The sequence below is a fragment of the Schistocerca nitens genome, chromosome 5 (genome assembly GCF_023898315.1).
Source record: "Schistocerca nitens isolate TAMUIC-IGC-003100 chromosome 5, iqSchNite1.1, whole genome shotgun sequence".
Classification (NCBI taxonomy): Eukaryota; Metazoa; Arthropoda; class Insecta; order Orthoptera; family Acrididae; genus Schistocerca; species Schistocerca nitens.
The window spans coordinates 213,710,874-213,782,962 of record NC_064618.1 but is presented as its reverse complement, the minus strand read 5'-3'; positions in this window follow the sequence as shown (position 1 = coordinate 213,782,962).

The window sequence follows — 72,089 nt, the reverse complement described above, 5'->3', positions numbered from 1 at the left end:
TATGTCATAATTCCTGTGACACTGATGTATATGTTATTTCTATTCTTTTGTAAAGCCCATATTACTACAAATGTTATCTGTATTATTATGTTTTTAATGATGTGTTTTGTACCTTTGTAATTGTATTCTCATGTTATAAAATTGTAATTGACACCAGTTTATCAAACTAAGTAACTTGTAAGCATTCATTTCACTGCACACATTTCTGTTGGTCATAGTATACGGACAATATGTGAGAAGTAGGGACTGTTAGTGTTTGCACATGTGTTAATAATTCAGCAAGGGACTGGGTAACAGCATTGCTGGTTCTAAGGACAATTCCAAAAACTTTGTGAGTGCACAAGTGGTGGTTATGGACTTGCTATATTAGCCGAAAGACTCTTCAATGGTGATTGTGCACCTGCACAGTCACAACAGATGGCTGCTGGCCATCTCTACAAGGACTACAGTGGGTCTACATCTTTGATGATCCATCAATACCATTATTTCTACAAGGACTGCAGTGGGTCTGCGCCTCTGGTGGCCCACCAATACCGTAATCTCTACCAGGACTGCAGTGGGTCTGCTCTGTGATGACCTACCTACCAATCTTCTTCAAAACGTCGAATGACTCTGCTGTGGGTTTGCTCTGTTGTGGCCCATTACCTGTCAGCATGTCAAGAGTCAGCACTGTCTTTCCGTTGGAAGGGCAACACTGCTTCTTCAAGACTGCATGGAAATCCACTACGTCTATGTGCATTGTCTTTTACTGCTCAGATTTTGTGAAAAACACAGCAATTTTACTGTGATCAACGATCAGGACTGTCTTTATGGACTGTGAGAAAATTTTAGCTTTTGACCAACATTGTATCAATAAGTGTGTGCATTTGATTTCTTTGTTATTGTAATTACGATTATGAAAAATTTTAACAAATATGTATTGCCCAGTGCCCAAAACAATTTGTAAAATTGTTTTTGGGGAGCATGGGGGCTATGTAAGTAGACTGTTTAGGTTTTTTTATTGGTAACGCCACCTCTGTATGAAAATCACTGGCTGTGCTGTGTGCAGTCTGTGGCTGCTTTGCATTGTTGTAATACTCGCCATTGTAGTGTTAGGCAGCTGGCTGTGAACAGCGCGTAGCGTTGCGCAGTTGGAGGTGAGCCGCCAGCAGTGGTGGATGTGGGGAGAGAGATGGCGGAGTTTTGAAATTTGTCATGAACTGCTGTATATCGTATGACTATTGAGGTAAATACATTGTTTGTTCTCTATCAAAATCTTTCATTTGCTAACTATGCCTATCAGTAGTTAGTGCCTTCAATACTTTGAATCTTTTATTTAGCTGGCAGTAGTGGCGCTCGCTGTATTGCAGTAGCTTGAGTAGCGAAGATTTTTGTGAGGTAAGTGATTTGTGAAAGGTATAGTTTAATGTTAGTCAGGGCCCATTCTTTTGTAGGGATTATTGAAAGTCAGATTGCGTTGCGCTAACAAAATATTGTGTGTCAGGATAAGCACAGTCTCGTATAATTGTTTAAAGGGGACGTTTCACACTGAATGGATTCCAATAACCCCATTGCCTCCCCTTTGATCACCAACCCTGCTACCACGTCTCTACAAACGCGTCCCACTGTCCGCACACACACACACACACACACACACACACACACACACACACACACGCACACATACTCCATACCCTGTTCCAACACAACTTTAGTCAAACGTCTCTCACAGATAATGCTATCCGCCCTGACACTTATCCCTGCTACCAGCTTTGACGCTTCCCCACCTGTCGCACTCCACATTAGGCCTCCTCCCTCCCTCTGCCTCCATCTCCATCCCTTTCGTCTTGTTACCACTACACTACCCACACCCACCCTCCACCTCAGCCTTTGTTCCTCTCACCCTCTGTCTTACCATTATCCACATTCGTTCATCTCCGTAGTTTTCTTACTTAACAGACCACTACCTCTTCTACCAAGACCTCCCGACCCTGTGAAAAATATTCCCCCCTCCCAGCGCAGATCCTTCAGATTTTAAGTGAAAGTACAGTGCTTCAGTGCGTTTCCTCAGTAGAATTTCACCTCTTAGCGATGTATTTTTAAAATGTATATATTTCGTTTTTTAGCAATCTGTTTTTTGTTTAAAAAAGAAAAACATTCCTAATGTCTAATTTTTCGCATCTGTGTTATGCTTTCAAAAATGTTCTTGGCTGAAGAGCGCAATATTGTACCGCTGACAGCCCACCCCTGCTCGTATGTGGCTAGGGGCATGAAATAACAACGAAGGAAAAAAATTGGCGGAATGCGACCTGATTCAATGCAATAACTCTTAATAAAAACGACAGGAAAGAAACGTGTTGCGGCGTGGCGGGTTAAAAGGCGTGTAACTGCTTACTGCGTAACTGACTTTCTGTGTACTGTCAATGACTTACAAATGGTCCACCTAACTCAGCACAGCGTCTGGTCACCAACCAGCTTCTCTGCAACGTAGATACTGTTCAGACGATGTTAAAACAACGTTGAAGAAAACTATCGTCCATACTTACGACCGTCCGCATGTCGTGGTCGTGCGGTAGCGTTCTCGCTTCCCACGCCCGGGTTCCCGGGTTCGATTCCCTGCGGGGTCAGGGATTTTCTCTGCCTCGTGATGACTGGGTGTCGTGTGCTGTCCTTAGGTTAGTTAGGTTTAAGTAGTTCTAAGTTCTAGGGGACTGATGACCATAGATGTTAAGTCTCATAGTGCTCAGAGCCATTTTATACTTACGAATGCATAGTCCGCGTAACTCAGGTAATTAAATAAACCTGTAAATCTCTAGTAATATCGGACAAAAGTGGATGTTTCCTTCCTTCATTAAAAATGTACGCTTGCCGATACTAATGTTTTTTATTGTCTTTTAGTTATGGTGTCAACAAGCCCACATTTACGTCTATAGCACATCTACTACTAGTTCAATCAGCTTATCTCACACGCAAGACAGCCAGAAATGAACTAGATTAATACAGTCAATACTCTGCTACGAAATGAGTTTCACACTAGGTCCTTATCAGTGGATTCTTCAAAGGAAGATGCTCGCCAGAAAATGTTGTGTAAATGCATACTGAACACACCACACAGAATTCTTCACAAATGGAGATAGTTTCACACGCTGTTTTCTCTACAACAAACACTCCAAAATCTCCCAAACTTCACAGAACTGTCAGTAAATGCATCTGCTTGCACGGCGATATAAATCGAACGCGCCGACCGAAGTGGCCAGGCGGTTCTAGGCGCTACAGTCTGGAGCCGCACGACGGCTACGGTCGCAGGTTCGAATCCTGCCTCGGGCATGGATGTGTGTGCTGTCCTTAGGTTAGTTAGGTTTAAGTAGTTCTAAGTTCTAGGGGCTGATGACCACAGCAGTTAAGTCCCATAGTGCTCAGAGCCATTTGAACCATTTGAAATCGAACGCGAAATAACAGTCACTTCTTCGTTTTACCAATGACTTTTTCGGACACGTCTAACAAGACCTTCTCGTCCATCAGCTAATCCATGACTCTCTCAGCCGGCCGGTGTGGCCGAGGGGTTCTAGGCGCTACAGTCTGGAACCGCGTGACCGCTACGGTCGCAGGTTCGAATCCTGCCTCGGGCATGGATGTGTGTTGTGTCTTTAGGTTAGTTAGGTTTAAGTAGTTCTAAGTTATAGGGGACTGATGACCTCAGATGTTATGTCCCATAGTGCTCAGAGCCATTTGAACCATCTGATGACTCTCTCAATGCCGTTGCTCACAGCGTATATACTACTTGATAGAGCGCGGGAAAGACTTCACTCTGATTGGTTGATCAAATTAACAGCCAATCAGATGAATCTTTCAAGATAATTTTCGCGCCTAAACTGCTTTACTCCAGTCAACATTCACAGATGCAATTTAAGTCATTTTATGCTAATATTAATAAAATGTTCCAACAAACCAAACAAAACGGAAACTAATCTTGAACTAACTTTAGGAAAACATTACTCTATAAATAACTATTCTGGCTGCCTTCTTACAAAAACAAGTACGCTTGTACATAAATCATCAGCAATGTAGGTACAAACATCTTTCCCACGCTATGATTGCGTAATGCATTACGTAAAATTGATCTTGAAATTTAAGGTATGTCCCACATACACACTCTCACTCACTCTCATTGTCTCCCACAACGATATAACACACAAAATATAAATATTAACTTTTAAACTTATTTTCGTTACGAAAGTAAAATTATCGAAAATTTAGAATTGAGTATCTTTATAAAATAAATCAGGACACTGAGAGTGCTGTTACTGTTTTCAGATAACAAAAGAAATATAAACTTATTTTCTCTATATGAAAATATCTTCTTAAGTGTCAGTTAAGTACTTTTTAATGTTTTTTTTGTATCTCCGAAACTATTATAGGTAGCGGTATCAAATTTTGACACAAAGTTCGTCTGAATAACAAAAAGTCATGTACCAAATTTGGAACAAAACAGAAAATATTTAACATAGTTATTTAGTTTTTTAGGTGAGGTGAATAAGTGATTTTAGCACACGCCACAGTGAGAATTCTCACGGTCCGGTTCAGCGACAGGTGTGGCTATGACGGTTACGGCAGGCCACAAGTCGGCCGTCGCCGAAAGCTACACTACTGGTCATTAAAATTGCTACACCAAAAACAAATGCAGATGATAAACGGGTATTCATTGGACAAATATATTATATTAGAACTGACATGTGATCACATTTTCACGCAATTTGGGTGCATAGATCCTGAGAAATCAATACCCAGAGCAACCATCTCTGGCCGCAGTAACGGCCTTGATACGCCTGGGCATTGAGTCAAACAGAGCTTGGATGGCGTGTACAGATACAGCTGCCCATGCAGCTTCAACACGATACCACAGTTCATCAACAGTAGTGACTGGCGTATTGTGACGAGCCAGTTGCTCGGCCACCATTGACCAGACGTTTTCAATTGGTGAGAGATCTGGAGAATGTGCTGGCCAGGGCAGCAGTCGAACATTTTCTGTATCCAGAAAGGCCCGTACAAGACCTTCAACATGCGGTCGTGCACTATCCTGCTGAAATATAGGGTTTCGCAGTGATCGAATGAAGGGTAGACCTGCGGGTCGTAACACATCTGAAATGTAACGTCCACTGTTCAAAGTACCGTCAATGCGAACAAGAGGTGACCGAGACTTGTGACCAATGGCACCCCATACCATCACGCCGGGTGATACGCCAGTATGGCGATGACGAATACACGCTTCCAATGTGCGTTCATCGCGATGTCGCCAAACACGGATGCGACCATCATCATGATTCTGTAAAGAGAACCCGGATTCATCCGAAAAATTGACGTTTTGCCATTTGTGCACCCAGGTTCGTCGTTGAGTACACCATCGCAGGCGCTCCTCTGTCTGATGCAGCGTCAAGGGTAACCGCAGCTATCGTCTCCGAGCTGATAGTCCATGCTGCTGCAAACGTCGTCGAACTGTTCGTGCAGATGGTTGTTTCCTTTCAAACGTCCCCATCTGTTGACTGAGGGATCGAGACGTGGCTGCACGATCCGTTACGGCCTTGCGGATAAGATGCCCGTCATCTCGACTGCTAGTGATACGAGGCCGTTGGGATCCAGCACGGCGTTCCGTATTACCCTCCTGAACCCACCGATTCCATATTCTGCTAACAGTCATTGGATCTCTACCAACGCGAGCAGCAATGTTACGATACAATAAACCGCAATCGCGATAGGCTACAATCCGACCTTTATCAAAGTCGGAAACGTGATGGTACGCATGTCTCCTCCTTACACGAAGCATGACAACAACGTTTCGCCAGGCAACGCCGGTCAACTGTTGTTTGTGTACGAGAAATCGGTTGGAAACTTTCCTCATGTCAGCACGTAGTAGGTGTCGCCACCGGCGCCAACCTTGTGTGAATGCTCTGAAAAGCTAATCATTTACATATCACAGCATCTTCTTCCTGTTGGTTAAATTTCGCTTCTGTTGCACGTCATCTTCTTGGTGTAGCAATGTTAATGGCCAGTAGTGTACTACACTGCAGGCTTCCAAAACAGCTTGCCATAACGTAAGAAAACTTTCTGCAAAAATCTGCAGTCGCGTAATAGCCGCGGCGCTACAGTGTCGTTTCTGAAGGAAATGTTTCAGTACATCCGAAGCCATATTCGCGTCTGAAGCTTCCTCTCAGTTAACAATGCCACGCTGCTCTTTGTTAGAAACTCTTCAGTCCAGTCAGGAAGCTGATCTGACACTCGGTACGCTCGTATTTCGTCCCTCGCGTTTGGGACAGCTGGCAACCCGGCAGAGGAAGCGGCGCTCCGCTCAGGCGTGCGTCGCCGCTGGAGCCGACGGCTGCGACGCGGCCGGCGCTGACGAACCCGGCGCCGCGGCGTCGTTCCGCTGCCCCGGCGCGCTAGCGGTTTCTGGTCACGCGCGGCCGCTAGATTGAAATTCCCGGCGCCCACGCCGCCGTAATCGCCGTGACAAACAGGTCGCGTCCCAGACAGCGGGCCGAGTGCCGCCTTCCCCGGGGCACAGAGCGGAGGACGGGCCGCTGGCAGGTCACGACGCACCTCGCCCCGCTGTATTACCAGCAGCCGGATACAGTCGGGAGCGGGGGGCACTCGCGGGAATCTGGCCCTGGTGCTCGCTATACACTCGGCAGGCATCCTGTCTCTCAACTGACGGCGAAGTTCAGGGGAGGGACAGCATAATCGAAAGTACAGGGTGGCGCACGTTATGTGTTACCAATTGTTTCTTTCACAATTTACGACGCACATTAGATATCCCGCTGGGATCTCTACAGCAGTACCAGCAGAGCTTGGAAAAACATTACTTTTGAATACATTACGGGCAAGGCAGTGATCAATGTCTTACAAATATTTACTATTAAAAACAGTCTTGATCACGATTTATTTATCAAGGTGACCGGTTTCGACCACTACTGTGATCATCTTCAGACCTACAAGTTGTATACAAAGTTTAATTAGAGGGTTACATACATTAAAGAAAATACATAAAGTTATTAAGCTATAAAACGCTGAATTACCATTCAGTAGGAACCTCTTTCTGTTGGAGAATCACTACTAGAGAAACCAGTGCACGTCTTACTATATATAATGGAGGCTCCACCCATTTCTGACTGCATGATGTCATTACTAACCAATGAGTTGTAAGTCGAATTACAATTTAAAATTTCTTAGTTAAAAGAACATTGTCGAGAATTAAAAATAAATACACACTAAACTTAGCTTATTAAACAGCTATTGTCAATTAAGAAGCGTTAAAAATATTTAAATATGTAGGAAACCACTGACTGCCATGGTGACGTTGGACGCCGTTGCAAAGATGAGGCAGCAGGCTTCTTTCCACTGAAGTTGTTGTAAAGTCGACAGTCGAACGAGTGGTTGCCATGGTGAGGACAAACGCCAGTGTAAAGATGTGGCAGCAGGCTTCTTTCCACGAAGTTGTTGCGGAAGTGGAATTGCGAAGACTGTCGCGTCAGACGATGTATTGTTGAGCAGCAACTTGTCTTTATTGAATCGATTTTCAATGAGTAAGCTGCAATAATCTGTAGCTGACATGTATACTACATGCTGCACAAATACGATACGAAGTAGTTGTCCGTATATATGAAATATTGTCTATGAAGTTGGTATGTAAATTACATGTGACAAATTTTAAAGGCATTGCTATTCCTCAAGTTATATGCCAGTCTTATAAGCAAATAAAAATAATGAAAAAGGAAGGAATTTAAAATTATAAAATGATGACCCATAGTGTCAAAAATAAAAATGGCAACCAGTGGTTCCAAATGGTTCACTAACAGGCCTTGAGAGGGCAACCCATGTACTGCCAAACCGAAGTTCATTTTTCCTACATATTTAAATATTTTTAACGCTTCTTAATTGACAATAGCTTTTTAATAAGCTAAGTTTAGTGTGTATTTTTAATGCTCGACAATGTTCTTTTAACTAAGAAATTTTAAATTGTAATTCTATTTATAACTCATTGGTTAGTAATGACATCATGCAGTCAGAAGTGGGTGGAGCCTCTATTATATGTAGTAAAATGTGGACTGGTTTCTCCAGTAGTGATTCTCCAACAGAAAGAGGTTCCTATTCAATGGTAATTCTTCGTTTTATAGCTTTATAACTTTATGTATTTTCTTTAATGTATGTAGCCCTCTAATTAAACTTTGTATACAACTTGTAGGTCTGAAGATGACCACAGTAGTGGTCGAAACCGGTCACCTTGATAAATAAATCGTGATCAAGACTGTTTTTAATAGTAAATACTTGGAAAAACAAATGAGATACGAAATGACGAGTAATTCACGATACTGCCGCTAGGAGACTAGTAAGCAGCAATGACTGACAATGGAAGACTGACGACACAGCAACGATCGGCAATTGTATTACTTTTTCATGAAACGAAAAGCCTTGTTGTGACTCAGAGGCGTTTTCGACAACAGTTTAACACACGATGGGTCCCTTGCAAGAAGACCATCCACAGGTTGTACGATAAATGTGTACAGGAAGGAACAGTATTGTAAACGAAGCGACCTCGGCGTAAGCCTGTTTGTTCGCCGGAGAATATTGAAGCGTTACGAGTTGCTGTACAGTCCCGGGAAATCGTGCAGAAAGGCAGTAGTGCAAATGGGAATATCCAGACGCTCCGTTCAACGCATTCTTAAAAGCGACCTCCATATGGACCCATACAAGATGACCTGTGCACAGAATCTCACTGAAGAACACAAGCAGCAGAGACTACTGTTTGCTCAGTGGGCGGAGGATAGGGAAGAAACTCTCAACAACGTTTGGTTTTCAGACGAGGCGCATTTTCATTTAGACGGTGTGGTTAACAAACAAAATGTACGCTTTTGGGCCACTGAAAACCCACAAGTGCTTCATGTACGACAACATTATGCTCCGAGGGTTACAGCGTGGGCAGCAATTTCCAGTCACGGACTTATTTGATCCTCTTTCTTTGAAGAAACTGTGAACAGCGTGCGTTATTTGAGCATGCTTCGCAATAGCTTCATTCCACAGCTTCTTGCTACTGCCTTGCCCTTCAACACGCAGTGGTTCATGCAAGATGGAGCAAGGGCACATACTGCAAACACTGTGTTGGAGTCTACTTGAGCATTTCGACATGCGAATCATTTCACTCAGGTTTCCAGGTCGCTTCAATGACGGACAAAATTGGCCCCTCAATAGTCCAGACCTCAACCCATGTGACTTTTTTTCTTTGCGGGTACCTAAAGGAAAAAATTTTCCCGAAACGTCCACGTGATTTAATGGAGCTCAGAAGACTTATTCTTCAAGCTTGCAGTGAAATTACGGACGACATGTGTCGTAGGGTAATCACTAACTTCAGTGTTCGTTTGAAGGAAGTTAGGAAACGAAATGGTGGACATATTGAGCATGTGCTGAGTAAGAACAAATCTCCATGGACGGCTCTTCATTGTACTATATGTTCCTTTCAGATTGTATTGACAATAAAGTTTATATTCAAAAACAAAATGGTAACACATTCCGTGCGCCACCCTGTACTTGCATATTTGTTTGTTTAACCTGGACTCCGAATCACTGAGAAATTTAGAAGTCACTGCAGGTGTACCCCAACGGATATGTTGCAACCCCTGCTCTTAATGATGTGTATTAGTGACTTTACAGACACTATTAATACGATGACATGGTGAAAAGTAGCTGATCGGGAATTGCCAGGATCAGGGTGAGATGCCTCACTTAACCCGCAGGACAGGACAGATAGAATAAATTGTGGAAAGGGGCCAGAATAAGGGGCTGTCAGTTACACTCGAACATACAACTTTATTATTTGGTCAAACATTACAAGAGACCCAAAAAATTTTTTTAAACACTCAGCTTCAATCTTTGGGACTTAATTACCGGCTGAACGCCACTTTAATTTAAAAACGGCTGAAGGCCAATAACTTAAAACGCAAGCACAATCAGAAATGTAAAAGGCAAGCCTTTTCTTAAAACAATTCTTTTGTTAGGCTGAAGTAAACAAGTTAAATTCAAATCGGCTGAAGGCTGAATACTAAAAATCCAAAACATCAATTTTTTTTTAAAATACCAAAGTCCTTACGTGAAACAGTTCTTTAATTTAGCCTGAAGGAATCAAGAACAAATAACTGAAACTCAAACCGGCTGCAGGCCGAAGACTTAGAAATTCAATAACTTGAAGTAAACAAGTTAAATTCAAATCGGCTGAAGGCCGAAGACTTAAAAATTAAAAAAAAAATTAAAATGCCAAAGGGCTTACGTGAAACAGTACTTTAAACTAGGCTGAAAGCCTTAAAGAGTAAAACAACTCTAATTTAAAACACAAAACTGGCTAGAAGCCATACAAGTACCAATAAGAACAAATTTAAAAAAAAAAGGCGATCCACAGAAGGGCGCCCAGATGTCCGAGGGTCGGCCTGCAATTCAAACACTAAAGCTCGCTTAGGTGAGACAGGCAGTCGAGCCAACCATTCACGATCCGACGACAGCCCAACCGACCGACAGTCAGCGGACCCACCGACAAGATAACTTCTACTTCACTCGACCACGGCACAACAGGGAGTTGAACGGAACAACGTAGAAGATATTGGCGCCCACAACCAACCATACACGCAGCTGTCAAACTACACACCGTGCTGGACAGCAACAACACGATGAGGAAACCACAGTGCCTGAAATTTACGTCAATGGCCAGGGCAGGTAACCCGAACGTTAACGGTCACAAGGCAGAAGATTCCGCTGGTGCACTTCAATTCAAATAACTAAATACAGTGAAACTGCACCATAGGGTGGCTAGAATTTTCCAACTTGAAAACCACGTTGTTGCTCGCGGGAATATTCCAACAGCCTACAAAGAACTCCAAACAACACAATGTGAACAGTCTTGACTTGCTGGTAAGTGAAAACCAAGCTCAACTTTCGTGTCCAGGGTCGGTGAGCCACGGACCTCGTAGCAATGGGAACAGCGCCACACACTCCGACACCGCGTAGAGACCGCCAGCGGGCCCCGGCCAAACTACGCCCCACCGAGAATTCCTCGCTGCTCCACGCCAACTGACCGACTGCTCAGAGCCAGTACGCCGACAACATTTAAAATAACCTGTCAACCAAAATCACACAAACTACACACAGTTTCACGAACACTTGCAGGAAGAACTAGACAATGCTAACGGCAGTGCCTGTACAATAACAGGGACGAATCACGAGTCGGCACACACACAGCCAACCCATAAGCGATGGACGGCCAAATACACTTCGGCCGACCGACGATCAACAGAAGTCGTCACCACTCCAATCTTGTGTGTCGGCAACCGTCGGGTGAGTCATGGCGGTCCGGACCTCACTGCTGCCGCGCCTCGACTGAACTTGTGCCGCATGCCAACTCAAACACTGCCAGGTCCGAACTAACTGCTGGCACGTTCCAAATGACTCACGAGACACGACGGCCGGGAAGTAATAGCAGTCCAGCAAAGATAATACGACAGGGCTTATATTGATAAGTGCTGCTGCTGCCGCTGACGGGCAGGCAAAGTAGCAACTCAGTGAAGCAAGTAATTGAAACTAACACAACGAGGTGGCAGTACGGCAAAAAGAGGATGTTAAATAAGAGAAGGCACGAACACGAGCCACGCACGGCTCACAGGGAAATGACATGGAAGGACTACCTCCCTTTAACTAACAGCCGGCCGAAGTGGCCGTGCGGTTAAAGGCGCTGCAGTCTGGAACCGCAAGACCGCTACGGTCGCAGGTTCGAATCCTGCCTCGGGCATGGATGTTTGTGATGTCCTTAGGTTAGTTAGGTTTAACTAGTTCTAAGTTCTAGGGGACTAATGACCTCAGCAGTTGAGTCCCATAGTGCTCAGAGCCATTTGAACCATTTTAACTAACATCATTTTTCCTTTGGACAACAAACATTTATTTTTCAAAGCAACAACATATCCCCTTTAAAAAACAGGTAGAAAATTCCAAGTTATGTTCTATGTTAAACTTAGACACTTGAAAAGCGTTCAAAATGGTGAATAACACAGTTACCCTTTTAACGGCCTTCAACAAGATGTAAGAAGATATTGGCCTTTAAAAATATTTAAATTTAAAAAAATTTAAGAAAATCAAAAAACAGTTAAAACTGAGCTCTCGATAAATTTCTGGAATCGACCTCAAAACCAAGACATTAGGCAGACCACGAAAAGATAAATATTTACTAGTTAACAAGACGTAACAGTTCGCCTTTATGGGTTACCCAAATAATTTAAAATAAAATTCAGAACTAGGTTACAATATGTATTAAACAGAACCATAACATTAAAGGGAAAACGCCCTGTGTGAAACCAATAAACCGGACAAACGGCTCTCAGCCGACAGCAAAATTCCATTTACAGTGCACGTCAGGTACAAGTACTCAGCTTGAGCACAGACAGTCATGACTACAAACAAACAGGAACCTGCAGTAGGAAATTCTCGAGAGCCCTCCACACGGCCACAGACAAGCCAGGCCCACACGGCGAGAACCCGTCGACACGGAAGGCTGTCCCGGTGATTTAGTTGGTGCTGTCAATAAACACCGAATATAAATATCTCATTGAATTACAATAAGGTGATACACCCTAGAGAATAAGCCTCGCTAAAAATGTAAGGTGTAAAGGAGAACTACTCAAAGGGAGGTGTAAATTCTTCCAGGAAGGAATACAAGTAACAACTCGCTAAGGTCTTACCATTAGCTAGAGGTCTTAACACACAGAACTTAAAGTACTGAATGATAATAATACCAGAGATCACACCAGCTTGTAAAATATAGTGAAAGCAAATGTTACAGTTTAGAAACAGTTTGTTCTCTCACATAAAACAATTTAAAAACAAACGAAAAATCATAAAGGAAAACTAGATAATTCATAGGTTTCTGATATAGCTGTGTGTGAGAGCTGGAATATTACATAGTAATACAAATGGCAAAACAACATTGGCCACAGCAAATTTTTAAGGATAAGCTTGGTCAGCAGATTAACACAAGTCACTCCAAAAAACACACAGAGCAGACAGAGCAACAAATTTGTCATAGACTCACACAGAGTCAAATGACAAAAGCGTGCACGACGATTAAGTGTGCATAAACATGAACATCTGCTCCACAGCTTGCGGAGCGGGAAATCAGTGCACACAGCTGAACAACGAGAAAACCTTTTGCTCTTCTACCCAGTCCTGGCGAAGAAGAATGAACGGAGACCCGGAAAAGAAGTTCCAATCCACGCTGTGTGTCCGTTGCTGCAAGCCACTGCCGCTGGCCACAGTTCCACACCGTGTGAAGACTACACGTAAACTGCCAGAACTGCACTGTTTGAAGGCCTCTCTCGACGCCGCTCTAGCAGCCACTTTTGAAGGCTAACGGTGCAGCGATAACCGCACAAGGGAGTAATACGTGGCGCATGGTGAGACACCAGCTGGAAGCTGTCGATACTGGGTAGGTGAAAGGAGCCGCCACGTGTCAGTAATGCCTCAGAATTTTTAATTGACAGCTCTTAAAGCCTTTTTAATACGTTATTAACATTCTACATCTTTATATGTGAATGCATGTTTTCGCGATAATATGTACTGATAAAATTCTCCCGAACTGCATCGTGAAGAAGGAGATATTGCGGTCGGATTATTCACGCGTGTTCCTATCAAATATTCTAAAAATCTTCTCTCCCATTCATCTGGCGACACTGTTGTGGATTTATTTAAGCACACTTTGACGTCAGGTACTTTATGTATGATGAAGAATATTTCAACCAGACGGACTGCATCGTCGTGGGGAGCCCATTAGCTCCAATTGTAGCTAACCTGTTTATGGAGTACTTTGAGAACGTCGCCCTGGACACGGCTCCTGCAAAGCTCAGTTGTTTTTATTGTTTCGAGGTAGCACTTTCACTGTCTGGTATCATGGTCATTATAAGCTGGACCACACATCAACGACATCCATGACAACATGAAGGTCACGCAGGAGGCAGAGGCAGATGGTGCCTTGTGGTTCCTTGACGTCCTCGTCAGCTGTAAAGAAAATGTCTTAGCCACAGTGTTTACGGGAACCCACATACATGGACCGATATCTGCACACTAACAACTATCACCATCCATCCCAGAAAAGTTCTACTCTGATGATCTTGGCCCATAGCGCAGAAGCCGTGTTAGACACTGACAGCCTGCCGAAGGAACTGAGCCACTTACGCAAAGACAACGGCTACAACAACCGCCAGATTTAGCAAGCCATGTTTCCGAAAACGTGTAAGCAGAAGGACCTCGAGGAGGACTCGAAGAACCTTGCATTTTTACCGTTTGGTGGCTCAGTAACGGGAAAGTTTGGCTGACTCCCAAAGAGTCATAAAATCAATTCGGTCATAGGGGGTCCAGCAAACATCTGACGTCTCTTGAGGCCTGTGAAAGACGACGTAAGCCTCAGAACACACGGCAGTGCATAAAATACCATGTTGGTGTGAACAACTGTGCGTATTGTTGAACAGTGCAGTATAGAGATGCTTTCACCTTGTGTACCGCTCTAGAAAACGGACACCGTATAGTATTATTACAAGTACTAGCATTTTCTGCGATTACGTAATAAAAGAAGCGACCGAGATAAAAATTTGTGACAACACCTTCATTAAAGACGGCGTCCTGTAGCTAAGCACGGCTTGTGACCCGGCCATCGGAAGGTTGAAGAGTGCGCGGTGGGGGCATAAAAAAAATCACCTTGTACAGCGCTGGAGCGAGCACGAATGACGTCGCAGAAGGCAGCGCGGCTAAATAAGGACGGTAGCAACACCACCTGACGACCGAGGATTACTCATCCGGCAGCTTGTGGATTTTAAACCATCTGAGGCGGCTGGAAGCTCGAGAGAATTTTGTCATTCTACAATTTTATTCTTCATGCCTGTATATTTATTTCTTAATAGTCACCCTAAAAACGAACATATTTCTCCCAACGAGGGACCAGTATGTTGATAGTGTCACTATAAAATGTTTGACTTTCTTCACAGAGCCACAACTTTACCTCTGCTTGCGCTGGTCATGCAGTTACCTATAACAAAGCACTTTCTCAATAAAGCTACACAAATGTTCAGTCAACTCGTGATAGATCTTGATAGAATTTGAAAGTTTTGCAGTTTTCAGAAAGGTAGACTAGTGCCCTACACAAAACGAAAAAATTTAGTACCCTATGACTCGAATATGCCAATGGTCTCGCTACGGTGGTAACACCGGTTCCCGTCAGATCACTGAAGTTAGGCGCTGTCGGGCTGGGCTAGCACTTGGGTGACCATCCGGTCTGCCGAGCGCTGCTGGCAAGCGGGGTGCACTCAGCCCTTGTGAGGCAAACTGAGGAGCTACTTGATTGAGAAGTAGCGGCTCCGGCATATGGCCCTCCATATGCTCATCTAGTGACGCCTGTCGGCTGAGGATGACACGGCTGCCGGTCGGTACCGTTGGGCGTTCCAAGGCCTGTTCGGACGGAGAGGAGTATGACTCCAATATCAGTCAGCTAGAATTGGTCGAGTCACAAAAACATCTCAGTGGAACAATATGCAGGGAAATCGAAAGGAACAATAACGTAGTCTCAGTCGTAGGTAAGGAAGGCTGCAGACTGCTGTTAATTGGTTCAATACTAGGGATATGCAATCGGTCTACAAAGTAAATTGCATACAAAACGCTTGTGGGACCTGTCCTAGAATATCGCACAAGTACGGGGTATCCTTACCAAATAGGGCTAACAGGGCATGTTGAACGAATACAAAGAATAGGCAGCACGGATGGTCCCAGGTGTATTCGACCCACCGGAGAGCGTCACGAAGATTCTGAAAGAACTGGCAGGCGTTTGAAGAGAGATACAAATCATCCGGTTAAAGGCTACTTAGTTTATAGAAGCAACCTTAAGTGACGTCTGTAGGAAACTCAAAAACTCCTTACGCATCGCTCCCTTAAGGATCACGAAGACAAGATCAGGCTAATTACAACACGCACAGAGGGATTTAAGCTCTTAGTCTTCCCGCACTCCAACTATGAGTGGAGCGGAGAAAAAGCCCTAATAACTGGTTCAAACTGACCTACCCTCTACCAGGCACTTCACAGTGGTTTGCAGAGTAAAGGTTTAGTTGTAGATGGTAGATGCCGAAAGGAAATAGACATTTCGTTTCTGCATCTAAGTAGATTCGCTGATGACTGCTTCTCTCCGTAAAAGTGAAGAGGAATTACAAGACATGTTGAATGGTATGAAGAGTCTAATAGGTACATCATGCGGATTGACAAGAGAAACCTGTCATGTCATGCTGCAATATTTTGCTCACTCATAATTAAGGCCACTTAAAATACAAAAGCAATTTATCAGCAGCCGATACTCACTGCAAGGTACCTGTAAAAAGTCGCGACAACCATTATTTCTCGGGTTAACGCCTGGAACTAAGAGACGGACACCCCATGACAACGGAGCACGATAGGGAAATTATGACCATCTTATAATTGGCAAAGTGTTCCTTGAAGAGCAATGTCACTTCAATGCTTTGTTAAGTGCGGAAGCTAATATTCGGGTTTTTGCAAAAATTTCTTTTAATTTCTGTTAAATGTGTAATCACATCACTCTAAGCATATTTTGAAGCAAAAAATTCTATTACACCAATCTCCCAGCACAGATGATGGGAATCATATGAAAATTTTATTATTTTATGGATATACACAAAAGTCGTGGGATACATCTTAACATCGCGTCGGACCACCTTTTCCTCGGCGTAGTGCACGAACTCGACGTGGCATGGACTTAAGTCGATGGAAATCCCCTGCAGAAATGCTGAACCATACTGGCTCCGTAGTGGTCCACAAATGCGAAAGTGTTGTGGGTGGAAGATGTTGTGCACAACCTGATCACTTGATTACGTCCCACAACTCTTCTATGAGATTTATGTCGGAGGATGTGGGTGGCCAAATTATTCGCTGGAATTGTCCAGAATGTTCTTCAAACCAATCGTGAACAATTGTATTCTGGTGACATGACACCGTTGTTTTGTAACATGATGTCCATGGATGGCTGAAAATGGTCTCAAAGTAGCCAAACATAACCATTTCCAGTCAAAGATCGGTGCAGTTGGAACAGTGAACCCAGTTCATTCCATGTTAACAGAGCCGACACCATTGTGGAGCCACTACCAGCTTGCACAGTGCCTTGTTCACAACTCGGGTAATGGCTTCGTCGCCTGCTGCCATTACCCATTGTAATGCCACTTCCTCGGACGAGAAATAAAAATCAAGAATTTGCTCCCGATACCCCAAAGATTTCCCCCAAGTCCCAAATTCCCAGAAAAGTGAATAAGCGACGTTCCATTTATAACTATTATTAGGACAATAACAAGTAATTAAATCAGGAATCTAGGACTTGACAATTTGGCAATCTACGAAAGAAAGATTAAATTTCAGTAAAATTAAAATCAAAATCATAATTAATCGCAAAATTAGCATAAATTAACATTCGCAAAGTAGAACCAACGATCCCAAAGAATACTCCGTGTGAGCACTCTTTGGGAATCTGACGTAATGACTAAGTATAATTCAATGCATTGTCACTACGTTACGAGAGTTAGCCGAAGCAGGTCATATATTTGAATGCTCGTACATGTAGGCGCGCTTAGATTGTTTTTGAGATTGAATAATTGCGATCTATTATGACGCGGTAATACGATCTTCTGACTTCAAATATCACGGCATTAGAATTCGAACGGAGGACTTTTACCTACTGGAGTAAAGTGAACTTTTAACTAGATAATTGAGCTAAACATTGCTTAGATAGTGATTTAGGCAACGAACACTGATTGACAATTTTCATTCATAATAGCCAGTGGTTTATGGAACTTCAGTGAAAGGTCCGAAGCATATAATTTAAATCCCCCCGACACCTGGGAAAGTGCAATAAAACACCCTCTTGTGCCAAGTCGTGCATTTGTGATGTAAAATTCTATAAAATTATTGACATGAAACTCCCGAGTAATAATTACGCGCAGCGATAATATTTGACTGTAGCGCTCGGTGCTTGTGTAGAATCTTTGACTCAAATAACAAGCCCACTGTTACGATTTCTTAGATACTTGAAATTACGACCAGCTTGTAGGGAATTTGTTGTGGATGTGACTGATTGGTTTTATCATTAATATTCATCATTAATCAGTTAAACATCGATTACGAACGATTAATTACGATTCTTAGTGAAGTAAATATCTCACGCACGTCGACATTTCGGTTCAGCACTGTTATTTTGTGTAACGTCGTCTTCGTAACTTGATAAGGATCTCAACACTCTACCGTCTGTCGCCGAGTTTTAGCCGAAGCCAAGTCCAAATCAAACCAAATCATCAAGAAGAAGAGGCGTTATACCATTAGCGACAAATTTCGCCGCTTTGTACAAACGGATACGTTCCTCGTACGTTCCTCATTGATTTCTGCAACTATTTCAGGCAGTGCTGCTTGACTGTTAGCACTGACAACTTTTAAGTAGACCCCGCTTCTCACTGCTCACTGCGTTGTCCGTGGTGAGTAGTAAAGCCTGAAATTTGGTGTTCTCGGCGCACCCTTGATACTGAGGATCTCGGTGTAACAATACGAGTCAAGATAGATGTAACGGAACTTGAATAGCGTATTTGCCTGTATTGGTTACAGTAGAAAGATCGATCTTTCGGTCCTGTCTGTATATTTATATATAATATTGCATGAATAAAGGCTGGGCGAGTGTAAGGCTATCGTTAAAAACGCACGCCGCACGATTTGTTACGATTTGGCCGGTCATAACAATAATAACATGCTTTTGAATACAATTAAAATATAACGGCGATACCTGTTTAGTGTTATTGCAAACAATATGTAGTAAATTAATGAGTAAGGTAGCCGATCCTATAAGAAGAGGCAGTATTGGGTATATTGAGGTGTATTGCTTTATATCGACGAAGCCGATGATACGGCGTCATTTTTTTCGTTTACTCTTAGAAATTAACAAGTAAAGAAGTGCTAATTGTGCGTAATGAAGAAACATAGGGGCGAGTTTTAAATAACTACGTTATACAATCAGAGTAACAAAAGAACATTTAGTTACACGAAATCGCGTATAGCGAAGTGTGGTCATTAAATTGAGTATACCTACAGGACGGTCAATTCCGGGATAAATCTATACGCATCTCACGAGGGACGCGGTATTGAGACAGTTTTTTTTTAATTATAACGCCGAGAGATGGCTCCAATTTATGAAAAGCAGAAAAACGTTAACTTTTACTCGAACTCTTAGTAATTACGGATCGGAGAGAAACGTGTGTAATTGTCTTACGCCTAACAAACATTTGTGGAGGCGGTGGCTAAATTAGAACTGTCAATTACAAAATAGTGTATCGTTATCCTTGACTGTTGGTGTCGAGCAACCAAAACTGTTCACCAGGTTCAGACACTCGCATATACTCCACATCAGAGTGTGAATGAGTGGTGAATGCAAAATAAAACTGTGAACAAAGTTACTTTAAATAAAACAGAAGAAACAAGACAGTTTGGTTGTATCTGTTATTATTCCATAAACTGTAACATTTCTTATGGTTGTACGAAGCCTTTATAGACGATTGTTATGACAATTTGCTTCAAACGGATCTCGTTATGAGTTAAGTTATGGGGAGTTGGTCAAGAGGGGGTAGTTCGAAGATCCTAACTACTGCAGCTATTCTGGAATCAGGTGCTACTGTGGCCGTTGTGTTTTGTCAATGACTTAAGGTTACCATATCTCATGCTCTAAGATCGACGCGCCTTTCCACTTGGTATAACGGTGCCTTGTAAGGTGTCAGACAAATCCAACACCTTCCATGAAAACACTGACCATAGCAAATCCGGCAGTATGGCACATAGCACCGAATAAATCCTGACATTAAATTAACCAAAGTAATACGATCAACGAGTGAGCAAATGGAATACCACAGACTAACACAAGAACGCCTAAATGCATGTCATACCTTGCCACTGTGAAACAGACGCAGTTCCGAGGGGAGAAACGAGAACAGAAGCCGAGAGCAGAGTCGTGTAAGCGAGAAGGCCCTACGATAAGGGACGGACACCCACGTCGCCAGCCGACCGCCAAGATCACCCCCAGCCCATGTTAAAAGATAGAGCCCTCCAGCCCATGTTAAAAGATAGAGCCCTCCAGAAGAACAGTATAGATCTTACGATAACACTAAAAGGGCCACACCAGCTGCAAGTTTTAGCGTGAGACTTTTTCACGTCTCTGTGACGTAGCAAAAATTAAAAACATTGCCGCACCACGAAAAGCATAACGTTTCTCATTGGATAGACAGAAGTTTTGTAGGCGGAGCTTAAGGTTAACATTGAGACCCTGATTGATCAGTTGAAAACACAGCCAGTTAGCTTGTTTTTAAACCAACTTCGGTAAATTGTAGTAAGGAGAAGTTAGGAGAGAGTTGCTTCCGAGACCGCAATCTGTGTGGAGTTGCGCCGCCCGCCGCTTCCTGACGCTGCCTAAACACTGTCAAGATAATGAACGCACGCGATGCCGCATAACAGCACATAACTCAGACCTGCAGAAGTCTCATCTGTTACATCCCCTTTTTACGTAACACTATTGTCGACCGTCAATTAAAGCTCATGGTATTCACATTAGCTACTTGAAGTTAAAATCTGAAACGGGATGATTTTTCTGTTGTATAATTATTGAGAAGCCACATCAGCCACTGTAAGTTACGACAAGTTAAATAAGTAATTAAAGATAATTGAGGGTCACTGTAGATAATTTGGATAGTTTTCTCTTTTACAAAACTCAACTTAAACCTAGATTATAGATGTGATACGGCATAGGTCATCCTTTGATCCAATGTAGAACTTGGAAACCCATTCAGGGAATATTCGTTCACATTTTTGTTGAACGCAGTTGGTTTTTATCATCCTGTATTAAAATATTTCCTTTTATCAATAGTGCAATTTATAAACAATGTTTTGTGAGTAGAATAAAATTTCCAATGGTAAACTTAACTGCTTTTTCGGCGTTATTTTAAACGGCTAACTAAAAATAGGAAAGCCTTGAACCCCTTCCACTAAATTTAGTTAGTATTAAGATTCTTTTACAGGGAGTGCAGTGGAGCTGACGCTGAAATCATTAAGTATTTGATTATATCATCGCTAGTCTCACTGAACTCTTCTGAACTCTACATGTCATGTGTGGTCTGGCGTCTCCTTACCAGCAACAGGTCCCAGGTTCAAACTAGTCAATTCCCTATGAAACACACTCAGAGCATCGTTGCGTGAAAGTGGTAGGAGACACAACATAGAACAAACAGACACTACGCAGAATGTTAGAGAATGGTGACCCTGCCAGGATGGTAAAATACCATGATTGAAGGTGGACCACATGCCTAACTAGGTTAGAAAAATATCCTGTTGAAAAATTTTCGTAACAAAAATTTTTTTTAAAGTTATACGTAGTCGAAAACAGTAGCTGCAGCGATAGATAGTAAGAAAGCATTCAATAGAAAGTCAGACATTCTATCAGAGACAATAGCATAATTAAGTTATTAATTTTAATATTGTTAGAATTAAGTTTTCTCTCCAATGCAAGCGCAAAGGTGGCGGATACATCGTTGACAAGTTGGTTCTGTCCTAACAAGTAAGTGAATGGATTGTCAGTCTTGGGTATAATAAGTGTCAAGTCGTGTGAACAAAATGTTTATGAAACGCGTGAGATCGTATGAGCGCATGTTGACGCGAAGTAGGGGGCGTGAATTGCTTTTAAAAGAGAAAATAGGGGATTCGGAAAGATTAGCAATGGCAGATCGAACATTGACCGAATTGAGGTAGAGACCCAGCATGAAGATGGACAGAGAATAGAGGACAGTACAACAGACGATGCAGTATCGCGAGAAATAGGACAGATAACGCACCATAACGAGGATAATGTACGCCAAGGCATAGAAAACGTAGGTCAGCATACGGCAGAGGAGCAGGAAGGTAGAGAGACAGTCGATGAGGATTCTAACTTGCGTCTTGAATACGTAGAACCCATAGTACAAGTAATCAGAGCTCCCTCACCACAGAGTACAAGGAATTCGAGCAGAAACATGTCACCGCACAGTTCAATTCAATCGGTTGCGAACCAACACCTGGGCGAAAACACAGAGCGTAGGACATCGGAAGAAAACGCAATAGGACCCACCAATCTGGCAGAATTATTACAACAAATTACGGAAACCATGACAAGGCAAAATAAATAAATAGCGAACCAAATTCAAATTTGGAATGCAGAAACCACGAGACAAATGCGTGAGATTAAAGAACAAAACAAAAAAATTCAGTTACACCTAAGTCATATTGAAGACGAGGCAAAAGCATCTAGAGAAGTGATAGGAAACTTAATAACAGGTCACAATCAATTGAGAACAGACATTGACAAGGTAAAAGTGGATGTACAAACATTGTGTAATGACACTCAGGACGAGATCAAAACATTACGTAACAACACCCAGGGAGAAGTCAAGAAACTAGAGAAACAGATAAATGTAATTACTAGACAAGCAACAGGAACAGCGCGTGAAATTGTTGAAAACAGTGTGTTACATAAACGTATCACAAAAACAGCGCTGTAAAGATATGATAACCGCATAGTCAAAATAGAAGCGCAAACGAAGCAACACTTTCAGAAATTGCGCGCAGAGTTGTTGCAAACCATTGAAGAGCGTAGTGAACAAGATCGAACAAGCACAGAGTCTGCAACCACATCCGTATCTGTAACAGCACCGGAAAAACAAGCAATTAACGAAGATATCATGCATTTTCGACTCCAATCACAGGCGGAAAGTAACATACGTGAAATCAGACAGCCTGCACCGCAACAAACACGTTTCGAAATTCTTGATGAACAAACGGCACCAAAAACACATGCAGAAACACAAATGTATGTTTCAAGACAGTCTGGATCGTGCAATGAAGCGGCAAGGTTAGCCAGACAAGATACCGAACCAATATGTGACAATGGAAAGCCAGGTCGCGAAGAGTACAGTGCAATGCATTCAGCTACACGTATACAACCGATGGAGGAAAATTATTGCGCACCACTGCAACGATACCACGCAAGGGTAGGCGAAAGTTACAGTGGACAATATCCAATGGATCTACCACAACTGGAAAGAACGACGGGAGAAATGATCAGAAACAAAAGTGGCGAACAATCGCGAATTTCTTATGGAACTATGACGAAGTACGACAACGATCATTTTCTCACAGTCAGAAAATTTCAACACTTTCGAGAAGGAAACTCATTACATCCACGAACTTTTATTGATCAATTCCGAGTAGGATTACCAGAACACTGGACGCTAGCACACAAATTAGACTTTATATGTGCACACATGTCAGGAACAGTCGCAGAAACCATGAAGAATGTTGCAGCGAAATGCCCATCGTACGAAGATTTCAGAGAGAAGTTTCTTTCACGATATTGGTCCAGCAAAGCACAGAACAGAGTGAAGTACAAATTATTACAGAACCCATATTTTGAAAATTCAGGAGAGAAGAGTCCCGTGAAATTTTTCGAAGTAATGGCAAAGAAAAATCAATGCATAGATGTACCATACAGTGACTGAGAGTTGATTAAACTATGCGCGATGAAGTCAGCATTGAAACACCAGCAATCATTAGTAGGTCGCGGAGGCAATGACGTCGAAGCATTTAAAGGAATTCTAAGGGAACTAGAGTTTATATTTTCGGAAGATGACGCAAGAAAAAGACGAAGCGCTCGTGAAAACTAAAGCAAAAAGCAGTGGAATCCACAAGACACAGTACGAAGAAACGACAACAGATTTCAAGAAAAAAAACCGGTTATGGATTTAGAAGTGAATATGGCAATAACTATAATTCACCCAGGAACGGCAACAACTATTACAGAGAGAACAATGGCAACCGGAACGGGTATTGGAGAACCAATAGACCGACAAATTATCAACAAAGAAACCAATATCAACAAGCGGAGCAAGAAAAGAGAATACAGATAGAAGAGGTGGAGGTAAGACCACCAAACCCCGAAAAACTTTCGAATTCACAGCTAAGCGCCCATGCCAAAGAGAATGACGCACCGACCCAGGATAATTGCAGCATCTTGAACAGAGAAGTAAATACCTTATCACGAGAAGAGAAGAAGGAAGAAACAAAACCGCAGGGACCAATGAAAACGAAAACAGGAAAATAACAATATCGTGTTGGGACAAAATTAATTTGGAGAATACTGATGAGGAAGATGAATTACCAGAGGCATGCACAACGAATGTAGGAGGAAAGGACGAAGTAATGAGTATTGCAGAGCTATTTGAGATGGAAACCAGGGAAAGCGAATTCAATGAGGATAATGCGCAGTCGACAGAAGTTGAAAATAAGTTACTAGTGGGCACACAACCCAACGTATATAATGAAGGAAGTTATGAAGCGACAATTAGATCATTTAAAGGCGATTATGTGGAAGTAGCGACGAAGAAGGAGAAGATAGACGAAGATGAGGAAAAAGTAGAGGATGTTGAAGAAAGTGTAAATGAAGGAAGAAATAGAGAAGAGGAAATAAAAGAGAGAGAAGTAGCAGTCGAAGCTTATCCTACAGAAAGTTCGAATCCACAGGGGAAAGTCCTGAAAAGACATGTATGATTCAGTGGGGGATTCGTTGATGCAAGAAGAAGAAGAAGAACAGAACCAACCCTTTCAAATTCAACCAACTGCGAAGGCCATGGTAAAGCATATCCCAGTCAATATCGTAATTGATAGCGGAAGTGAACTGACCGCGCTCTCAGAAAATTTATTCATGCAGTGTAATGCCAATGAGGAATTGCCAGTTCTGAAAACACGTCAGATTAGAGTAATGGGTCCTATTAGAAACAATGCTGCGGAAGTTATGAGACAAACAAGGTCTAAAGATCGAAGCCAACTTCCTGATTATACCTAAACTAACTGTAGATTTGATTATAGGTGCAGATTTTTTAAATGGGAGACAAGCAATAATAGATATGGGGAAAGGTAGCGTAACATCCGGGAATGTCACACTTCTCTTTGAGCAAAAGCAAAAATTAGAACAAATATCAGTTATAAACAAACAATTAAAAATAATGCAAGATAAAGAGGATGAAGAATGAGAATGGTATGCACAAAAGGGGGAATCGCCTCAACTCATGCTAGAAGTCCATAAAGAAATTGACGAAAAATTTCAAGAAGTTCAGGTAAATAATCAGCAAAATATTTCAAGTTTATGTTGCAGATAAGATTGTCAGGAGAAGGAAGAATGAAGAGAGAGGAAGGTGGGGAAAAGAAAGTAGTTTCAATAAAAACAAAAACAAAAATAACACCAATAGTAGCATAGATTGAGGTGAAGGGATAAAGCGTAGATAGTCTAACAGCATGAAATACTAAAAAGCTATACACCACGACACTACACAAAAATAAAAAACGAATATGAGGATTCTTGTAGAAGTTAAGATTCAAAATATCTTAGAATTGTAATACGGAAAGGGCTCCAAAATTTTTAAAGCTTTTTAAAAAGGCGTAAAACAATGTAGGTACTAGACATATGTTAGATCATTATAAGCAAAACTTTTTGTAAGAACCATTGTAAAAACGCCAGCAAGAAGCAAATGCAACGACCCACAAGTTGCAGCGAGAGAAGTATCAAGAAAGAAAAGGACGTAATTAGCAAGACACGATTCCTACAAGGCAGAAGCATCGGGAGAAGGGAAAGGACAGTGAGACCAACAAATGCCACTTGTACCCGAAGTCGGTAGTAAATCTACTGCTAAAAGGGACCCGTGCAGGGACAGACAAGCAAACACCTGACTTTCGCCGCTCGTAAACCCCGGGACGCCTCGACTCAGCGGAGCGAGCAAAAAACAGCCCGACGAGAAGACAGCTTGGGCAAGCCACCACTGGCAAAAAAATATGTGTAAAAGTCACACTACTGTTATTAAAGAGCACGCTGATGCATGATGCACGAAACTGAAGAAAACTTCCACAAAGTAGAACTGAACCGTCCAAACAATTTATCAAACTGGTTCTATTAGGAGAACTTGAAAGCGACTATTTATCAATAAATATTCCCATATCCTGCCCAGAGAAGAACCAAGAATCAAGTAAGAAGCAAAGAAAAAGCAGGAAGAACAGAATTTGAAGATTCGCAAGATTGAGACCAAGAAAGAAGATGGGTGAAGAACAGACGACATACCTTCCCAAATCCCTATCCTATTGTAAACTAGTTGTCTGCAAAGTATTACAACGAAAAACGACCTCTTTCAGCGACACATAACGATGACTTTCACGCATACAAAGCCAGTAAACCACGAAATTCTGCACTCACAGCTCCATTCCATTATGGGACCTCCACAACAGCAACACACAGTTGCAAAGCCGACAAGGAACGACGAACGAAGCTGTACATCAAATACTTGTCCACATCCATCTCGCTCAAGTACATCAACTTCGTGCAAAAACATTCGTCAACCTCATGCATAAACATTCATAGGATACTGAAAATGTGTGAAAGGATGTGATGTAGGAATTGTGCAAAAGACGTGTGTGAAAAAACTAAATAAGTAAAGCACACCAGACAGCTAATAAACTACAAAATAACAGTCATTGACTATGGACTTAAGTAAAAATAGACTATCGATAAAAATAAGTCATTAGTTCTGAAATGGACAGTATGTAAAGAACAAAAGTAAGGCATAATAAACACTAAAACTTTATGGCAGTTATTTCTCCTCATAAAAATAAAAGAATAACTATATTTTACTTATTTTCACCTTATAAAAACAAAGAATAAAAATTATCTTGTTTGATGTTTTCCTTTTTTTTTAACATCTGTACCATTTGTTAGGATAATATCTCAATATTTGTGTATGTTTATTTCTTTGTCAAAGCAACTCTTAGAAATAATTCTTATTTATTAGTGTAACAATGTTGAAATGAGTGTCTAGAAACAAAAACATTTTAATTGTACATGACATTTAGAAGATGTGTTAGAAATAGGCTTTACTTAATTACTACAGTTATATAAAAAAAATATCTCAGAAAATTGATGTGAAAGACTGCTCACTTTCGATAACAGACTTATTAAAAAACAAAATTCACACTTAAATAAAGAAAGAAAATAATTAAAAATTAATAATGATAATAAAATAAAAATATTCTTCTCTTGACAATATATCATATTTTTGAAAATAATGTGGAAGAATATAGAAATATAAATTAATAATACAAACTAGCATAGAACTAGAATAACGTGGCTGAACAGTAGCCAACAAAATTTAGATAAAGGAATAATTTTTGAGTGACTTAGACAACGATTCAATCATTGCCTAACTTCAGTGCAAAAATTAAGTTCGAAGGGTGGTGATATGTAAGGTGTCAGACAAATCCAACACCTTCCATGAAAACCCTGACATGATAGCAAATCCGGCAGTATGGCACATAGCACCGAATAAATCCTGACATTAAATTAACCAAAGTAATACGATCAACGAGTGAGCAAATGGAATACCACAGACTAACACAAGACCGCCTAAATGCATGTCATGCCTTGCCACTGTGAAACAGACGCAGTTCCGAGGGGAGAAACGAGAACAGAAGCCGAGAGCAGAGTCGTGTAAGCGAGAAGGCCCTACGATAAGGGATGGACACCCACGTCGCCAGCCGACCGCCAAGATCACCCCCAGCCCATGTTAAAAGATAGAGCCCTCCAGCCCATGTTAAAAGATAGAGCCCTCCAGAAGAACAGTATAGATCTTAAGATAACACTAAAAGGGCCACACCAGCTGCAAATTTTAGCGTGAGACTTTTCACGTCTCTGTGACGTAGCAAAAATTGAAAACATTGCCCCACCACGAAAAGCATAACGTTTCTCATTGGATAGACAGAAGTTTTGTAGGCGGAGCTTAAGGTTAATATTGAGACGCTGATTCGTCAGTTGAAAACACAGCCAGATAGTTTGTTTTTAAACCAACTTCGGTAAATTGTGGTAACGAGAAGTTAGGAGAGAGTTGCTTCGGAGACGGCGATCTGTGTGGAGCTGCGCTGCCCTCCGCTCCCTGACGCTGCCTAAACACTGTCAAGATAATGAACGCACGCGATGCCGCATAACAGCACATAACGCTTCACTCAGAACTGCATAAATCTCATCTGTTACATCCCCTTTTTACGTAATACTAGTGTCGATCGTCAATTAAAGCTCATGGTATTCACATTAGCTACTTGAAGTTAAAATCTGAAACGGGATGATTTTTCTGTTGTATAATTATTGAGAAGCCACATCAGCCACTGTAAGTTACGACAAGTTAAATAAGTAATTAAAGATAATTGAGGGTCACTGTAGATAATTTGGATAGTTTTCTCTTTTACAAAACTCAACTTAAACCTAGATTATAGATGTGATACGGCATAGGTCATCCTTTGATCCAATGTAGAACTTGGAAACCCATTCAGGGAATATTCGTTCACATTTTTGTTGAACGCAGTTGGTTTTTATCATCCTGTATTAAAATATTTCCTTTTATCAATAGTGCAATTTATAAACAATGTTTTGTGAGTAGTATAAAATTTCCAATGGTAAACTTAACTGCTTTTCCGACGTTATTTTACCAACTAACTAAAAATAGGAAAGCCTTGAACCCCTTCCACTAAATTTAGTTAGTATTAAGATTCTTTTACAGGGAGTGCAGTGGAGTTGACGCTGAAATCATTAAGTATTTGATTATATCATCGCTAGTCTCACTGACCTCTTCTGAATTCTACATGTCATGTGTGGTCTGGCGTCTCCTTACCAGCAACAGGTCCCAGGTTCAAACTAGTCAATTCCCTAAAAAACACGCTCAGAGCGTCGTTGCGCGAAAGTGGTAGGGAGACACGACTTAGAACAAACAGAAACCACGCAGAATGTTAGAGCCTCACGGCAACAACGACAACGTCGACGACGAAGGAAGATATGGTAGATCGGAATATTGAATTCCCTAACGATTTCCGAAATGGAATATCCTATGCGTCTAGCTCCAACTACCATTCCGCGTTCAAAGTGTGATAATTCCTGTCGTGCGCTAACTAATCGCGTGGAAACCTTTTCACTAAAAATCACCTAAGTAAAAATGGTAGCCCCACCAATGCACTGCCCTTTCAAACCTTGTGTACACGATGTTACCACCATCTGTATATATGTGTATCGCTATCCCATGACTTTAGTCAGCTCAGTGTGTAGTACAGACGCCAACTGATGCAGTCAGCGAAGGTTATATCATGTGCTAAGAGCTCGTTCAACTGTTAGACGAACACTTAAATAGCGCAGATATGGTTGGAAACGACTGGAGGAGACAGCGAATCCTATGGCCGCGGAAAAACTAGATACGAGGGTTGGAACTTAAATTGTGGCAACTCTGCTGTGGAGACGCTATGCAATGGAATCTACTATTGTCGCTGATAGCACCTGTTGTTGACATACCTACCTTACCTCCGAGCAAATGGACTCGTTCGTCCCACTGGCGTGCGCACAATCGAGGGAAATACAGTCACTTGTGTGCGAGCGGCCTAACGTAACGGAGTCACTATGTTTTCGAAACAGGAACAACGGAGTGAGATCAAGATTGAATGAGAAAGAAGACGCACAGCACGACAGTGCGATCAAGGTCTTCGAGAAGCGGCGACACTTTCTGTGCAACTCACCCATCATTTTGCATGACAATGCGCGGGGGCAAACAGCGCAAGCTGTGGCTGCTCTGTTCGGTCGATGGGACTGGGAAGTACTGTACCATACACCATACTCCCATTGTGACTTTGAAGGAACCACTTCGTGGCATTCGCTTCAGAACTGATCCAGAGATTCGACAGGCAGTAGACTGCTCCATTCGCACCATTAACAGAACAGGCTCTACACAACGCTGGTGACTACTTTGGACAGTAACAGGTGGAAACAGGTAACTCTTTTGTATCAGTTGTGAACAAATAGTTGCCACTATTTAAGTTCCAACTCTCGTATACGGTACTCTAGAAGAATATCTCAGTGATAGTGCCACATTTCATTAACAGTTATATACGAAATGATAATCACAAAAAGTGGCAAAGATAAAGTGGTGTTGCATAGGATGAACTTGGGTAGTTGTTACAGAAAGAAAGAATAAGAGCGCTCGTTTTAGTCAGTCTGTACGGTAGATCAGTCTAATTTTGAGAATGGATTATGACTGGGTGTGTGTGATGTCCTTAGGTTAGTTAGGTTTAAGTAGTTCTAAGTTCTAGGGGACTGATGACCATAGATGTTAAGCCCCATAGTGCTCAGAGCCATTTGAACCATTTTTTGAAAATGGATTGCAGAGTAAAATAACGTTTCCTCTAAAAGGTGAAAAACTTACAGAAGCGACTGCGTGGTCCATGTTTGCATCTAAAAGTTCACACACAAAGGCCGTGACCGGTCTGGATGGTTATCGTTTCAGTGTTATTTGTTTCTCCTCAACAATCGACAGGAAACTTTGCACTATGTGCATAAAGAGCAATATTTAGCACAGATAGTCTTCTTGAAGGCACATAGCACTCTGAAAAAACGCAAATGAGATCGTTACACTTTTCACAGCTCACTCTATTCTTCCGTCCCGTGGCAACAAATCCTTTCTCCTTCTGGATTCTAGGTCCGAATCATTGTCAGCCACATTCGAACTCATACTGAAAAAGATGTACAGATATTTTAGATTCCGTAAGGCGCAACAGATGTATAAGGTGCTACCAAAAAGATTCCGTTCGAAGGACGCTCTAGCCCTTTGCTTATATATCGGTGCTTATTCTTATACTATATAGCCGCTTCGTAGTAGCGCTGGGTTGCACATACGCTGCAGCAACACCGTCAAACGGAAACTTGTTGATCACGCCTCACACTTCAACCGTTACACCGAGAACTTTTCCTTTAGTGAAACGCATTTTACGGAACGTTGAGAGATAATTATTAAGGGCAGTCTGCTGTTATGACGAAATTCTTAATTTGCAGTCACTAGTTTACTCTTCTTCTGTCTTATTGTTCAAAATCTGAATAAATATGCAGAGCAGACTTCAGAATACACCGATAATAAGCGCAATTCAGTTCTAACTATGACCCAATTTTCTGTAAAAACAACAAAGTGTGTCAGCTACGCGTAGAGCTCTTGATGGTCCACAAGAAATGTATGTTTGCAACGTTATATCAACATTTCACATCCTTGTAACACTAAGACAACGATTTTTTCAAATTTGACTAGCAGTGGAAAAAGAATCAACGCAGATTTTGACCTGACAATCATAACCATTCATTTGTGGTCCTAAACCAAAGAAACACGAAAGCAATGAAGTGCAGAAGAAATGATATTAATGATAAACTTCACTTCAGAATTGAGGATTTGACAATATTGTCATTGTTGACAACAGTGGTTAAATATAGATTTTACATTATTTGACACCACAGGCTTTAAAATGCCATATTAGCTGCCAATGGGGAAGTGAACAGGAGAAAAATACGGAATAACGAACGAAAGGATAACATTCTATAAGTCGAAAAATGGGACAAAAGAAGTTTGAGCGTGGTAGGAAAAATTGAAAATATGAAAAGAAAAAAGAAAAGTCTCAATCTGTATATAGTAGGGATCACTGAAGTGAAATGGAAAAAAGATAGGTAAAGATTTCTGGTGAGGCAAATAAAAGATCACATCAACAGCAGCAGAGCATAGTGTAGAGGGTGTAGGATCTATTATGAATCGGAAAGTTGCACAGAGATGAATTACTGGGTTTACTGCTAGGGTAGTACTCATCAGAATTGATATCAAGCCAACGCAGATAGCAATAGTTCAGGTATTCATGCCGACGTCGCAAGCAGAAGATGAAGAGATAGAGAAAGTATATGCAGATATTGAGCGGGTAATACTGTCTGTAAAGAGATAAAAATCTAATGATAATGGGAAATTGGAATGCCGTTGTAGTGGAGGGAGCGGAAGAAGAAATTGCGGGAGAATATGGGCTTGGTAGTAGGAGTGAGGGAAGAGGAAGACTGCAATAAATGTCAGCTAGTAATATTGAATACTCTGTTAAAGAATCACAAGAGGAGCAAGTATACTTGGAAAAGGCCCAGAAATTCTATCTGGATTACGTCATGTTCAGACAAAAATTCTGAAATCAGAATTTGGATTGTAAGCCGTACCCAGGTGCAAATACAGACTCAGGTCACAGATTAGTAACGACGAGGAGTAGGTTGAAGTTTAAGATAATCGTCCGAAAGAATCAGTGTGGAAGACTGGGGGATAGTGAAGTACTAAGGAAAGACGAGACACATCTTAAGTTCGCCAGTACGTACATCCCAGAAGGGGCAGCTCTGCTGAAGAGGAGTGGATATTTCTAAAAAGGGCAGTCATGAATATTGGAGAGACAAACATAGATACAAGGAAGACAACCCCAAAGAAACTAAGTAACAGAAGAAATACCTCACTTGATTGAGAAAAGTAGCAAGCACAAAAATTTTCGGGGAAAGTCAGGAATACAGCAATACAAATTTCTCAAGAATGAAATAAACAGGAAGTACAGGGCAGCTAGAGTGGAAGGGCTGCAGAAAGATGTGAAGAAATCGAAAAAGAAATGATCGTTGGGAGGACAGGCTCAGTATATAAAATACTCGAAACAAACTTCGCTGAAACTAAAAGTAGGGGTGGTAACATTAAGAGTACAATGGGAATTCCATTCTTGACGGCAGATGAGAGAGCGGGGATAGGTGTTTCGTATAATGTAGGCCTCTGTAAGGGGGATGATGAAGAAGAAATTGGAGTCGATAGGGAAGAGCTTTGGACGACTTAAGATCAAATGGCTCAAATGGCTCTAAGCACTATGGGACTTAACATCTGAGGTCATCAGTCCCCTAGAACTTAGAACTACTTAAACCTAACTAACATAAGGACATCACACACATCCATGCTCGAGGCAGAATTCGAAATGCGACAACAGCAGCAGCACGGTTCCGGATTAAAGCGCCTAGAACTGTTCGGCCACAGCGGCCGGCGCTTAAGATCAAATAAGGCCGAAGGAAGAGATAACATTCCATCGGAATTTTGAAAGTCATTGGGGGAATTGGCAACCAAACGATTTTTCAAGTTGGTGTGTAGAATCTAGGAGACTGGAGACATGTCATCAGACTTTCAAAAAAATATCATCCACACGATTCCGAAGATAGCAAGAGCGCACCAGTGCAAAAACTGCGGCACAGTCAGCTTAACAGCTCAGGTATCCAGGCTGCTGACAACAATAGTATACAAAAGAACGGATAAGAAAATTTGTCTGTTAGATGACGAATTTTGACTTTAGGAAAGGTAAAGACTTGAGAGAGGGAGTTTTGACTTTGCGATTCATGGTGGAAGCAAGACTACAGAATTGTCGACGTGGGAAAAGCGTTCGATAATGTGGAATGATGCAACATATTCGAAGTTCTGAGAAAAATAGGGTTACGGTATAGGGAAAGACGAATAATCAATATATATTATACAGTAAAAGTAAGTGTACAATGTGCGTGCTGCTAAAAATCAGAAACGAGTCCCGGTACGATCAAGGGAGTTATATGGAGTGGGAGCCCTCTGTCGCCCATCTTTGAAGAAGGTTCTTGTTTTTACCTGAAGGGCGGGCTTTTGAAGACGTAAGGACTGAGAAGCTGCGCCTCCAGAAATTTCTTGAACATTCCACAACAATCGAGAGCATTTGAGAGTATTCCAGAATATTTTAGAGTATTAGACAGCATTCCACAATATTTCAGAATGTTCCGGAATGTTCCACAATGATCCGAGATGTTCTGGAATTTTTGGGAATAGTCTGGAAGAGCAAGTTCACGTAGTAGAAGTACCGCATGAGGCATGACGTGGTAATTCACGTGGTTCAACCACATTCGCGACTTATTTTCCAGACAGCACTGTATATAACTGCAAAATTATGTGATTATACGACGCGTGTTTCAGGAGATATGACGTCATAAACAATGACATGCGTGAAAAACTTACGCTTTTAAATTTATTACTTTTTTGCCGCTCACTCTATTCGCAATGAATTTTGGAGAGAGTATCCCCATATGCCGCTGACTGCACCTCCGAAATTATATCACTGTGCGACACATAGTTCAGGAGGTCTGACATCGTAAACATTAAGCACAATGCCAGATACTGTGCTATTGGAGTGCTTGCAGAGCAGTAAAGAAATACCTGGGGAACGCCAGGTTTCTCTGCTAGTGCATTATAAATACGAGAGCCAAAAGAGAACAGTTAGACTGGAAGACCAAGAACGAAGTACTCTGATTAAAAAGGATGTAAGGCACGCATGCAGTCTTTCGCCTCTACTGTTCAACCTACAGATCGAAGAAGCAATGACGGGAATAAAAGAAAGGTTCAAGAATGAGATTAAGATTCAAATGGTTCAAATGGCTCTGAGCACTATGGGACTTAACATCTGTGGTCATCAGTCCCCTAGAACTTAGAACTACTTAAACCTAACTAACCTAAGGACATCACACACATCCATGCCCGAGGCAGGATTCGAACCTGCGACCGTAGCAGTCCCTCGGTTCCGGACTGAGCGCCTAGAACCGCTAGACCACCGCGGCCGGCGATTAAGATTCAGAGTGAAAGTTTACCAATGATAAGATTCGCTGATGACATTGCTATCCTCAGTGAATGTGAAGAATTATTACAGGATGTTCTGAATGGAATGAACAGTGAAATGAGTACAGAATGTGGACTGAGAGTAAACCGAAGAGAGGCGGAAGTAATATGAAGTAGAAAAAATAAGAATAGCGAGAAGTTTGACATCAAAACTCGTGATCACTAATACATGAGACTAAGGAAATCTGCTACACTGGAAGCAAAATAACCCATGACGGACGAAGCATGTACATAAAAAGCAGAAGAGCACAACCAAAAGAAATCCACTAGTATCGGACAGAAGGCTTAATTTGAGGAAGAAATGTTTGGAGCATAGCATTGCATGGTAGCGAATCAAGGACTCTAAGAAAAACGGAAGAGAATCGGAGCGTTTGAGGTGTTGTGCTACAGAAGAATGTTGAAAATTAGGTGGACTGACAAAGAATTAGAAAGTTCTCGCAGAGATGGACATAATCAACGATTCCTTAATAGGGCCATATTTGCTTCTTTATCTCTTAATGACACAAATGTGCACCATCCGTTTGAGAGAAAGACTCCGTACATTGATGAAAGGTTTTCCGTAAATACGAGCTATCAGTATGATGTAGCGTACTTAGGACATCAAGCTGTCAACATCTGCGTCAGTAGTTTCCTGAAACCCGGATGGGTGTCCTGATTCGTGATTAGTTCTTTCTCTCTGATCTGGCCTTACTTGATTTCTGTTTGTATGAAGTGAAAACTCTTGTGCACAGGGCACACACTGACACTGCAGCAGGTCTTCTGACAGCATAATCTTATGAGAGCTATGACCAATTTTTTTGTAACGCTCTTTGCTCACCTGACCTCTCTTGTCTTGTTTCCGAATATAAGTGGTGGAAGATAAATCTCAAATTATCAAACCAGCACAGTATCTTCACATCATCTTGGTTTCCAAAGGCACAATATGAAAACTTCAAATGCTAAAAGATCTCAACGTTAATATGGTTCAAATGGCTCTGAGCACTATGAGACTTAACATCTGAGGTCATCAGTCCCCTAGAACTTAGAACTACTTAAACCTAACTAACCTAAGGACACCACACAGATCCATGCCCGAGGCAGGATTCGAACCTGCGACCGTAGCAGTCGCGCGGTTCCGGACTGAGCGCCTAGAACCGCGAGACCACCGCGACCGGCTCAACGTGAATATGTGCCTATATTTAGTAAGTGCAGTGCAGGTGCCCCCTCTAACCTTTGATCAGATGAAAAACATCCATTTATGATTCATGCTAAAAAAATGTTCTGGATTGTTGAGAGTCTGTAAGTATGGGCAACTCAGTACTGTATATTCTGAAAAATTAATCTGGTGAATATGCCTTTTATATAAATGGCGAGTTGTGTCTGTAACGTCAATAAATAATATCTTCCAGCGAGAAACAGGTTCTTCCAAGTTAAAATATGAATCTTTATGTACATGCTGTGGATGTTGCCAACACAGATAAACTTTTAATATAGATAACCTTATAGAAAATGGCAGCTGACCGTAATGGTGGAATGAGTTCTACCTCAAAGTCCTCACTCTTCTTCCTATCAAAAATCAACGTCCTCCTTACCTACGAAGTTGGAGGTCAAATGTCTGACCCCTCCCCCTGTCTTCTGGAACAGTTGTGTGACTTAAAAATGGTAATAAATTTAAAAAAATGTGGGAAATTAAAAAATATAGGTTCCTATTGGCCGAGATCTCAGTTTGGAGAATGTGTAATTTAAAAATCATGATGTGTCACATTTTAAATACCTGTAGTATTACTATTGTAACTTAGTGTTCAATTAGTGTAATTTACATAATGTAACATCCAATTACTCGTGTACTTAATTGCTTATCACTTTTATTTCCATTATTTTGTGTCCAATTATTGTTATTTGTTAATGAAGAACGGCGGGAAAGCAGCAGGTGTAACTGTTTTTGCTTTACTTCTGCCACTTATCCATACATGTTAACCATCAGATGGTGTTGTATCTCGCGTTTTGTACGCTGTAGTGAAACGATCATGAAACGCCGCCATTCCCCGACAGGGGGCGTTATTCTGCTAGTTGTTACCAAGTTATTCTGCTATAATTTATTGCCCAGTTTATTATTCAATTGGTGTGGTGACGTGTCAACTAATTACACTGGTGTCATGTTTATCAGTTACCGCAGGCACTCTACAGCGCATCGCTAAAACTACACTATTGAGGTGTATACACAAAAATAGCTGCCTTTAACCCAATCAGTCAAAAATAGGAGGTATGTCCAGAAAGTAAGTGTACTGTGGCCATAACGCGCTGTGGTTTTTTGGTTTTTGAGGGCTGACAACATTAAGAAGTAGAGGGAGATCTCCTGACCAGAGCAAGCACGGCAGGAAACTCACGATGTAGTGTCCAATTACGTGAAAGATGTCGGTAAGAAATCCCGCCAAGGGCGAATCATGTGCTGTGATTCGTTTCCTGCTCGTGGAAGGAATGTTGCCTATCGAAATTTTTTCGCGAATTAAAAGGATTTATGGCGAAGGTGTCGCGAACAGAAAGTGTGTTTATGTGGTTTAGGGAGTTTAATGGAGGCACAACATGACGAGTAGAGGAGTGGGAGGTCTTCCATTTTGACTGATGAATTGGTGAAAAAAACGTGAAAACCGCCGATTGACAGTGCATGAAATTCCTGCGATGTTTCCACAACTGTCCTGAACTGTCTTATATGAGACAATCACAGAAACACCAGGTTACTGGAAACTGTGTTCAAGATGGGTCTCAATATGTGACAGAGCAGCACAAGAAAAATCGGGTCAATAGCGCCCACAAGTTTCTTGAGCTCCTTGAATTGGAAGGTGAGGATTTTATGAGCTCTGTTGTGACTGGAGATAAGCTTGGGTGACTCATTACAAGCCTGAGACAAAGAGACAGTCGTCACAGTGGCGTCACACCTACATCCCACCTGCCAAAAAATTAAAATCAAAAATTTCTGGAAACAAATCATGGCCTCAGTGTTTTTGGATCAAGAATGCATCATTTTGGTCAAATGTCTGCCTCATGGAAAGACCATCAATGCACAACGATATTGTGAGACCCTAATGAATTCAAAAGGAGCATTCAAGGAGGAGAATATGGAGGAGTGTGTTTACTGCAAGACAATGCCCTTCCCCACACAGCCTTAGCCACCAAGGAGCTCTTGGAGTCATGTGTTAAACCACCACCCATATTCCCTTGATTTGGTACCTTCAGGTTATTTTTTCGCCTACAAGAAGGCACACATGAGAGGAATTAAATTCTGAACCGACGAGCAGGTGCAGAAAGAGGTTCTGATGTGGGGGGAAGGAGCTCACCACATTCACTGAACGGGATGGCGATCATTTGGAAAAGTAGTTAACAAGTGTATCGACGGTATCCTTTAGGTTTTTTCAAATACACTTTTTCTAAGAAAAGCATGGCTCAGTATTTCAGCAAGGTAGTTTCAACGACTTGATGAGTTCGTGCTACGTTGAGTTGATACACTACACCAGGAAAAAGAGGGTCCAACACGATATTAGGAAGTATACCATGTCTTGTCACGTCAGTGTATATTCTGTGCGTGCTATTTGATCAAAAGTGTCAGGACATGTACTAATAATGCTGTATTGAGCGATCGGAGATAGAAAATGTCCTGTGTAATAGTCGTAAGGTACGTTTTCTCAGACATTTTGGCATATATTTGCAATTTCGTTTTTGCATTTTATAGCTGCAGTCAGCAGAAGCAACTACTGCCCATTGTTACTTTAAGATGATGCCCAGAGGTGACGGAAACCGTTGGTTCGCTTCCTGTTATAAACAAAATGTTTTTATTGCGGAACTGTATACAGGACCGTACTTGGGATCCCTAGGCTGAACCTGAAGAATGATCATTGGTAAACTCCCACAGTAAATATAATTTCTCCGTATGGTCACTTTGCTAGATGTGTGTGGGGTGGCACATCCGTCGGAAAGGTGCCTTGTTACCTTATAAGCCATTTCTTTTGTGGATGACAAATTGCATTTCTTTAAGATTCTTCGAAAGAACCTCAGCAGGCATCTGATTCCCCAACAAGTTTTATTATGTAACCATTCTACATTAGCTTGGTTGAGGTATTACACATAGGTATTATATCCTTGTTATTGATTGGAATGGCTTCCTATCAACGGCTTAATCCGACAGTACAGGACCTCTTTGCCTCTTTATAAGCAATGTGTTACATGATGTGGACACTTTGTAGGTCAGCCACAATCAATGATATATTTTCCGTAAACTAATTATTTCCTGCATGAATCACATGTCCTTAAGATTTCTCTCAACCAGGTGTCTGCTGTTCCTTTATATACCCATTTCACTTCAGGTGCTCCAGATCATTACTGTAGGCTGTTTTAAGATAGTTACCGTGTCTAATAATAGTGTAATATAACAGTACTGTATTTCATAACAAGATGTGCAATGTCCTGTCCACCATCTACATCTACATTTACATCTACATTTATACTGCGCAAGCCACCCAATGGTGTGTGGCGGAGGGCACTTTACGTGCCACTGTCATTTCCTCCCTTTCCTGTTCCAGTCGCGTATGGTTCGCGGGAAGAACGACTGCCGGAAAGCCTCCGTGCGCGCTCAATTCTCTCTAATTTTACATTCGTAATCTCCTTGGGAGGTATAAGTAGGGGGAAGCAATATATTCGATACCTCATCCAGAAACGCACCATCTCTAAATCTGGACAGCAAGCTACACCGCGATGCAGAGCGCCTCTCTTGCAGAGTCTGCCACTTGAGTTTGCTAGACATCTCCGTAACGCTATCACGCTTACCAAATAACCCTGTGACGAAACGCGCCACTCTCCTTGGGTCTTCTCTATCCCCTCTGTCAACCCGACCTGGTACGGATCCCACAATGATGAGCAACCCTCAAGTATAGATCGAACGAGTGTTTCGTAAGCCACCTCCCTTGCTGATGGACTACATTTTCTAAGGACACTCTCAATGAATCTCAACCTGTCACCCGCCTTACAAACAATTAATTTTATATGATCATTCCACTTCCAATCGTTCCGTACGCATACTCCCAGATATTTTACAGAAGTAACTGCTACCAGTGTTTGTTCCGCTATCATATAATCGTACAATAAAGGATCCTTGTTTCTATGTATTCGCAATACATTACATTTGTCTATGTTAAGGGTCAGTTGCGACTCCCTGCACCAAGTGCCTATCCGCTGCAGATCTTCCTGCATTTCGCTGCAATTTTCTAATGCTGCAACTTGTCTGTATACTACAGCATCATCCGCGAAAAGCCGCATGGAACTTCCGACACTATCTACTAGGTCATTTATATATATAGTGAAAAGCAATGGTCCCATAACACTCCTCTGTGGCACGCCAGAGGTTACTTTAATGTCTGTAGAAGTCTCTCCATTGAGAACAACATGCTGAGTTCTGTTTGTTAAAAACTCTTCAATCCAGCCACACAGCTGGTCTGATGTTCCGTAGGCTCTCACTTTATCAGGCGACAGTGCGGAACTGTATCGAACGCCTTCCGGAAGTCAAGGAAAATGGCATCTACCTGGGAACCTGTATCAAATATTTTCTGGGTCTCATGGACAAATAACGCGAGTTGGGTCTCACACGATCGCTGTTTCCGAAATCCATATCGATTCCAGACAGAGTAAATTCTGGGATTCCAGAAATGACATGATATACGAGCAAAAAACATGTTGTAAAATTCTACAACAGACCGATGTCAGAGATATAGGCCTATAGTTTTGCGCATCTGCTCGACGACCCTTCTTGAAAACTGGAACTACCTGTGCTCTTTTCCAATCATTTGGAACTTGCGTTTCTCTAGAGACTTGCGGTACAGGGCTGTTAGAAGGGGGGCAAGTTCTTTCGCGTACTCTGTGTAGAATCGAATTGGTATCCCGTCAGGTCCAATGGACTTTCTTCTGTTGAGTGATTTCAGTTGCTTTTCTATTCCTTGGACACTTATTTCGATGTCAGCCATTTTTTCGTTCGTGCGAGAATTTAGAGAAGGAACTGCAGTGCGGTCTTCCTCTGTGAAAGAGCTTTGGAAAAAGGTGTTTAGTATTTCAGCTTTACGCTTATTTCTGTTTCAATGCCATTATCACCCCAGAGTGTCGGGATATGCTGTTTCGATCCACTTATTGATTTAACGTAAGACCAGAACTTCCTAGGATTTTCTGTCAAGTCGGTACATAGAATTTTACTTTCGAATTAATTCACTGAACGCTTCACACATAGCCCTCCTTACGCTAACTTTGACATCGTTTAGCTACTGTTTGTCTGAGAGGTTTTTGCTGCGTTTAAATTTGCAGTGATGCGCTCTTTGCTTTCACAGTAGTTTTCTAACTTTGTTGTTGAACCATGGTGGGTTTTTCCCGTCCCTCACAGTTTTACTCGGCACGTACCTGTCTAAAACGCATTTTACGATTGCCTTGAACTTTTTCCATAAAAAATCAACATTGTCAGTGTCGGAACAGTAATTTTCGTTTCGATCTGTTAGGTGTGTCTGAAATCTGCCTGCTGTTACTCTTGCTAGACAGATAAACCTTCCTCCATTTTTTTATATTCCTATTTACTTCCATATTCGGGGATGCTGTAACGGCCTTATGATCACTGATTCCCTGTTCTGCGTCTACAGAGTCGACAAGTTTGGGTCTGTTTGTTCTCAGTAGGTCCAAGAGTCGGTTAACTGATTAATTGCTCAAGGTAATTTTCGGATAGTGCACTCAGTATAATGTCACTCGATGCTTTGTCCCTACCACCCGTCCTAAACATCTGAGTGTCTCAGTCTACATCCGGTAAATTGAAATCTCCACCTAAGACTATAAGATGCTGAGGAAATTTATGTGAAATGTATTCCAGATTTTCTCTCAGTTGTTCTGCCACTAATGCTGCTGAGTCGGGAGGTCGGTAAAATGAGCCAATTATTAACCTACTTCGGTTGTTGAGTGTAACCTCCACCCCTAATAATTCACAGGAACTATTCACTTCTATTTCACTACAGGATAAATTACTACTAACAGCGACAAACACGCCACCGCCGGTTGCATGCAATCTATCCTTTCTAAACACCGTGTGTGCCTTTGTAAAAATTTCGGCAGCATTTATCTCTGGCTTCAGCCAGCTTTCCGTACCTATAACGATTTCAGCTTCGGTGCTTTCTATCAGCGCTTGAAGTTCCGGTACCAACGCAGCTTCGACAGTTGGTCCCCGCATGTCCTGACTTTGCCCCTACCCTCTGAGGCTGTTGCCCTTTCTGTACTTGCCCAAGGACATCTAACCTAAAAAACCGTCCAGTGCACGCCACAACCCCTGCTACCCGTGTAGCCGCCTGCTGTGTATAGTGGACTCCTGACCTATCCAGCGGAACCCGAAACCCCACCACCCTATGGCGCAAGTCGAGGAATCTGCAGCCCACACGGTCGCAGAACCGTCTCAGCCTCTGATTCAGACCCTCCACTCGGCTCTGTACCAAAGGTCCGCAGTCAGTCCTGTCGACGATGCTGCAGATGGTGAGCTCTACTTTCACCGACACGAGTAAACGGTAATTGCCCTCCCAGTACTGTTATTTAACGAAAGGGTGTGATAAACTAAATTCTCGAAGTAGTTTTAGCAGAAAATTTGTTAATGGAAATAATATTGGGAAAGACAGATCAATATTTCTGCAGAACAGTGATCAAATAGGCCTTTCTGCTGAACCTGTAATTATGCATTGCCTGATATAAATTTCCAGTATAATTGGTATTCGTTTCTTAAAATGTTTGTTTCTGCCGTTTAATGGGTATACTTTTAAATGTGCTCAAGAAAACCACGTGGGTGGCACCAAGGGTCTTGTTCACTTGGGGGTGGGGGGGGGGGGAGGGGTCCAAGAGAGACCCTTTGTCGTTTTATTCACACTTATGTCATTGAAGCACGCCTTCATGATTACGTCACAGGGGGGCGCGAAACAGGAGGGCTGAACAATCATAAACAACTTTTGCTGGTTTGGATCACGTTAAAATCCATCTAATGGACTGGAACAGTTCCTAGTAGATCTAGCCTGCGTATCGGAACAAAAATTGCTGATGCACTACACTCCAAAGGGATCAGATTTTGTCTAATGGCGTTGACACAGCACGATGTCATTAGTGTAGGGTTGAATTGTCCAGGGGCTGTTAGCCAAGTCTAACGTTGTCACGAACGTCGCCCTGTTACTCACTGCACTGCGAACTGTTGTTCTTGACCGTGAAGGGTGTGGGAATCACCCCAAGGGAAGGACTGTTTTCATCGGGCTTTTCTGAGCCGTGGTGTGTCTGAAATGTTTTGCTCTGACACCCATAAGTAAACTGCGTTATTTCAACAGTAGTGTCGCTGTTCTGGTCTCCATTGCAGAGACGTTAGACGAAGGGCTGATATGTAGGTAGGAGGACGTGTGACGACCTTCCCATTGCGTGACACATCCACGGTGGCACTGAGCGGAATTTTAGTGAAAATTGGTGGCAATGTGACATCATTAACACACCTTACAACTGATATGGGTTTCTGAGCTTTGGCCTTTTTTTTTCACTTGTACCGACGTCTTGCTGTTGGAAGCGTCGCCGAGGGCGAGGGTGATGTCGCAGCGTGTGACGCTTTTCCATCATGACGGGGAGAAGGTTGTACGATCTTTGTACTAAATTTCAAACTTATGAGCTGCAGTGGGAGAAATTATGGAATTTCGAATAACTGATTCTCTTTTTCTTTTGTGCGGTGTGTCTTCATTACTGTGCTTTTTCCCTGGTTTATGCACCACTTCATCAATATCTCTCAACTTTATCGAGCGTCATGTCAATCTGCTGGACAGAGTTTTTGAACCCAGAAACGATTTTAATGCTGTGCACTGTATTGTCGGTTTAAAGTTCCTCCAGTACAAATACCAACGAAAACAGGTCACTTATAAATGACAGCCAGCATCTTGTTTTCTGTGGGAGAATAACACTGCTCTTTGTTGCTCAGTTGTCGTCATGCACATGCAGTGGCATGTTCCTCACCATCCAAATGTTGGCTGAGAATGCATCAAATCGTCAGATTTGATAAAATAGACTCATTATTAAAAACAGGAAATGCCAATACAGTGCTAGATTTAATACCTGTTTCAGGTTCTGAAATGCAGTTTTATAGTCAGTTGACTACTGAAATGTTACCCCTTTCAATGGTTCAGCAACAGTACACTACTGTATAGTATACTAACAGACAAAAGCCTCCTATACTGTAGCAGTAAGTACGAAACTAAAATTTTGCATCCATATCGACAGATAAGAAACACTCATGGCGATACATTAAAGCATGTTCCACCCTATGGTCTCAGAGTCAGCACGCAGCGTTATTCTACAGATAGATACGTAAGTTCCGGAAAACCATCTGAAGAGGAACCTCAAAAGATTCGAAAATCGGTTCATGGAATAATAAATAACTATTCAAAAAAGTCACTGGTTGCAGTTTTATATATTTACATTCAATAAACAGTCACATATTCTTAAACATCCATAATGGATAAGCGTAATTTCTTGAAACATCCTTCCAGATGCTGGCAATGTTCTTCCATACCCTTTGAAAATAGAATGATGTCTTCAGTAGTGCTTCAGTTTTAATCCTCTGACCACTCCATCTAGCAACCTCCGGAAGGCAGTTGGCACGTTTTTAAAAGCCAATGGCATTTGATGAAACTGATAGAGGCTCCATGGAACAGTAAAAGCGGTTTTATGGTGCTCGTCCAGAAGTATATCCAATTGTTAATAGCCACGTTTTAAATACATTGTTGATAAATATTTACATTGACCCAAGTTTTCCAGAGTCTCCATTATATTTGGTGTAGAGCAGGAATACGTAATACTACTTGCATTTAAATATCGGTAAGCACAGAAAAACCTATATTTCCACTTGGAGTCTGGAGATGATCTCGGGATAACGACGACGCTGCCAGCCTATGCACTGTCACTATGCTAAATAATACCATTTGCCAACTGCTTCTAAATAAATTCTTCCATTATCGGTTGTAAATATTTTCGGATCCCATATGGCTTCCTGTACACTAGGGCATTATCACATGTTGGTATTCGATGCTACGTCACTGGCGTTACAGGCAACTGTCCCTCAGGATGAACAGATCGTTAAATTTCATCAACAGAGATTCCATAACAACTTGTCTTCCCCACCAAGTGTTTCACTTTCTTTCACAGTACAGATTTACCAACGGCTTTTTTGTGGCACAGAGTCTTCACTCGACCTGTCAACGTCATCCTCATTCAGGATATTCCAATTGGCATTCAGTGACTCCTTTGGCAGACTCACATCTTCAATGTCAATGTTATCTACACTGATAATCCAAAACATTGTGATAACCTACTTTAAAAAAATGGTTCAAATGGCTCTGAGCACTATGGGAATCAACTGCTGTGGTTATCAGTCCCCTAGAACTTAGAACTACTTAAACCTAACTAACCTAAGGACATCACACACATCCATGCCCGAGGCAGGATTCGAACCTGCGACCGTAGCAGTCCCACGGTTCCGGACTGCGCGCCTAGAACCGCGAGACCACCGCGGCCGGCATAACCTACTTAAAACTGTGATGGTCCAACACTGCCACATATTTCAGCAATGATTCTACATGCCATGGATTTGACAAGCACTTGATTGGTTTTCAGAGGTTATTCACGTAAGCCGAATTTGATAGCCAAGGCATCAACGTGAGTTCTCTATCATGCTCCTCAAACCATTGCAACATTATCCTGGCCTTGTGACATGCACAGTTACCCTACTGAAAGATGCCATCGCTGTTGAGGAAGACATGATGGATAAGGGGTTAAAGGTTGTTGTGGATTGGCAGGAGACCAACCCACTAAATTTAGAGGAAGCCGAAAGGCACGCGTTTAAGCTCACGCAGGCTGGCGTGAGGTCTGGAACAGGACAAGGAAATTAGAACTTAGAAAAAAAAGAAAAGGATGTAGCTAGTGGAATACTTAACTTTAATCCATTAATGTTGAATGTAGCTCTTGTCTGTACATTATTTACAATATCAATAGTAACTGAACATGGCGCCTTGCTAGGTCGTAGCGAATGACGTAGCTGAAGGCTATGCTAATTATCGTCTCGGCAAATGAGAGCGTATTTTGTCAGTGAACCCTCGCTAGCAAAGTCGGTTGTACAACTGGGGCGAGTGCTAGGAAGTCTCTCTAGACCTGCCGTGTGGCGGCGCTCGGTCTGCAATCACTGATAGTGGCGACACGCGGGTCCGACGTATACTAATGGACCGCGGCCGATTTACAGGCTACCACCTAGCAAGTGTGGTGTCTGGCGGTGACACCACAAAGGTGGTCCATAATAATGTTCATGTACCCTCGATTACTACTGCATGTCCCAGGGAAGCGCAGGCCAATCTCCCCCATAACATAATATTGCTCCCCCTGGTCTGCATCCATGGCACGCTGTATGTTTCGAGTAGCCGTTCATCTGAATGACGGCATATCCGGACACGACCATCAGCCTGCTTTAGCAATAAATGGAATTCATTCAGCCAGGGGACATGGTTCTATTGATGTGCGGTCCATACTCTATGATCCCACGCCCACTGTAATCACAACCGACGATATTGAGTCAACATGGGAACACAAAGAGGTCCACTGCCGCAGAAGCAGTGTTCAACACTGTACCCTGAGCGTTGTGCTCCAAAACACTTGTACCTGCGCCAGCTGCCACAGATCCTCGCCTATTCTGCTTTAGAGAGCGGGCAAGCCTCCGATCCTTACGTTCTGCGATGATGTATGGACTCCAACGTCTTGTCATCTGCTCATGGTTCAAGCAGTCTTCAACCACTTTCCATAGATGCTCACATCGGTAGCATGCGAACAGTCGAGCAGCTTCGCCGTTTCCGAGATGCTCGCTCGCAGACGCTGGGCCACCACAACTATCTGGCTTTAGTCAAAATCGCTTAAGTCGGCGGATTTCCACATATGCGCCACTTATTATCACTAGAATGATTCCCCATTCGGCATTGCTCTACTCATATACGAGGGCGGTTCAGAAAGTAACCTCCGATTGGTCACAGTGCGGGTTGTGGGGGGAGTAGCGACGCCATCTGTGCGTTCACGCACTCAACAGGTCAGTCGGCATCAAGCCGTGGTCGAGTGAACGTCGTACCTGCGCTAGTTTAGTTTTTGTGGCAGTTTGAAATGTGTGCTGCAATAGAAAACCCCGCCAAATGTGAAGTGCGTGCTGTCATAAGGTTTTTTACAGCCAAAGGATATTCTGCAGCAGCTATTCATCGTGAGCTTTGTGCCGTGTACGGACCAAGAGTTATGAGTGAAGGAGTTGTCCGTGAATGGGTACGTTTATTTAAAAGTGGACGAGAAAACGTTCATGATGAAGAGAGGAGTGGTAGACCATCATTGGTGACTGACGAACTCGTTCAGACAGTTGATGCAAAAGTTCGTGAAAATCGACGTTTCTCAATGTCGGAGTTGTCTACTGGTTTTCCACAGATTTCTAAGACTCTCTTGTACGAGATAGTGACAGCAAGATTGGGTTACCGTAAGTTCTGTGCACGATGGGTGCCCAAAATTCTTACCGACCACCACAAAACTCAAAGAATGGCCTCTGCATTAGACTTTCTGTCACGTTATGAGGACGAAGGAGAACCATTGTTAAACAGAATCGTGACCGGTGACGAAACCTGGATTAAGTACGTGAACCCTGAGACAAAAGAACAATCAAAGATGTGGGCACATTCAAATTCGCCTACCAAACCAAGAAAAGCCTCGCAAGATTTTTCTGCCAGAAAACTGATGGCAACGGTGTTTTGGGATGCCAAAGGGGTGTTGTTGGTTGAATTCATGGAACGTGGTACGACCATTAATCAAGACGTGTACTGTGAAACAATAAAAAAGTTACGACGGGCTATACAGAACAAACGCCGTGGTATGCTGACTTCCGGTATCGTTTTTTTGCACGATAACGCCCGTCCTCACTCTGCTCGCAGAACAACGGCCCTTCTTGAGTCCTTCAAGTGGGACGTTATCAACCATCCACCTTACAGCCCAGACCTGGCGCCAAGTGATTATCACCTCTTCATGCATTTGAAGAAATGGCTCGGGTCACAGCGGTTTGATGACGACGAAGAGCTCAAAGATGCGTTCACAGGCTGGCTCCAGGCACAAGCGGGTGATTTTTATGCAGAAGGAATTTCAAAGCTTGTGAAGAGATACGATAAGTGCCTCAATCGCTATGGAGACTATGTAGAAAAATAGTGCAAAGATGTAGTTGTAAGATGTATATATTAAAATATTTTTATTTAACTTGGTGTATTTTTTTAAATCAACCGGAGGTTACTTTCTGAACGGCCCTCGTACTTCTCTTACCACGTCACGTGTCCACAGCGCCACAAGGCAGCATACAACTTCGCGGTGGACAGTGGTCATAATGCTTTGGCTCATCATCATCATGTTATCTCCCTCTACCTCCATCACGTTTATTATACTTCTGCACAAAGCAAGACGTCACATACAACTCATCATTGCACTCTAATGGCTACACAGCACATTTCACTCGGATAGCCAACACTTACGCTAACGCACAGTAGCTTGTCTGTTTCTCTTGCCACTTTGTCATTCCAAATTCATCTTAGTGTGCAAGTCTGCAGTTAATTGGCACCACCCTCATGATAGGTGAACCTTGCAACGATGTGAATCTTTTAGTGATCATTCCCAGCAGCCGGCCGGACTGGCCGAGCGGTTCTAGGTGCTACAGTCTGGAGCCGAGCGACCGCTACGGTCGCAGGTTCGAATCCTGCCTCGGGCATGGATGTCCTTAGGTTAGGTTTAAGTAGTTCTAAGTTCTAGGAGACTGATGAGCTCAGCAGTTAAGTCCCATAGTGCTCAGAGCAATTTGAACCATTTGAGCCATTCCCAGCACAAACAACGTCCTGCTGATGTCTATAATACACTGTTCTTGTGTGACGTTTATATAGAAAGTCAAGTCCCAGGAGCGTGCAGCATTCCTCCTCGACATGTGGCACTAATTCCATTTGTTCATGAAAGTTCCCGCTCCAGTACTGAAATTCAGCAATGCCGATCCCAGTATCATCGTCTCCTACTCCAAGAAACTCTTAATCGTGGAGCCCTCAGTGTCATCGTATCTAGAAATTCCAGACTTGCTACCGACATATGAGCTGCTGCGTCCAGTGAACACCTATGCCCCATTCCGTTAGCTATGCCCACCAAGCAGCATTCTGTCTCTGAAATGGCTTGTGCAGTATTCCGTTTTACTCGGGTGGTTCGAGATATTCCTACTGGTGTTTAATAAATGCTTACTTTGAGGACTTCACTATGTTTCTCGTCGCGACAGCCGTGTGCCCGATGGCTTAATAAGCCACGTTCACAATGGCTGTTGACATTGCTTCTTATTGTCACCTGTGAGACCGGGTATGTAACATTAAACCTCTCAAGAAAAAAATATCACGTTTATTCTGTCCCCAAGTCACAGTGTCGGCTTCATGCAGCTTTCTGACCACCCTGATAGCAGAAGCTAGGTCTTTCAGATATCCGTCCTCAGCATTCTCGGCGTACCCACTGGCAGTCCCCTCAAAAATACGAGGGGCGTTCAATAAGTAATACAATAAACTTTTTTCCTGAAAGCGGGTTGATTTTGTGCAGGATTCCAATACACCGTATTGTTCTCCACTCTTTTGGATTCAAAACTCTGTTTTTCCACATAATCTCCGTTCAATGAGACGGCCTGATGCCACTTTACTAGCCCGACGTTATCACTCTGTTGGCTGACGTCGGTGCTAACGTCTTGGTGCAACAATAACCATCATCCACGTACTGTTTCCAGTGGAGCGTACCCTTCATTGGGCCAAACAAATGGAAGTCAGAAGCTGCGAGATCGGGACTGAAGGGGGATGAGGAAGAACATTCCTATGAAGTTTTGTGAGCTTCTCTGAGGTGTGTAGACCTTTGTGATGCCTTGCGTTGTCATGGAGAAGGAGAAGTTCGTTTGGATCTTTGTGGTGACGAACACACTGAAGTCGTTTCATCAATTTTCTGAGGGTAGCACAATGCAATTCGGAGTGGATAGTAGCACCATGAGGGACGACATCAACGAGAATAACCCTTTCAGAGAAGACTGTCGCCATTACTTTATTAGCGGAGGCTGCAGCTTTGGACATTTTCCTCGGAGGAGAGATGCCGTGACACCACTCCGTGGATTGCCGTTTTTTTTTCGGATCAGAGTGATGAACCGATGTTTCATCACCTACGATGATGTCCCACCATGAGGGACGACATCAACGAGAATAACCCTTTCAGAGAAGACTGTCGCCATTACTTTATTAGCGGAGGCTGCAGCTTTGGACATTTTCCTCGGAGGAGAGATGCCGTGACACCACTCCGTGGATTGCCGTTTTTTTTTCGGATCAGAGTGATGAACCGATGTTTCATCACCTACGATGATGTCCCACCATGAGGGACGACATATAAAATAAATAAAATAAAATAAAATAAATAAAATATTTCAATTATTCACTATTTGTGATGTATATGATTGTGATTGGTTGTAATTGATATTTCCTTATCTGGAACGTGGACGTTTAATTATTGGGAATCAGACGCTTGACAATGGCTATTTGGTAAAGGCAATGTTACTCGTAGTTGACCGTGAAATAAAACTGAAATAATCGGACTTCGTAATTAAATCGTTTCCAAAGACTGCTGCGGTAGGTACGGACTCATAATCTAATCTCAATATTACAATGATTTGCCAGCCATGCCAATACATCGTACAGAGGTGATTGTCTACTGAACATAAAAAAGTTACATAGTTAGTTAAATCAGATATATTCAATGAAATTACCTACAGTTCATAATCCTACTTACTTTTACAAATACAAATTCTTTTCAGAATCGAGTGCCTAGTGTGGTTGCAACTCGCAGTATTCTTCTATAACATGAAAATATGGCGGTGTGCCAGACAATAAAATAAAATACGTGCTTCTCGCACCACTTCTACCAGAGCTCTCTCTTCTTAATCAAATATAAGAGTAACGTAATTATGCTTTTGTTTTATCAGCGACACAGCGCTGCAGTTGTGTGCCATAGGCTTTATTTATTTGTCACTGATTATTTATTTAATTAATATTTCGCGTTTCCGCGGAAACTCACGCTCGGCATGCAAATGTGCCTTTATATTGCCCCCTGAATTGCGAGGCCAAAGGACACACCTGCAGGCGAGCAATTCACCTAAAGGCACAAGAAAATCTAAGTTATCTACAACTATTTACATGACTTACATTACACACATTATACACATTACGTAGAAAATTTGAATGACGCGGGTGCGCCGTAAAAGTTCTTATGTTGGCAGATAGAGTGCGCGCATGCGCAGAAGCGTCTGTGTGACTCCGGCACTGCCGTTATATTCTACAGTTAGATCACGTGGCACAGTATTGCAGTTCATATTGTTCGTGTGCGCGCGTTTCTAAATCGTTGCACAAAGAAAATATTCAAGCAAGATTTCATATGAAGACTACATTCTATGACAGGTAACTTAGTTTTAAATTTACAATATTTGTTATAACACAATACAACTTAGATTGTTGAATGTTTCTTAGTTACATAGTATTGTTTTGAAATACTTCAAAGAAAAATGTCCGTATGTTTCAGGTGCGTTGACCTATACACATCGTGACGTTATTTCAGTTCATATTCACCTGCTGCACAATAATTTTTTACAGGTTAGTGTCGTCGTGGTAAAGTTTTTTGATCACAGTAACATCGTTGTATAACAACGTGATTAATACATAAGCGTGTCCATTTCCCATTTCCATTATAGTCGTTGTGCTACAGTTCGTTGTGACAAAAAGCATTGTTTATTACAGATCTGACGTGACCCATCGAGTAATTGGTCCACGTGCAGTTCGTTTTTTACATTCTGTGGAAGCTTGGTTGCAGAACCTCGGACGGCACATAGCTGGCGTCGATTCTTGGACAGTCCAGGTAAGAGTGTCCGTCACATTTCGAGAACATTTCATTCCCTGAAGTTCCAACCAAAATTCTTCCACCCGTCGTGTTGTTTTCTGGACAGGCACTTTGTGTCCATTTAATCCAGTTAACATCTTGAAGTTAGGTACTGTAGTAATGTCACTAGACGATGCACGAATTATGCACTTCACATTTTCAGTTTTTTTTTTTTTGAATATAGCTCACCTAAATGTTCGTAGTTATTAATCAAAGAAATGGTTCATCGCGTTTACATAGGTACGATGCATAATGAATGGCATTAACCGTTTCTTTCACATAGGTTTCTGCGTGGTTGCAGAGTTAGTAATGTTCGTTAATGTCCGTGAACAGTGGTTCACTATGCAATGTCTTTTTGGCACTCGTTTTGTTCCAATTTTTTTTACATAGTAACAGTTACATTATACATCATTGAAAGAAAAATAAACATGAGTAATCGTACATATACACGTCACATATTTTCTTAGCATAAACATAATTCAGTTGCACATAAACATGTTTACATCATCATTACATAGCTATGGGTTATTACATTGTGTCACATTTGATTACATGAATTGCAGATATTGACGTCCTCTTTATCGGTTTTGCTGGAATTTTATCGATGTTTATTTTATGATGTCATCTGAAATTAAGATTGGTTAGACACAACATTCATTACATCAGTAGGCAAGACCAGGCATTTTCACTACTCAATAAATATTCAAAATAATAAGAGACGGAAAACTGTTCGATTCCTCGCGTTTTGTGCGTGTGTGTATAGTGTCTGTGTGGCCTTGACTACTGATAGATGCTTTTCGTGTTGAGAGATGTGCGTCTAATCTATTTTTCGAAGTAAAAGATCGCTTCACAGATGACGTCTGTCGGTTCGTCAGGTGTCATACCAAGTCAGTGGTACCTACAGTAACAAATGTTTCGTGAAAAATTAATATATCATTCACTGCTACGTAAACATAAATTTTATTTTAATATTCCGTCTTCCAGGTGGTGGCGCGCGCTGAAAGAAGAGTTCTTCTGCCTTCAACTGCGTCACTGGAACCGCTGAAATGAAAATTTCTATACTACTTATTATCTGTGTTGTAGCAACAGAGTTTTTCGAGTTGCTTAGCAATGTTTTGATGGGTATGACTTTGACATTATTCCGCATGAAATGCTCTAAGATCTCGGTGTGCGTATAGCCCAATAATTTTGTTAGTTCTACGATGTTGTAACAGATACGCACCAGGATGCGGTATGTTAATAATTATATAAGGTCCTTCATATAGCAGACGCCACTTAGCGTTGCGTCGTTTTAGTGCTACAGATTTATGATGAGTACGAAGTAGTACAAGCATTCCTACCTCGAATTTTTGTTTTCTTTTTATTGTGTTTCTGTGATGTTTGTTTCGTATCTGTGCGTGATGTGTCAGCGTAGTCAAAACTTCTTTTATTTTCTGTTCTGGTGTGATTTCCTTGTCTGACAACTTAGGTAATGGTTCTATCCACTGATCGTTCTGTTTGCAATTGAACATGATCTCGTTAGGTGTGTAATTTGTATCGTAAATATTTAAGTTATTGTGTACGTCTTCGATAAGACTTAGGTAGGACACCCAATTAGTATGTTTTGATGAAATATAGGTCCTCATGAATCGGTTTAATTCTCGGAAAAGTCTCTCAGTCGCGTTAGATTGTGGACTAAACCTCGAAATAAATATACTTTTAATGTTATTGTCCTTCAAGAAATTTCTCCATTTGTACCCAGAGTAGTATGCTGCATTATCTGACAGAATTGCTTTAGGTTTTCCCACGTGCGTCAGGTAATCACTTGAGAATCTTCGTATTATAGCACTTGCAGTGGCGGATTTTAAAGCATAAAGTTTTACATGTTTAGAAAATATATCGTAAAAAGCTAAGATATATTTGACGCCTCCAGAGCTTGCTGGATGCGGTCCACTGATGTCAGTACACAGAATTTCCAGGGGTTTACTGGGTAAAATAGAATGTAAATCTGTTTTTGTGGATAAATTCTGAGGTTTTGATTTTTGACATATGACACATGTTTTCAGTTCCTTGTAAATTTTTCTTCTCATATTGCTAAAATAACAGTATGTGCTGATCTTTGCTAAACACTTTTTCGTCCCATAATGACCCCAAACTGTGTGTGCCAAATCAGATTACGTTCAGACTCTTTGGGAATGCATACACACCAGTTAGTAGCATTTGGATGTCGGCGATAAAATAACACATCATTGTGTAACTTGTAATACTTAGTCAAAGGATGATTGTGTTTTTCTACCAGTAATGTTATTATCTTATACCAGTGAGGATCAGATTTTTGTAATTCAGCCATGTTTCTGCACATATCAATATAATATTGGTGATACTGCTTATCTTGCATTAAGAGAATCCTGTAGTCATTTACATTTTCCAAGTCACTGTTGGTATCATTCATACCTTGTGGAAGTCTAGACAAAGCGTCTGCAATGGTGTTGTCCTTACCTCTTATGTATTTAATTTCAAAAGAGTAGTTCTGAAGTGTAACTGCCCGTCGTGATAGTCTAGGATGTACAAGTTTACAAGTTAACAAAAATGTCAGGGCCTGGTGGTCAGTGTAAATTACTGTATGTTTTCCAAATAAATAATAATTGAATTTCTTGAATGCCCATACTATGGAAAGTGTTTCTAACTCAGTAGTGGAGTATGTACGCTCACATTCAGATAAAGTACGACTCGCAAACCCAATAATTCTTATCTGTTCCTTTTCTTTATTCTTTACAACTTGAAATAAGCAACATCCCAAGCCAGTACGTGAAGCGTCACAAGTCATAGAAAAATCTAAATTGAAATCTGGATGGCTCAATAAGTTTGCATTCACTAAGGCATGTTTAATTGTATTAAAGTCATTCTGGCACTGTTCTGACCAGATCCAAACTTGATTCTTTCTGAGTAGATTTAGCAGATGTTTACTGTTCAAAAGTGGTTGTGGCAAAAAACGTCTGAAAAATGAACATAGCCCAAGGAATGATTTTAACTGCTTTTTAGTTCGAGGGCTAGGAAAGTTTCTGATAGCATCTAATTTACTGGGATCAGGACGTATGCCCTGTGAATTAATGATATGTCCTAAATATTTTATCTCACTGCAACCAAACTTTGATTTTCTAAGATTGGCTGTGACTCCAGCTTGAGCAAATTTTTCTAAAATTCTTTGAAGTGTGTCAACGTGTTCATTCCAAGACTGTGTAGCTATCAGTATATCATCTACATAGTGTGTGACTGTCTCAACTAAATCGTCGCCAAGCACGGTATCCAGGGCTGTAATGAATACCCCAGAACTGACATTCAGTCCGAAAGGTAGAACACAAAACTGATAGGTTCGCCCCCCGAACATAAATGCAGTATATTTCCGAGAATCAGGAGTGATACCCACCTGCCGAAATGAATTAGCGAGATCTATTGTGGAAAAATATTTTGCATCTAGAAATTTCTGTAATTGCTTTTCTAAATTTTCGGGTTTTGTGTGAACTGGTAAAATTATTTCATTAATTGCTCGTGCGTCTGACACTAACCTAATGCTTCCATTTGATTTTTTGACAACAAGTAGAGGACTACAGTAAGGTGAGGTGGATGGTTCAATGACCTTCCAGTCTAACATTTGTTTTAATTCTTGCCACACAGCAGGTCGTTGAGATAACGGTACGTTATATGTCTTGTGGTAGAAGATCTTGTGAGGCTTAACTTCAATCTTGTACACATACGTGTTGATAACACCTATTCGTTTGGTAAAAACTTGTAAATATTTGGATAACACTTCCTGTAGTTTTATACGTTCATGTGCACTGAGAGCTGTAGCTTCATTTATCTTATGATCAAGCAATGTTTTCAAGTCCATTAGCTCTGTGTCAGATGTGTGTGTGTGCGTGTCTTGAATGTCATTGTCAAGTACTAACTGAACCTTGTACCCTGTACAGTGTTTGTCATGCTTTAGAGTTCTCCTGTCCAAATCAATAATAATTACACTGCCTTTATCCTTTAAAATACATTTACCTTCGGAGAAGTCTATAATGCAGTCCTTCTCGCTCATAATATCTATTCCTAATATGCAATTTGTCACAAGGTTTTGTACAACCAGGAATGGCCATTGTACGGTTCCATTACCTATTTTAATGTTTACAAAAACTTGCTTCGTAACCCTACATGACTTATTACCTAGTGCAGTAGTTAGTTTACAGTTTTGGGCAGGAAACTCAGGCACGGGTTCCAATTCACACATCTTTTTATAGAAATTAAAAGACAAAACGCTCACAGCTGCACCTGTATCTAGGATAATAGTAGTTGGAATCCCACCTACTACACCAGTAGTAGATGCTAAAACAATTTCATTTGTGTTTGAACGACATTGTGTACTGTCTTGCAAAAGTTCATCTGATATATTGTTATTGTGGTTGTATCTTATAAATAAAACAGGTAATTTTTGTTTAGAGTTATTCGGCATATCATTATTCTGTTGTTCAAGTGTGGTGTCAAATAACTGATTAACATTGAAGTCGCCCCCCAAGAATTCTTCAGCCACGACCTGGGGCATAGGAGTGACTGTTTCTAGTTTGTCGGATTAGCATTTGTACTAGGTACTGACACAGATTGAGGTTGTGTATCAGGTGTCATTTCTATTATATTCACATTCGGATATTGCCTATTGTGATCTCCAAACTTTTGCGGTTGTTGTTGCTGTTGCGCATTATAACTTACCTGTCGGTCGTAAGGTATGCTCCAATTTTGTCCTGGTGGCTGCTGTGGTAAAGCAGTGTTTGAATGAAAGTACTGATCGTTACGAGTCCAGCCTTGACGCTGTCTTGGCTCGTAGTTATTATTATTTCTATTTCTGTTTGTGCTTTTGTCGTTCCCTTTGTATCCGTTGTTACCGTTGTAGTTATTACCGCGGTGCCTTTTGTATGGATTGCCGGATGAAGTGTTATTACTGTTGTAACTATTGTTTGTATTGGAATACGCGTGTTGATTTTGATTTCCGTATTGAGACGGCATGTGAGTTTGGTGTTTTTGCTGTACCGCGTATCCAACTGTGGGCACGCCAGAATTGAGTTGGCAAGCCTGCATATTTTGCATTCCACTAGTGTAAACATTGTGGCTGCTGTTTTGCCGCGCGAAGCGCTGATCTTCAAGTAACATGTCAACCGAATCTAAAGCTGTTAAGAAATAATCTGAATCGTCATCCGGGATATGTAGGAGTTTTTCTTTAATGTTGAAAGGCAATTTGGCCTTCAACGCACGGAGTATATCGCGTGTTGCGACTGGTTCGTCTAAAAAGTGTCCCATGTTCAAGTATTTTTCAAAATATCTGCGTAAGTTGCCATTTTTACTGTTAAAAGTTTCAGGTTCTAAAATTTGTCTTCTGAGTCGCTCCTGGACGGATTGCGACCAGAATTTGTTCAGAAAAGCACGCTCAAACTCACTGTACGTGGTACATACGTCAGCTTGACTGTATGCCCAGACAGCTGCATCGCCTTGGATGTAACCGACAATATATGAAATCTTTTTCCGGTCACTCCAAGTGCGTGGAAATGCGTTACTAAAAGATTTAAGAAAAATCACCGGATGAATGGTTCGTTTTTCTGGGATAAAAATCTGAAATTGCCTGTGTTTCATTAAGCTTTCTTCTTCCTTCGCATTGTGATATGGATTTATTCCACTGTAATTACTGCTATGTTCAGCTGGCGAGTAATTACGATAATGTTGCTGTGGTTTACCATGATAATAGCTTGTGTTTGTGTTTGCACATCGTGGTATGTATTGTAGTCGTGGTGTGTTTTGTTCTTGTGTGTTTGTCGTGTGCGGTATGTGTGTTCCTGAACTGTGCATTTTGACTGATATTTTCGTTACATTCAGTCTGTGGTCGATCGGTGAATTCTCTCATGGGTGCAGTGACGGATTGTACTGCATCACTGATCAGCTGTTTGTTATTAGTCATGTATTCCGCTACGGAGTCGTGCACAATTGTTGGTAAATTTTCACGTAAGCATCTATCAAAATGTTTGTCTTTGTTCACTACCCAATCATGAAATTATTTATTAATGTTTTGAAAATGAGCTGTGGCATCAGATTGTAAGATGTCAGTCAGGTGTTGTTCAACATTGTCAATTTTATTCTGCACGTCAGTAATTCGTCTTTCAAGGTTGTCGTGCACTAAAGGATATGTTTGAATTTGTTCAGTAAGAACTTCACACGTGACATTAAGGTTTTTTACTTGTGTCTGTAAAAGTGCTACGTCAGTTGTAGTCTTTTCTTGTCTCGTATTAAGCTGGGAAAATTTAGTACTGAGTTCATTCATCTGTTTGGTCAGTGTGGCGTCTATAAGTTCCACACGTTTACATAAAGTGTCATTACCTGTCTTGAGTGCTATGAGGTCAGATTTAATTTCGTCATTTTGTGTCTTTAAGGTTGCCATGTTCTCCGCGTTCTGTTTCATTAACATTTGTAACATGTCGGCAATGTTTACCGTTTGCAAGGTCTGTGCCCCCGCCGCGTCATTAGACGTGACGTCATGCATTAACATGGGCTATGACTGAGACTTTGAAATTTTTGTGGTGGACGGGCTATTGTCAAAATTTCCGTCAACACTTACGTCAATGTTTGATAAATCGTCACTACCGGTTGCTGTCGTAATGTCATTTTCTAACATTTGTCTCTCGTCCGAGTTGGATTGTGTCTGAATAGTACGTCTTTGCTGTTCCATGTTTGCGTATTGATTTCTAGTTATTACCATGCCACACGTGATATATGTTTCAAGAAAATATTTGACACTGATTTTAAAATAAGATGCAGTTGAGCATGAATCGCTCGTAGCAACAATGGCTGTCCGTTAATTTAAAAATATAAACTGAATTTGAGATTATTGGTAATGGCTGCTGGCCATGTTACATCATATCGTACAGAAGTCGGCCATATTGTACACTCGTGTATTGGTATTGTTGCATACGTTATTGTTTAGGGAAAAGTACTGAGAATGGAATTTATTACTGAAAACTGTTATGCGCGAAAGAAACACTACAGAATTTACTGAAAAGCTAATACACTGAATTTATATGTCTGGTCAAGCCTGCTAATGCAAAGATGCTGCGTCTTACCTTATTTTGCTGGAAGTTTCATTGCGTCTTCCGGCAAAACTTTAGAATTGGAAAATATCTTCAGCTTTTTGTTATTTCTCATACATTCACGTCCCGGTCCAGAAAGTTGATTTTTGACATGAAACAAAAAGAACAATGTAACAAATGACAAAATAACAAGTCCGACACGCAGTCGCCAATATAAAATAAATAAAATAAAATATATAATGAATAAAATATTTCAATTATTCACTATTTGTGATGTATATGATTGTGATTGGTTGTAATTGATATTTCCTTATCTGGAACGTGGACGTTTAATTATTGGGAATCAGACGCTTGACAATGGCTATTTGGTAAAGGCAATGTTACTCGTAGTTGACCGTGAAATAAAACTGAAATAATCGGACTTCGTAATTAAATCGTTTCCAAAGACTGCTGCGGTAGGTACGGACTCATAATCTAATCTCAATATTACAATGATTTGCCAGCCATGCCAATACGTCGTACAGAGGTGATTGTCTACTGAACATAAAAAAGTTACATAGTTAGTTAAATCAGATATATTCAATGAAATTGCCTACAGTTCATAATCCTACTTACTTTTACAAATACAAATTCTTTTCAGAATCGAGTGCCTAGTGTGGTTGCAACTCGCAGTATTCTTCTATAACATGAAAATATGGCGGTGTGCCAGACAATAAAATAAAATACGTGCTTCTCGCACCACTTCTACCAGAGCTCTCTCTTCTTAATCAAACATAAGAGTAACGTAATTATGCTTTTGTTTTATCAGCGACACAGCGCTGCAGTTGTGTGCCATAGGCTTTATTTATTTGTCACTGATTATTTATTTAATTAATATTTCGCGTTTCCGCGGAAACTCACGCTCGGCATGCAAATGTGCCTTTATAGACATCAACAAGAATAACCCTTTCAGAGAAGACTGTCGCCATTACTTTATTAGCGGAGGCTGCAGCTTTGGACATTTTCCTCGGAGGAGAGATGCCGTGACACCACTCCGTGGATTGCCGTTTTTTTTTCGGATCAGAGTGATGAACCGATGTTTCATCACCTACGATGATGTTCCACTAAAATTGTCATGTTCAGCCTTGTAACGAGCAAGTAATTCGACACAGATGGTCGTTTGTTGCTCTTTATGATCTTCTGTTAGGCAGTGGAGAACCCACAACTAGTGGACGAGAGTGTCAGCACTACCAACAGATACGTCCAGTTGAGCAGCGAGGTGTTTGATCTTGATCCTCTGGCTCAAATGGCTCTGAGCACTATGGGACTTAACATCTGAGGTCATCAGTCCCATAGAACTTAGAACTACTTAAACCTAACTAACCTAAGGACATCACAAACATCCATGCCCGAGGCAGGATTCGAACCTGCGACCGTAGCAGTCTCGCGGTTCCGGACTGAAGCGCCTAGAACCGCACGGTCACCGCGGCCGGCTCTAGATCCATTGATCATCTCGAATGGGAGTACTCACACGTTGCAACATTGTAGGAGTCACAACTATGTGTGGCCGGCCGGCACGCGGGAGATTGGACAAGTTGCGTGACCTTCTTGTCATGATTACAGACGTCTCGCTCAACGAATCCCTATGCTTTCGTTTACTGCCAGGTCTCCGTAGACCAATGAATATCTGGGGTGATCTAGTTCGCCGCCAAAAGAAACCATGGCAGTACCTGCAGACACCATTTTGAAGGCTACGTATAAAGCCCCCACCTGTCGCAATTTCATGAAACTACATGGTTTGAAGCGGGAATATTCCACGATGTCCCACAATAAGTTCCGCATTTCTTCAACCGAAATTGGCTGAGGAAGAAAAGTCTTGCATTATTTATTGAACGCACCTCGTACTCCAATGCCCTGTTCTCAGCATTTAGCAAGATCACTTTACATACCTCAGCAATTTTGTACCAGTTCATAATGATTTGGATTGATTTTCCGAATTCGGTCCGGAAATGCTTCCACTGATCATATTTTTGCCAAAAACCCTTCAGTTTCTCCCTAATAAACCTTATGCTTATGCTAACATTGATCAAATCTTTCAACAAAGTGTTCAAACGCCTGTGCTGTAATTAATCTTTAAGGTACATGACATATGACTTGGCTTCGCTAATCAATCATAGCTTGACTATATTTAAAAGGTTTTCATCTGGTTAATTCCCTAAGTTTATGGCAGCTTTCAGATTGCTCAGGAACACTAACACATCCTCCGTCGATTTACCAGCAAACAGAGTCACCAAATCTATAGCAGGAAAGGGCACAGGAAGCACAGTTTCAGTTCTACTGGCTGAGATGCCTGTGGCCATCGGCGGTTTGCTGATTTACTACCATATTTGCAGCACGTCACTAGTTACTTGCTTCTGCAGGGCTTTAGTAGTCTCCTGCGTAATCATAATTCGTGCTTTCGGCATTTCTGTAACCTCAGTCCAAAAATAAAATAACAAAAAATTACACACCAAAACACACAACCGTGGTACAAGATCTACTGATGCCTGCACCTTGTTCAAACATAGATGTGCCTCATGGCCAACCTTTCTTCAAGTGCTATAAATAGGTGACTTAAGTTTCGTAAATGCCAACCTGTGCCCAGCTAAATTACAACAGTGACACAGTACTGGAACAAGTAAATTTGTCTACAATTACCTCTAAATTGCGAAAGATCTGCAGGCTCCTGTGGCTTACGAAATGATGATTCCAAGTTCCTGTGACAGTCAGGACACGCTACCGTGACTGTAAACAAAAAGGCTAGAACAAAAACAAAGGAGCCACTCACCACCTAGTAATGGACCACTGCTGGCTCCAGCTGCTGCACACTGTACCAGTCGGTGCTCTAGGTGACGATGTCAGGATCTGGCAAGACCATCATCGCTTGGGCGTGACGAGCAGTTGCTTAGTGGAACATAGCGTGTTCGACGCGAGAAGGCGCTAATAAAACATCATTAATTAGACAAATATTTATTTTTCCAGACTATATGGTTGCATTTACTCACAGCTGCTAGCAGCTTCGTCGAGCAGAAGTGGCACTTTCCACACTGGAATGCGCTGATGTTCGCTTATGCAACTTCCTCTTAGTTGTCGCAGAGGTGCAAGTATGAACTCAGCTCCCAGCGACATCACGGGTCACTGGCTGCAGCTTGGCTGGAGTCGTCTACACTGCCTCAGGCGCTAACAGCTGAGGGGAGTGGGTAGGCTAAATTGGGTATTATTTACCAAAATATTTAAAGATTTCTGTTATAATAGCGCGAAATACACATTGTTCACCTGTTGGTACTATAGGTCTACCTTACAGATTGAGCTGTATTGTCAACGAGCAAAGTTCAACCACGGTTTTATAACAGTAAAAAAGGCACTACTACTGCTGATGTAATATATAGGTTTAGCTGTACTTGGCAACTAACGAATTTCGATCATTGTACCATACTTTTAAAAAACCAGAAAGTTGAGTGTGTTACTTATCAAAATACTTAATCCTCATGTTACCCAGCGTTGTATTGTGACTACTCCAGGTTGATTTTTCCCCTCTAATAATTTTATCTTAAGAGCTACATGCTGCTTGTTTCATGATTTTCTCCTTAAATGATTGAAACTGTGTTCACACTTGCGACTGTTGCAATCTTTTTTTTATAATTGTTATTGACAGGATATATAGGTGTGGGTGTGAGACAACTTCACTTCGCATGACATGTCTTATTTTCTTATTTGTTAACAATAAAGGCTTTAGGAAATATATCTCTCATTTGTCCCTTTTGGTGAGTTTTACTATACATCCATTGTTTACCTAAAATAACATTAATTTTTCTATTATTTTAAGTTAATATTGTTGAGATGAATCACATGTCCACAGATGAATAGAAGTCCGGATGTCATCTGCAAGTAAGGGTGGCCAAAGGACTTTCTAAAGAGGAGATCTTGAAAATTTTAGAGAACTCCAATGTCAGTCACGTTGGAAATCAGTGGGACATTGGCAATGAATTGAATACATGGAACCTCTCAACACAGACTGTATCACAGCATCCGATGGAGCTGACGATGAAATGTCAAAATATAATATCCATTCACATGAGCAAGTAGAGGAAGAAGATGAAGACACTAGAGGTGTGTTTGTTTCTAGGACTGGGGTAGAATTTTCCATTGAACTACTAGACGTTGGGTGGCACTGACCTCACAACATTTTGAACGTAACACCTGGTCCAATGAATGACGGAGAACAATAACAGAGTCATTTATATTATGTATTTCACTATAATTCGTGTGTGTTATGTCGAGGAAATGAACAGGGAGGCAAAAAGGGTAGTTTCTATTGGTAATGTAACTGATTCATCCAAGAAAAGGAAGGATACAAGTTCAGTTGATGTGTATGCTGCATTAGCAATTCTCATAGCAGCTGGTCAAACTCATGGACATAACACAAATGCTTCAGATGTGTGGGGAAGCTATATAGCGTTTTCGCCAACCTTTCGTTCCTGCTGGCATGTCAAGAAACAGATTTTGTCCGTACTGAAATTAATGCAGTTCCACAACGTCGATACAAAATCACAAGTAACTGAAGAGACTAAGGACATGCTACAAGCCATCGGGGTAGTGTGCGACTTATTTCAATCTAACTTGCGTAAAAACTTCTATCATCATCAGTATGTTACTATTAATGAACGATTAACAACATACCAAGGAAACCATTAGGGTTTATGTGAAGAATGGTCTAGGGGTAGCGGCTTTGACTATTAATCGAAACGTCCTCGTTTCTGGGTTCGAACCACGTTATCACTTAAATTCTGAGTAAAAAGCGTCAGCAATGGCGGCCGAAGGCTTCTGGCGTGAGAAGTCACCCTCAGTCAGCCAACGACCTTGTCAAAGAGAGCAGAGCAGCAAACAGAGGTTCAGGACAAGAGTGTGCCTTGCCCTTTGGGGTAGGAAACTGCTCCTAAAACGCGGAAGAATCGGCAATCATCAAGGGCATAAGGACGGAGAGGCAAGAGGAAACCACTCCATTAAACACACATACTGTATATCCCCTCCGGTAGGGGACTGCCAAGAGGGAGGTGGCCACTAGAAGAAGATTCAATAACCAACCAAACGATAACTTTCTACGAGTGAGAAGTTTGAACGTGGTAGGGAAGCTAGAAAATCTGAAGAGGGAAATGCTAAGTCTCAGTCCAGATATACTGGTGGCCAGTGTAAAGAAATGGAAAGAAGATAAAGATATCTGGTTAGATTAGTATAGTATAATATCAGCAAAAAAGTAAAATATGGTATGATAGGAATAGGATGACTTATTAATAATATGTAAGAAAATATCAGCCTCGATTGCGGTAGTGAAACCAACTTTTACCTAGGTTTCAGCCCAAATAATTTAGCCTTCGTCAGAAGATGTACCTGAATATACAATTTGTCTGAGATGGCACTGTCTGGAATTAAAACTAAAACACGCTGAATAGGAGTAGTCAGGCTGTTTTAGTTTTATTTCCAGACCATGCCCTCTTAGACAAATTATAGTTTCAGGTATATCTTCTGAAGAAGGCTAAATTATTTGGGCTGAAACCTAGGTAAAGGCTGGTTTCATTAGCGCAATCGAAGCTGGTAGTTTCTTATATATTGGATTATCACGATTGCTGACTGGGCTGCAATGTTGAAAGTACTAAAATTGAAACGTCCCCTTTGAACAATTTATACCAGACTGTGCTTAAACTGACACACAATATTTTGTTAGCGCAACGCAATCTGACTTTCAATAATCCCTACAAAAGAATGGGCCCTGACTAACATTAAACTATACCTTTCACAAATCACTTACCTCACAAAAATCTTCGCTACTCAAGCTACTGCAATACAGCTAGCGCCACTACTGCCAGCTAAATAAAAGATTCAAACTACTGAAGGCACTAACTACTGATAGGCATAGTTAGCAAATGAAAGATTTTAATAGAGAACAACCAATGTATTTACCTCAATAGTCATAATATATATAGCAGTTCATGACAAATTTCAAAACTCCGCCATCTCTCTCCCCACATCCACCACTGCTGGCGGCTCACCTCCAACTGCGCAACGCTACGCGCTGTTCACAGCCAGCTGCCTAACACTACAATGGCGAGTATTACAACAATGCAAAGCAGCCACAGACTGCACACAGCACAGCCAGTGATTTTCATACAGAGGTGGCGTTACCAATAAAAAAACCTAAACAGCCTACTTACATAGCCCCCATGCTCCCCACAAAAAATTTTACAAATTGTTTTGGGCACTGGGCAATACATATTTGTTAAAATTTTTCATAATCGTAATTATTATAACAAAGAAATCAAATGCACACACTTATTGATACAATGTTGGTCAAAAGCTAAAATTTTCTCACAGTCCATAAAGATAGTCCTGATCATTCATCATAATAGTAATTACAGTTTTTTTTTCACAAAGTCTCATTAGTAAAAGAAATTGCACGCAGAAGTAGTGGATTTCCATGCAGTCTTGAAGAAGTAGTATTGTCCTTCCAACGGAAAGACAGTGCTGACTCTTGACATGCTGACAGGTAATGGGCCACAACAGAGCAAACCCACAGCGGAGTCAATCGAAGTTTTGAAGAATATCGCTTGGTAGGTCATCACAGAGCAGACCCACTGCAGTCCTGGTAGAGATTACGGTATTGGTGGGCCACCAGAGGTGCAGACCCACTGCAGTCCTTGTAGAAATAATGGTATTGATGGATCATCAAAGATGTAGACCCACTGTAGTCCTTGTAGAGATAATGGTCCTAGTGGGTCATCAAAGATGCAGACCCACTGTAGTCCTTGTAGAGATGGCCAGCAGCCATCTGTTGCAAATGTGCAGGTGCACAATCACCATCGAAGAGTCTTGCGGACAATATAGCAAGTCCATAAACCACCACTTGTGCACTCACAAAGTTTTTTAATTGTCCTTAGAACCAGCAATGCTGTTATCCAGTCACTTGCTGAATTATTAACACACATGCAAACACTAACAGTCCCTACTTCTCACATATTGTCCATATACTATGACCAACAGACACGTGTGCAGTGAAACAGAACTTACAAGTTACTTAATTTGATGACCTGGTGTCAATTACAATTTTATAACATAAGAATACAATTACAAAGGTACAAAATACATCATTAAAGAACATAACAATACAGACAACATTTGTAATACAGGCTTTACAAAAGAATCGAAATAACATATACGTCAGTGTTACAGGAATTATGACATGAGTACATACATAAAAGATCAGAATAACTTTCGAAACATCAACTTCACACATGAGCATTAAAACAAAACAGAATAAATAATGTCTAAACATCTTTACAAGGTAAATAACATATTATTAATGCCAATTATATTTGAGGATAACAGTATTCCTCATCATAGTGAATGTAGCTTAGTATTAGAAAAATTCTACAACATAAGTCTTATCAGATAAACACATAAAGACAGGAAAAACATAAATACACAAGGGAACACAAACACATAGTGGGATAACACAAGGAAAGGGTTTCTTTTACTGCAGTGTTTTGCAAACAAAACTTTCTTTACTTCTCGGAGATCTCCCTTCGTTCCTCATTATTTCCAAAAAGTCCTATCTATACCTGTTTTCTGTACTTTTTTCGTATGACTTCTCAATGCATTTCTTCCAATTCATCGCAACTCATTCTCTTATATAGTCTACCCCCTCTTAAGCTAACTTAAATCTACTGAGCTCAGATGCTAAACTAAGGAACGAGGCAATGCAGCAGCACAAAACAATTAACACAAACAGCAATGATAAAAAATACAAAAGGCAAAGCAAGCAGCATAAATTACAACTAATATAAGGCAATGAGCAGCAAACAAGACAAATTAAACACGTAGTAAAACTGGCTTAACAGCGTAATACAAAGTCAAATTCAGTAACGTTATGCCTGGCAAACAGCAGCAGCAAATGAAATACCTAAACATGACATAGCTCAAGCAGAAAAAATATTACACTAAAGACAACAATGCAGAAAAAGGGAAATGTCTATTCACATCTTAATATCTATGTCATTAAAGTGGTGCACCACAAAAACTTATTCTATGAAATAAATTACCAAGTATTGTAAAGAAAATTATGTATGCAGTTCCTGTGAAGGGAAATGTCTTTTTGTGCTCCCTCATTTTTTTGGAAATATATCACAAAACTATTATTTACTGGATCTGTAGACAGAAAATATTTATATTAGTACATCTATAAAATTTTATTTTAACCAATGCTGCAGTGCAGCTAGAAACTATATATTAAACAAAATAGGCAAAGCAAGGCGTGAAACGTCATTCACCAGCCATATGGCATTTCATAGTGCAGTAAACAATCTTTCAACTAGAAAGACAGTAGATGTGAAATGTTTCTCATCATTTCATTTCAGTAAATATCATAAATTAAGAGCTCCACAGTGTAATCATATGTTTTCAAGTTCGACCATGTCGTTTTTGCGATGCTCTCTACAAAGGAACGTCAATAGCGAGGATAATGGCCTCCCCTTTTTTTTTTTACTCCACCTGCACCTCTGGCACACACTAATGACTTCTTTCCACGCGACTGTCGCCCATCTGGGTGCCCACGACGCATTACGTGCAGGTGGTCACTTAACTTTCTTAATATTTACGACAGCAGTTTCCGCTACAGTGGCAGTCTCATATAAAAAATTGCAGAGGTCGAGAATTTGCGTTGCAAATGTGTAGATACAAAATCTTATGAATATAACAGTGTCCAAAAAATTTTCGCTGGCATTGTGATACATTCACGCATTTACACACATTTCATAACTCTTAAAGTATGATTCTTGGTTTCCAACATCCTTTTTCACAAGTCAGAGTCCCTAACCACTACTCATTATTCCTTACATTATTACACTTCTTCAATATTTTATGATAACAGATACGTAGCATACTCAAATAACTCATACAGCATCAGCTTATTGATCATAAACATACCACAACAGCATAACACATAGTCATCGTAATAATAGCATCATAACACCTCAGTCAAATCTCAAAGTCGTCGTAGCTTCCTCCAATAATTTCAAAACCTAAAAAATATTCTTTGCTCATTTCAATAGTGTCATCTACCTCAAACGTACCTTAAAAATCGTGATGTCATACCAAATACATCATTCAAAGCTCTCATAGTATCACAATGGTTCCGAAAAAAATATGAACAGTTCACAAAGTACAGACAAAATACAATTTCATAAGTGTGAAGTTACCCAACTGTGAAATTGCGTAAACATGTGTCACTGATGTAGTAAAAAAAGTTTATCTCTCAGTTACATGATGAGATAGTTGTGTAATTTGTGTGTTAGAGAAATATGGTACCGATGTGTAAAGTTGTATAAGCAAATACCATATTAGCTAGGGCTCCTTGTGCTTGCCAAACACATGGTACACAAAGTACGCATGTACTCCCCTGAGGATTAATGTAATTATACCCTCAGGTGTTACAGATTACAGCAATGGAATGAAATGTATCACGGAAAACCCTTGTATTATTGCACTTCAAATATCTTAAAAAAAATAAATGTTTTAAGTGCGAAATTAATCACTCAAATACGTGTACTGTAGCGCTAAACTGTGCGTCATGTTGTAAGATAACCTCTGTGGAAGTCTCGTAGTTATCGTCCTCCGAATGCTAAGTTCTGCAGAAGTCAATGTACTTACCTCATGATAAACAAAAGTGAAATGCTTTGTGTATAGATATCGTAATTATTACGCTTATTGTTGTGATGAAGAAAGTACTGTACTGTAACGTATTGTTGTGCCATGAAAAAGGCTGTCTCATTGCTGCTATACCACAAAAGTTACTACTAAAACATGTTTTTCTTTCCAGAAGAATTCAGAAAACTGTGCAGATATAAAACAGAAACACTGCAAAAGCAACATTGTAAACTGTCACTCACTAGTAGCGTCGTGATGAAATCGTGTAGCTGTCACATAAACTAACCACTGTATCATCTGGTATCTCGCAGAAAGTACTTTAAATCCAGAATGTATTTTCAAGTAAACCAAAATGTTGCATTAAAATCTCATTAGCAGTACTGGTAAATGTTCTAAGTATGTGAGCCTTATAGTCGTTACGTAATCGTGCAACAAACAAGCAAGAATGCACACACACAATAACACTGTGTTGTCTGTCCACAATAACAATGCATTCGTAATTTCTGTTTAAATAAGTTCTCTTGGTTCTTGACTGGATATTTAACTTCAAATATTATTGCATGTTAACAGTTTCTAAGTCTGACAATGCATACTAGAAATGTGAAGTGAAAAGTTTTATGGCAATGACAAAGTTAAAAAGCAGATTATCTTTCAATAAACGGTTTTACATGTGAAATGTGGTGTAAACCTTTACTCTTCCTAGTACGCAGAGTTTCAACTTCAACGCAATTATCATGCGGTATACGTCGGTAAAGAATACTGGAATTTTTCTCAAGGTTAGCGTCTATGTTATTTTTCTCTGAGCCAGCCGGCGCAAGCGGCTGCCTGCGGTGCGAGTCATTGTCTGTCTCTTTGTTGGCGTGCGTCGTTATTGGGATTAGGAGACCTAACTTCTACAAATTCGCCTTGCCGAGAGGGCCCATCTCTGTTTAAATCCCGCCAGTTCTGATGCAATTCAGGTCATTCGTTGCGATCATATCGCCTGTCGTCATGTCGGTAGATTCCATAGTTTCTTTCTTGTCGGTCACGTGGTGGAGAACTTCTCCCTGAATTGTAACTGCGCGCTGGTCTGTTGCGTCTAAAGTTATTCTGTCTCCCTTGATAATATTTATTTTGGTTCCCATATTGTCTGTTTCTCTGATTGTCTCTGTGATAGTCATTACCACGGAGAGGTGATCTTTCCCTGTAGTTATTACTACTCTGCCAATGGTTGTCATACGGGTGGTGTCTGTTTTGGTCACGATTTGTGTTGTGAGAATAGCCTTGTCGTGTCCAGTTATTACTTCTTTCATCGCGGAATTGCGACGGATGTGACCTGTAATTGTTGTGTTCGTGGTTTCGCGTTCCGCGATTGTCAGTGTCAATTTCTAATTCTTGTAAGAGTCCCTGAAATGCTTCAATGTCGTCTTTGCAACGTCCTGCCAAAATAATATGTCGTAAATGTTCAGGCAGTTTGATTAAGCAAATGCGGATGAGTTCTGAGGGGCTGTATGGGTTTGAAAGATACTGATTCTTATGCAACATGTCTTCAAAATATTTCATAAGACTGGAAAATTCAGATTGTTCGAAACGTTTCATCATTATGATGCTATGTTTTACTCGGTCTTGTGTGGCTTGAGACCAATATGCTGAGAGGAAGGCATGGTAAAACTCTCCTTCACTGTGGCAATCGTGAATGACCGATTGCATTCTTACAGCTGGTTCATTCTCTAAGTAACCACACATAAGTTCTAATCTGTGTTCTAACGACCAGTTGGGAGGAAAACAATGAGAGAATTGATGGAGCCATGCTTGTGGATGAATGTCGTTGCCAGAATTCTTAAATGTTTTGAATTTACGTGTAGTAATGAACAGCTTATAGTCAAAATCATCATGTCGGCGAGTCGCATATCGGTCATTGTTAGGTCGTGTCGGCCGCTCCATCTCAAAATTCGGTGCACATTGCCAATTTCTTTCATAACTTCCGAAATGCCTTGTGTTATTATTTTGTGGCTGTTCCGTATTTCTATGTCCCTCTTCCTGTATTGGGGCGCGAGTGTCCTCTGAAATACGTAATTCTTGTATTACCTGTGTCAGCTGATCTTGTACTTCCCGGATTTCTCTTTGGTGTTGCGTATTAATTTGATTCTGATTTTGTTTGAATTTCCTAATTTGTTCATACTCTTCTGTGTCAGTGAAGGCTACGGGTCTTGTGTCATTCAGATCATCATCTACCTTTGTAGATAGGTTAGTGACCTGATCCGAAAGTTCGGCTACTTTCTCCGATAGTGAACACATTTCCTCAGTGTGTGTTTCTGAACCAAGTTTCAGAGTATCTACTGTGTCCTTTAAGTTTTCCTGAGTTTTTGCAAGTTGCGTAACCAAATCGGTAGATGCAACTGAGTCAAATTAGCTTGCAAGGTCTCATGATTTTCATGAACAATAGTTTGCAGTTCTTTTATGGCTGCTTCGTGATTCTGTAATGCATTTTCATGCCGCGAAAAAGTAGATTGAAAATGCTCACAAATTTGTGTTTTTACGTCATTACATACTTTTTGACATTTCGATTCAATGTTATGTAACTCAGTAGTTAAATCTTCACGTGTTTGTTCAAGCGTGCTGTGAAGATTTTGTTCCATTGCGTCTAACTGTTGCTGTGTTTGTCTCTGGTATTGTTCCATTGAGTCTAACTGTTGCTGTGTTTGTCTCTGATTTTGTTCCATTGTGACTAACTTTTGAAGATTTTGTTCCATTGTGTCTAACTTTTGAAGCTTTTGCTGTGTTTGTCCCATTTGTTGTATTAATTCTAATAACAATGCACTGGTGTCTGAAACATGTTCCTCAGTGCTTTTCGGCAGTGAATTTGCACCGGCAACATTCACATTTTGAGAAGCAGAAAATGTGTCTTGACTTATTTGAGAAAACGGTGAGGACGCAAAACCTGAATCTACAGTATTTGCAAAATTGTGTCCTGTCATTTCGGATTCCTTAGGCGAGCTGTTGCCGAGCGATCGATCGATAATGGTTCCCTGTTCACTAATTGTTTCAGTGCCTACGCCATTGTTTGCCGCCCGCTCCATTTCCCTATGCACAGTTACCAAATTACTACTTTGAATATTAATTGATTCATTACATGGTGGCGCTAACACACTGCGTTCATTTTCACTGTCATTTCTCAGTTTACTTAGGAGCCTAGTATTACGTTTTTCACACGCCATTATTGTCACAATTTTTCACACGACAACACAGAAAAGCACAATTTGAAGAGCAAAAATAAGAGAACACATTAACATAACACTGAAAATAATATCAAGTTAATTGCAGCTGCAAAATACTTGGTGTAAATCTACATGCATGCCACAACTGTTTTACTGTACAACAATGAAAGACTGCAACTACAAAGGAGATTTTCTCTACAATTACGCGCTAGCAATAAACAAAAGCTACACTAATTACACAAACTACAAGAAAAAATCAGAATATTCCAGTGAGGTATCCTCGGCTAAGGGTCGACATATGAAACGTCCCCTTTGAACAATTTATACCAGACTGTGCTTAA